The sequence below is a fragment of the Mizuhopecten yessoensis genome, unplaced genomic scaffold, assembly GCF_002113885.1.
Source record: "Mizuhopecten yessoensis strain PY_sf001 unplaced genomic scaffold, ASM211388v2 scaffold11133, whole genome shotgun sequence".
Lineage (NCBI taxonomy): Eukaryota > Metazoa > Mollusca > Bivalvia > Pectinida > Pectinidae > Mizuhopecten > Mizuhopecten yessoensis.
The window spans coordinates 1,845,480-1,909,181 of record NW_018408896.1 but is presented as its reverse complement, the minus strand read 5'-3'; the positions used below and the strand labels follow the sequence as shown (position 1 = coordinate 1,909,181).

Here is a 63,702-nt window from a genome sequence, read left to right as displayed (position 1 = left end):
TGTGTAAACAAAGAAATGTTCATTACCCTATACAAATCCCTTGTAAGACCATATCTAGAGACCGCTGTTGTAGTTTGGGCACCCATGCTTATAAAGGATAAGATATCTATAGAAAATGTGCAAAGAAGAGCCACCAAACTGGTCCCTGGTATCAAAGACCTATCCTATCCTGAAAGACTTAAGGCTCTTGGGCTACCAACAATGGAGTACAGGAGACTAAGGTCAGCTATTGTTCAAACCTTTAAGATAATAAATGGGATAGACAACATCAAAGATGACTTTCTAAAAATCAATGCAACAAGAACAACCAGAGGTCACAACCAGAAACTTGAAAAACTGAGGTGTAGAAGTAATCTGCGTGCCCATTCGTTCAAATTTAGAATTGTAAATGATTGGAACGGTCTCTCTGATCAAGTGGTTAATGCCCCATCTCTGTTGTCCTTTAAGACCAGGTTAAACAAATACTGGATAAATCACCCCATCAAGTTCGAACCAAGCTTCTACTAATTAGTTGGGTTATATAATTAACACATACAACCTCCCAAATGTTCAATCCAAATTCAGTACTTTTTTTAACTCATTAAACCCTTTACATATCTATACTTCTAAGTACAGGTATCATGACAGGTCTATACAGGCCTGTCTGTCCTTTTTTTATAACTGAATACCCTTATCTTATATGAAATTATTATACTACCCTTGTTATCTCCCACTGCACCTGTAAATAATTTTCACTAGTTATTGAGAAACAAGTCTTCTTCAATACCTCCTAATGCAACCGGAAGTGAAGTGGACAGAATTAAGAAGCACCTCAAGAAGCGACTGACGCTTACAACGGTGTCATAATCAATGAACCAATGAACCAATGTCGTGTAAGCTATTAAAAGAACCCAATGCAAAAATTATAAAAAAAAAAAAAAGTTGTTAGGGATCCCTGTTCCACTGCCAAGTTTTGGGGATTGTTTTTCAAGAAAAAATCGATTTTATATAATCTTTACATCTGTACATACACTGCTTGACTTTTAACAACTAATGGAAATTTGTATTTAAGGTTCATTGTGTTTTACCTATATAGAGTAACCTCCCCTTAACTTCCGTTTGGATATAGCTGTAGCACAGTTGTGCCAGGACACTTTCGTAGACCAGGTATTTCAATTGTTCAGAGTACGGACTAATTCCGTAGTTAGAGTGACAGTATAAAGCTATAGTCATACCAGAAATAACAGTTTCCAACACTTTGTTTCAGTTTTTGGCAGTGGTACGAATATTTAAGAAATGTCAAAAACAAACTACAATAGGGGTTTTTCAAGAATGGTGCATTATTAAGGGAGAAGAACAATATAGATACAAAAGTTGTAAAAGAAATTCAATGATCTTTGTTTGCTGTTGAATTTTAATGATAATTTCAGCAAAACTCGGGAACATTGTTTGGACAAAGTGAAGAAAAGCGCATTTCACATAGAAAAACCAGTAACTTTAATACAGAAATTTATGCTCCCTTTTTCATAAAAATATTGCAGTAATTATGAAAGGATTTATAATATGTAAGCTACAATTAAACAAATCAAAAGGAAATTTATATTCAGGAATGTTGCCCAATAAGAAAAACTCTCCGAAAAGTGTTTTATATCAATATTTGTCATCACATCAGCTTGATATAGAGAGTGGAAGCTATATCCTAACTATTGATAGTATGTAAGTTATATATAATAAATGGGATATTGAGCGTGGAAGCTATCCTAACTATTAATAGTATGTAAGTTATATATAATAAATGGGATATTGAGCGTGAATTTCATTCCGCTCGGAAGTGTCCCTTTTACTCGAATCGAAGTGTTCGGTATTTGCAGCCATATTATTTCGTGATCCTTCGGGATTTTACAAGTCAGGGTCAACAATGTCAATAGTTGAATAATCTAGAGAAATCCACATGCTTTGTATTTAAGTAGCGCTCTATTACATCACAGATAACTATTTTTAATGTTTATGACAATATATTTACATTTGCTCTTCAACCTTCCATTGCAATGCATTGAGAAAGCAAATGTTGTTATGAGACTATAACGTCATCAATATCATTGTTGTCAACACTTCATTTTCTTTAAAAAAAAAACTGTTCGAAATATCTAAATAAATACAAATAATGAATATGTTAGCCAACCTTCATTGCTTAAGTACATATCCATGTTCCTGTACTTTCTGCCCTTCTACACAGCATTCGCTATGTACTGTATGCAGCCTGTTGTTGTGTTCTTTGAATGGTGCGCGCACGTGCGAGTATTTATAGTTATCACTACCTTAACATTGTACACTCATTAAATGCCATTACGTCAGAACCTATCAGACTTTCAGAATAGAGAAAGTTTAATTCATTTACAGAACTACCAATACTGTAAGGTCATGGCGCCTGTCATCGCCTTGGAGATACATAATAACATTATACACACAAAAAAACAGAAAGTTGATTCATCTGTTTCTTTATTTAAATGAATGTTATATCCATATTTTTTCCCTTCAGTATAACACTTCAATTGAATAGAAACATTTATTTTTTTACCACGGAATGCCGTTATCAGGTTACAAGGTATCTTTGTAACAAATCATACAATTTTGTTCAGTCAGACAATGAAAATTTTCAAAGACATTTGAAATAGTATAAAACGTTATAATATATCATGGTTGATTCACCTTTCCAAGAAAGGATTTTCTGGATATGTGTGACAAGTTTACCAAAACCATGTACCCGGGGTTTCCTACACGATTGGCTTCAATCTACTCTGAGGTTTACAGTTATTTACAATTACATGACAACAATGATAATAGGCAAAATATATTGGTGGTTTTTATGAAATGATGCACAGCCAAACAAAAGGAGCTCTAAATTTACTTGAACCCTATACCACAGGCATTCAAATTTTGAATTATAATACGCCTTTCGATGCCAAAAGCTGACTTTCAAGAATACACTATCTAGATTTATTGTCTGTATTTAGTGTTGCATTTGCATTGCCGATGTCCTGTTTTACCAAAGTTTGGTTTAGAGGTGGCAGAAAAAGAGTCGAAGAAAAGTGAAAGGCATTCTCACATATATGTCCACAGATGCACACTGGCCTTCCGACAAGGTTCACTCTATAAAGGTCATACGGGGACTACACTTCAGTGTAGTATGTATACTATTCAACTTCCATCAAGACTTATTAAGAACTAAATGTTTATTATGTCTTAAACACATTATTCCCTGTATTTGACAGGACATATTATGTCGGCTGCCGCATGTGGTGCTTGTGGTACCACCTCATGTTTTCTTGTGGAGATCTTTACTTTCGTTTTGTTACAACCTTAGTTCCTGACCTTGAGTCGAGAAACCGTATGTACGTTGACGATGTGGTACGTGTCGTAATACTTTTAAACGATAGTTTCTTATGTATTTACGATGCGGTACTCTTCATTTTCATTTGACATAAAATAGCCCTGAAATCACAAAGTGTGGCAAAATAAAGTTTTATTACTTCCTTGTCTAGCATCAATGCACATCCTTTTTGCTACACTTGTCATGCGAAAACAGCATTATCGTACACGCTCTACGACTTTCTCCTACTTCACAGAACATGATGTAAATGTAGTGATATCTCATCTTAGTGATTTATACTCCAAAGATAAAAAAAAAAAAAAATGAACACTAGGAAAACGGGAAAAAGAACAAGAAAAGAAAAAGGAAACCTCGCATTCGGGTGTGAATATGAAAACTCACCCATGTAGAAAATATATTTTGAGGTCATTTCCCACGATGCAACATTCAATAACACAGTCAAGATGGCGGCCTAAAGTTAAAAAATTCTAAAACCTTGTTTTCCAACAAGGCCACAAAACGAAGACGTCAAGCTTAAATTTTTCTGAGAAGAGTAGGAAAAAAACACTTTCAACAAATCCGTTATTCAAAGAAACTCAAAATCGATTAACTAAGGCAAAAATAACAAACAAAACAATAACATATAGGCCTTGAAAAGAACAGGGAGAATTAGACCCGTATACATGAAACCGTTCTCATGCTCAAGCGTGGATTTTGTGTTCAGCCTTATTTCTTGTTCCGTTTATATTCTAGCAGTAAAATATTATTTTATAAATGACTCGGAACAAAACTTGAAAAGGCTTAAAGCCAAATGCTGTTTGCAATGTTTAGATTTGACTTTGAAAGTTTGACATGCTTTAAGTGAGTAACAAGAAAGTTTGTTCAGCGCAAAATCAATGCTTCAGCATGAGAATGGATTCATGAATACGGACCGAGGGGTTCCGAAAGGGAAAGTGACCCCTGCTTCATTGTCGACGACGTCCGCCGCGTAAATCAATGTATTTTAAAAGTAATAAAACGTCCTAAAAGCGTAAACAAGGGTAGAGACAACGGAGAAACAAGAGTAGAGACAACAGAGAAACAAGGATAGAGACAATTGAGAAACAAGGGTAGAAACAACGGAGAAACAAGGGTAGAGACAACGGAGAAACAAGGGTGGAACCAATGGAGATACAAGGGTAGAGACAACAGAGAAACAAGGGTAGAGACAACGGAGAAACAAGAGTTGAGACAACGGAGAAATAAGAGTAGAAACAACGGAGAAACAAGAGTAAAGACAACGGAGAAACAAGGGTACAATCATGGTGAAACAGGGTAGAGACAACGAAGAAACATGGCTAGAGACAACGGAGAAACAAGGATAGAGACAATGGAGAAACAAGGGAAGAGACAATGGAGAAACAAGGGAAGAAACAATTGAGAAACAAGGGTAGGAACAACGGGGAAACAAGGGTAGAGACAACGGAGAAACAAGGGTAGAGACAACGGAGAAACAAGAGTAGACAACAGAAGAAACAAGAGTAGAGACAATGAAGAAACAATGGTAGAAACAATTGAGAAACAAGGGTAGGAACAACAGAGAAACAAGTGTAGAGACAACGGAGAAACAAGAGTTAGAACAATGGAGATACAAGGGTAGAAACAACGGAGAAACAAGGGTAGAGACAACAGAAGAAACAAGAGTAGAGACAATGAAGAAACAAGGGAAGAAACAATTGAGAAACAAGGGTAGGAAGAACGGGGAAACAAGGGTAGAGACAACGGAGAAACAAGGGTAGAGACAACGGAGAAACAAGGGTAGAAACAATTGAGAAACAAGAGTATAGACAACGGTGAAACAAGGGTAGAAACAACGGAGAAACAAGGGTAGAAACAACGGAGAAACAAGGGTTGAAACAACGGAGGAACAAGAGTAGAGACAACGGTGACACAAAGGTAGGGACAACGAAGACACAAGGGTAGAAATAATTTGTCGTTTTGTGTTGACGCTGTGGTATATTTTGTCATTTTATTTTGATGCTGTGGTATATTTCGTTGTTGTATATTGACGCTGTGACAAATGTTTCTATTATATTGACGCTGTGGCATATAACGTCGGTTTGTGTTGACGCTGTGGTACATTTTGTCGGTTTTCTTTACGCTGTGGCATATTTCGTCGTTGTGTGTTGGCGCTGTGGCACACCTGTTTCTAGTTTTAGTGACACGAAAACTCCTGAAAGGGAGAGTTTGCTTTCGCTATATAAATGCTAACTCCATAAGGGTGGTATCACTGACATGAAAAACACCATCAACCTGGAAGTATTGCATGTCACTTCTGAGGCTTAACAGTGACAGAGACGTCACGATTCGGCACTGGTATATTTTAATCTACAATAACATATATATCAGGAAGTACGAACGTTTTATTATATAAAGTATTTAATATAATAACTAATAGTCTTTAATATGACATTTACAGATTTCCGGAATTACTTGCAGTACAGGTATTAATAAAATGTATCTATAATTGATGAAGTACGTGGAATATTAAGACATGAAGTCTTAATATGTATAGTGGTAGTATAACATCACCACTACCCCACTTAGGTAAGTTAAGTATCCTTGTATTGAAAACTTAATAGGACATTTATCGTTCCGAAGAAACTGCTTTTACGTTGACGTAGTTTTTAATAGATCTATGTTAAGAGCACGTGTTAATATCATAGGTAATATGCTGGCTTGGAAGGTAATACGCACGCGTATCTAGACATTTAACCGCACATACATGTTGAGGCGAGTAATATACATTTACAAATTTATGATGCGTATAATCACATCAAGATAAAAGACATGTATATACCTAATACTGAAAACTAAACACATCGAGGGGCTGCTAGGTTTAACAATGGTTGTTTATCAAAATACAGCAACTCTAGAGAGGTCCAGATTGTTATCACAAATCCGCTGGTGTTTTTTTTTTTTTAATATTGATATACTACGTGTTACTGACATAGCAACAGCCAAAACCTTAAGTAGGTGTTAAATTTCAATGCATGAAATATTACAAACACATTTCACATTTTGATTTTCTTTTTTTTTTGTTAAAGAAAAAAAAGGAATTGCTTATATGATGCTGTGGTATATTTTGCCGTTTTGTATTGACGCTGTGGTATATATTGTCGTTTTGTATTGACGCTGTGGTATATTTTGTCGTTGTGTATTTGTATTGACGCTGTGGTATATTTTGTTGTTGTGTATTTGTATTGACGCCGTGGTATATTTTGTCGTATTGAATTGACGCTGTGGTATATTTTGTCATTTTGAATTGACGTTGCGGTATATTTTGTCGTTGTGTGTTGAAATTGTGGCATATTTCGTCGTTTTGCATTGACGCTGTGGTATATTTTGTCGTTTTTTATTGATGCTTTGGTATGTTTTGTCGTTTTGTCTTGACGCTGTGGTATATATTGTCGTTGTGTGTTGACGCTGTGGTATATTTTGTCATTTTGAATTGACACTGTGGTATATTTTGTCGTTGTGTGTTAAAATTGTGGCATATTTCGTCGTTTTGTATTGACGCTGTGGCATATTTCGTCGTTGTGTATTGACGCTGTGGTATATATTGTCGTTGTGTGTTGACGCTGTGGTATATTTTGTCGTTTTTGTATTGACGCTTTGGTGTATTTTGTCGTTTTGTATTGACGCTGTGGTATATTTTGTCGTTTTGTATTGACGTTGTGGTATATTTTGTCGTTGTGTATTTGTATTGACGCTGTGGTATATTTTGTCGTTTTGTATTGACGCTGTGGCATATTTTGTCGTTTTGTATTGATGCTGTGGCATATTTTGTCATTTTGTATTGACGCTGTGGCATATTTTGTTGTTTTGTATTGACGCTGTGGTATATTTTGTCGTTTTGTATTGATGCTGTAGCATATTTTGTCGTTTTGTATTGACGCTGTGGTATATATTGTTATTTTATATTGATGCTGGGGCATATTTTGTCGTTTTGTATTGACGCTGTGGTATATTTTGTCGTTTTAAATTCATGCTTTGGTATATTTTTTTAAAACAAGGGAAGAGACAATGGTGAAACAAGGGAAGAAACAATTGAGAAACAAGGGTATGAACAACAGAGAAACAAGGGTAGAGACAACGGAGAAACAAGGGTAGAGAAAACAGAGAAACAAGAGTAGAGACAACGAAGAAACACGGGTAGAGACAACGGAGGAACAAGGGTAGAGACAACGGTGAAACAAGGGTAAAGACAATGGAGAAACAATGGTAGAGAAAACGGAGAAACAAGGGTAGAAACAACAGAGAAACAAGGGTAGAGACAACAGAGAAACAAGGGTAGAGACAACAGGGAAACAAGGGTAGAGACAACAGAGAAACAAGGGTAGAGACAACAGAGAAACAAGGGTAGAGACAACAGAGAAACAAGGGTTGAGACAACAGAGAAACAAGGGTAGAGACAACAGAGAAACAAGGGTAAAGACAATGGAGAAACAAGGGTAGAGAAAACGGAGAAACAAGGGTAGAAACAACAGAGAAACAAGGGTAGAGACAACAGAGAAACAAGGGTGGAACCAATGGAGAAACAAGGGTAGTGAAAACGGACAAACAAGGATAAAGAAAACGGTAAAAACAAGGTTAGAGACAAAACAGTAACAAGGGTAGAGAAAACACAGAAACAAGGGAGGAGACAACGGAGAAACAAGGATGGAAACAATGGAGGAACAAGAGTCGAGACAACGGTGACACAAGGGTTGGGACAACGGAGAAGCAAGGGTTGAGACAACGGAGAAACAAGGGTAGAGACAATGAAGAAACAATGGTAGAAACAATTGAAAAACAAGGGTAAGAACAACAGAGAAACAAGGGTAGAGACAACGGAGTAACAAGGGTAGAGAAAACAGAGAAACATGAGAAGAGACAAAGAAGAAACAAGGTTTAAGACAACGGAGGACCAAGGGTAGAGGCAACGTAGAAACAAGGGTGAATACAATGGAAAAACAAGGGTAGAGAAAACAGAGAAACAAGGGTAGAAACAACAGAGAAACAAGGGAAGACACAAAAACTCAAGGGTAGAAACAATGGAAAAACAAGGGTAGAGAAAACGGAGGGGCAAGGGTAGAGACAACGGAGAAACAAGGGTAGAAACAATTGAGAAACAAGAGTATAGACAAGGGTGAAACAAGGGTAAGACAACGGATAAACAAGGGTAGAAACAACGGAGAAACAAGGGTTCAAACAATGGAGGAACAAGAGTAGAGACAACGGTGACACAAAGGTAGGGACAACGGAGACACAACGGTAAAAACAACGGAGAAACAAGGGTAGAGAAAACGGAGAAACAAGGATAGAAACAACAGAGAAACAAGGGTAGAGACAACAGAGAAACAAGGGTGGAACCAATGGAGAAACAATGGTTGAAACAAAGGAGAAACAATGGTAGAAACAACGAAGTTTCAAGGGTAGAAACAATAGAGAAACAAGGGTAGAGAAAACGGAGAAAAAGGGATAGAGAAAACGGTAAAAAACAAGGGTAGAGACAACGGAGAAACAAGGGTAGAGACCACGGAAAAACAAGGGTAGAAACAACGGGGAAACAAGGGAGGAGACAACGAAGAAACAAGGATTGAAACAACGGAGGAAAAAGAGTCGAGACAACTGTGACACAAGGGTTGGGACAACGGAGAAGCAAGGGTAGAGACAACGGAGTAACAAGGGTAGTGACAATGGAGAAACAATGGTAGAAACAATTGAGAAACAAGGGTAGGAACAACAGAGAAACAAGGGTAGGGACAACAGAGAAACAAGGGTAGAGACAACAGAGAAACAAGGGTAGAGACAACGGAGAAACAAGGGTAAAATCAACGGAGAAACAAGGGTAGAGAAAACGGAAAAACAAGGGTAGAGACAACGGAGAAACAAGAGTAGAGACAACAGAGAACCTAGGGGTTGAGACAACAGAGAAACATGAGAAGAGACAACGGAGAAACACGGTTAGAGACATCTGAGGAACAAGGGTAGAGACAAAATAGAAACAAGGGTAAATACAATGGAAAAACAAGGGTAGAGAAAACGGAGAAACAAGGGTAGAAACAACGTAGAACCAAGGGTAGAAATAATGAAGAACCAAGGGTAGAATCAATGGAGAAACAAGGGTAGGAACAACGGGGAAACCATGGTAGATACAACGAGGACACAAGGGTAGAGACAATGGAGAAACAAGGGTAGAAACAACGGAAAAACAAGGTTAAAATCAACGGAGAAACAAGGGTAGAGACAACGGAGAAACAAGGGAAGAGAAAACGGAGAAACAACAGTTGAGACAACGGAGAAACAAGGGTAGAAACAACGAAGAAACAAGGGTAAAATCAACGGAGAAACAAGAGTAGAGACAACGGAGAAACAAGAGTAGAGACAACAGAGAAACAAGAGTCGAGACAACGGAGAAACAAGGGTAGAAACAACGGAGAAACAAGGTTTAAATAAACGGAGAAACAAGGGTAGAGACAACGGAGAAACAAGAGTAGAGACAACAGAGAAACAAGAGTTGAGACAACAGAGAAACAAGCGTTGAGACAACGGAGAAACAAGGGTAGAGACATGGAGAAACAAGAGTAGAGACAACAGAGAAACAAGAGGTGAGACAACGGAGAAACAAGGGTAGAGACAACGGAGAAAAAAGGGTAAAGACAACGGAGAAACAAGGGTAGAGACAATTGAGAAACAAGGGAAGAGACAATGGAGAAACAAGGGATGATACAATTGAGAAACAAGGGTAGGAAGAACGGGGGAACAAGGGTAGAGACAACAGAGAAACAAGGGTAGAGACAACGGAGAAACAAGGGTAGAGAAAACGGAGGAGCAAGGGTAGAAACAATTGAAAAACAAGGGTACAATCATGGGGAAACAGGGTAGAGACAACGGAGAAACATGGCTAGAGACAACGGAGACACAAGGATAGAGACAATGGAGAAACAAGGGAAGAGACAATGGAGAAACAAGGGAAGAAACAATGGAGAAACAAGGGTAAAGACAACGGAGAAACAAGGGTAGAGAAAACAGAGGAGCAAGGGTAGAGACATCGGAGAAAACACGGGTAGAAACAATTGAGAAACAAGAGTATAGACAACGGTGAAACAAGGGTAGAAACAACGGAGAAACAAGGGTAGAGGTAGAAACAATGGAAAAACAAGGGTTGAAACAACGAAGGAACAAGAGTAGAGACAACGGTGACACAAAGGTAGTGACAAAGGAGACACAAGGGTAGAAACAATTTGTCGTTTTGTGTTGACGCAGTGGTATATTTTGTCATTTTATTTTGATGCTGTGGTATATTTCGTTGTTGTATATTGACGCTGTGACAAATGTTTCGTTTTTTATTGACGCTGTAGCATATATCGTCGGTTTGTGTTGACGCTGTGGCAAACCTGTTTCTAGTTTTATTGACACGAAAAACTCGTGAAGGGGAGAGTTTGGTTTCGCTATATAAATGCTAACTCCATAAGGGTGGTATCAAGGACATCAAAAGCACCATCAACCGGGAAGTATCACATGTCACTTCTGAGGCTTAACCGTAACAGAGACGTCACGATTCGGCACTGGTATATTTTTATCTACAATAACATATATCAGGATGTACGAACATTTTATTATATAAAGTATTTAATATAATTACTAATAGTCTTTAAGATGACATTTACAGATTTCCGGAATTACTTGCATGTGGTATATATTGTCGTTGTGTATTGACGCTGTGGTATATTTTGTCATTTTGTATTGACGCTGCGGTATATTATGTCGTTGTGTGATGAAATTGTGGCATATTTCGTCGTTTTGTATTGACGCTGTGGTATATTTTGTCGTTTTGTATTGATGCTTTGGTATATTTTGTCGTTTCGTATTGACGCTGTGGTATAATTTGTCGTTTTGTGTTGACGCTGTGGTATATTTTGTCATTTTATTTTGATGCTGTGGTATATTTCGTTGTTGTATATTGACGCTGTGACAAATTTTTCGTTTTTTATTGACGCTGTGGCATATTTCGTCGGTTTGTGTTGACGCTGTGGTACATTTTGTCGTTGTTTTTTTACGCTGTGGCATATTTCGTCGTTGTGTGTTGGCGCTGTGGCACACCTGTTTCTAGTTTTCGCGACACAAAAACTCGTGAAGGGGAGAGTTTGTTTTCGCTATATAAATGCTTACTCCATAAGGGTGGTATCACTGACATCAAAAACACCATCAACCGGGAAGTATTGCATGTCACTTCTGAGGCTAAACAGTAACAGAGACGTGACGATTCGGCACGAAGCCAACATCCCACGCCATGTCTCGGCAGTGTAAAATGATTCGAAAACTTGACAAAAGTGATATATAATTAGCTGAATAAATATAGACACATACGCTAAGTATAGCCAAAATCCAGACCAAACAAATTATGTTACGATAAAAGCATGTTAAAGTGGGAAGTTTGTGCTCCACCGAGACGAATATCCGTACAAAATACATCACATGTTGTGAAATGAAAATAGAGATTTGTTTTCAAATGCAATTTAACTTTTTTTGTTGTTTTTTAAAACACAAAAACAAGTTTATTCGCGTTATTAAACATATTAGGAAGTTTGCAGCTATTAGAATACTCATTTTTCAGCGATATTTCATGTTATCTGACAAATATTGTACTTTTAATTATGAATATTCATGGATGTATTACGCAAAACTTATATTTACAAGACCGTCAAACCTTACGGGAAATTTTCAAGATATACCTAAGTTTTAACTGGCCTTTATTATTTATGCCAAGCATTGAAGCAATTTAAAGTACATGTACATAGATTCTGCCTTCGTAAAATTGATCAAGCGATGGCTGAAATTCGATAATTTCATAACTATGAAAACCAATTAAACATTCTCTCACCTCTTGGTGTGCTTGTTGCTGTACAATATAAACAACACATGTCCTTTGTCAACTAGCACTTTGCTATGGAGATTGCGCCTACTATCATCGGTAGATTTATGGTAAACTTCTCAAGCAGATCCTGTCTGAATGTTCCATAATGAACACTACAACTACTTCAGCCGATTCAAACTAGCGTCTTCAGTAGATTTATGCTACTACCTTCAAAAGAACCAGGTTAACCTTTTAGCTGTCTTTTTCAAAAGTTTCTTTGGAGATCATTTCCCCGATATATTTAGATTGGTCTCGTCAATCGATCCAGACTACATTTCTCAACAGATTCACACTCTCCTTTCAGTAGGTTCAGAAAACCCCCCCACATAATTCGAACTCGAAATTGATAAAACAATGGCAAACAAGAGGCCTAGAGGGCCTGTATCGCTCACCTGAATATGTTTAAAATAATTGGTATGAAGTTAAGGTATAGCACTCCATGGTAGGTGCTGTAAGTTCAGAAAGATTCATCCATTACTTGAGATATAGCAAGAACAAACTTCAAGCAGAGCCCCTATGCCCCTAGGGGGGGTCATACCCACAAATTACACAAAAGTAAGCCCCCTTGGTCAAAGATTGATCCAGACAAAATTAGGATAAAATCTCTTAATCCCTATGGTAGAAGAAGGATTTTGAAGATTTACATATATTTCCCCTATTGGGCCCCACCCCTCAGGTCCCGGGGGGAGGGGCACACCCACCGTTTATACAAAATTGGTTCCCCACTACCCAATGATGCTCCACACCAAATATGGACCAAATCATTTCATTCCTACAGAAGAAGAAGGATTTTAAAGAATAATTTGCTATGTTTCACCTATTGGGCCCACGGCTCAGGCACCTGGGGGGCCAGATCCACGGTTAATACAAAATTGGTTCCCCTTCACCCAAGAATGCTTCAGACCAAATATGAAAAAAATCCTTTCATTCCTACAGAAGAAGAAGGATTTTAAAGAATTTGCTATATTTCCCCTATTGGGCCCCGCCCCTAAATCCCCAGGGGGCCAGACCCAACATTTATACAAACTTTGTTCCCCTTCCCCAAAGGATGTTTCTGACAAAATAAGAACCAAATCCTTTCTTAAGAATGATTTGCTATGTTTCCCCTATTGGGCCCCGCCCCTGAGGCCCCTGGTGAGCCAGACCCATGGTTTATAAAAAAAATGGTTCACGACTACCCAAGGATGCTCCACACCAAATATGGACCAAATCCTTTCATTCCTACAGAAGAAGAAGGATTTTAAAGAATAATTTGCTATATTTCCCCTGTTGGGCCCCGCCCCTCAGGCACCTGGGGGCCAGATTAGCAGTTCATACAAAATTGGTTCCCTTTCGCCAAAGGATGCTTCAGACCAAATATGGAACAAATCCTTCCATTCCTACAGAAGAGGAAGGATTTTAAAGAATTTGCTATATTCCCCCTATTGGGCCCCGCCCGTCAGCCCCCAGGGGGACCAGACCCACCATTTATACAACTTTGTTCCCCTTCCCCCAAGAATGCTACTGACCAAATATGGACCAAATCCTTTCATTCCTACAGAAGAAGGATTTTAAAGAATAATTTGCTATATTTCCCCTATTGGGCCCCGCCCCTAAGCCCCCAGGGAGGCCAGGCCCACCATTTAAACAAACTTTGTTCCCCTTCCCCCAAGGATGCTTCAGACCAAATATGGAACAAATCCTTTCATTCCTGCAGAAGAAGAAAGATTTTAAAGAATAATTTGCTATATTTCCCCAATTTGGCCCCGCCCCTCAGGCCCCTGGGGGGCCAGACCCACCATTTATACAAAATTGGTTCTTCTTCACCCAAGGATGCTCCACACCAAATTTTGTTAAAATCCGCTCAGTGGTTCATGACTAGTAGTGTAAAGTTGACGGACGACGGACGACGGACGCTGCGGTATGGCATAAGCTCAAAGGACCAGGTGAGCTAAAAAACAGGAACTAAATCTTTATCACAATTTCCTCCTCGGTATATTTTCATTTTGGCGTTTGTTTTGCTTTCACAAAATCTGCTTCAAAATAGTTTACAACGATATACTCATATCGCCGTTTACCTCTCCCGATATAGAGAGCTCTCACAATAAGAGAACGAATGTGTTCCATCAGCTTGGTATGAGGTATGGTATAGTGTAAAGAGTTTTAATGTAAAAAATCCACAAATGAAGCATTTCAAGAAGAGGATGTTCAAGATTGATCAAAAAGATGTTTTGAATTCTTCATAATCCGCATTCCATTTCTCGAGTATACAGTGTCAAAATACGACTGTGGCCCTGATTTAATGGTACTAGGAATGGGAGTGGGCCAGCGATAAAACGTTTGTTAGGATTAAACGAGATAGGCGCTTATCTTTATCACTGATGTGTATTCGGAAAGATTGTAACGTGGTTAGCAAAAACGTAGATATGTATCCATGGTTATCAGGCAAGTCTAGTTCTTTTTGCAAGGCTACCTTCTGCTGCGGGTTCAGCCTGCCTTCTTCAGCATTTTCAGACTACGTTCTACAATGTACCTCAGATTTACTTATAATGCGGGTTCAGCCTGCCTTCTTCAGCATTTTCAGACTACGTTCTACAATGTATCTCAGATTTAGCATTTTCAGACTACGTTCTACAATGAACCTCAGATTTACTTCTGCTGCGGGTTCAGCCCGTCTTCTTCAGCATTTTCAGACTACGTTCTACAAGGTTCCTCAGATTTACTTCTGCTGCGGGTTCAGCCCGCCTTCTTCAGCATTTTCAGACTACGTTCTACAAGGTTCCTCAGATTTACTTCTGCTGCGGGTTCAGCCCGCCTTCTTCAGCATTTTCAGACTACGTTCTACAAGGTTCCTCAGATTTACTTCTGCTGCGGGTTCAGCCCGGCTTCTTCAGCATTTTCAGACTACGTTCTACAAGGTTCCTCAGATTTACTTCTGCTGCGGGTTCAGCCCGGCTTCTTCAGCATTTTCAGACTACGTTCTACAATGTACCTCGGATTTACTTCTGCTGCGGGTTCAGCCTGCCTTCTCCAGCATTTTCAGACTACGTTCTACAATGTACCTCAGATTTACTTCTGCTGCGGGTTCAGCCTGCCTTCCTTTAGCATTTTCAGACTACTATGTACCTCAGATTTACTTCCGCTGCATGTTCAGCCTGCCTTCTTCAGCATTTTCAAACTACGTTCTACAATGTACCTCAGATTTACTTCTGCTGCGGGTTCAGCCCGTCTTCTTCAGCATTTTCAGACAACGTACTACCTCAGATTAACTTTTTGCTGCAGATTCGGGCTACGTTCTTCTTATCGTATATCGAAGTGTTATCACTGGTGAAAATCATGTTCCCTTCCGTATGTGTCACTGTTTGTGAAGTTGGCTTGGGATGTGTACAATCAATAGCTCAACTCAAAGACTACATGTATGTATAAATAAGATTTAAAACAAAATTATAATTTTGATTTTTTTAATATACAGAAGCACTTACTCCAAAATATATGTATCAATGTTAAAAATGAGTTCCTGTTGATTTTCAGTACTTCAATCATTATCAGTTATGCGTTCCTATTGTTAGCTTTTACAAGAGCTGTAACCCCTATCACTTATGAACGTTTTCTTTTGTTATATAGGATCTTAGAATTTCTCTCTACTCCACATGAAATGGGCAATGACACGACATTTTAACTTTGTAAGGTTAAAATTGATCTGGTAAATAGTAGTGAAATCAAGTCTTAGCTAATCGGAAAACATCATAAGGTAGCATTTTACAGTAGAAATACACAACAAGTGTAGCGCAACTCTCAAGTAAAGAACATGCTAAAACACTTAAACACGTAGAATTGTTGACCTAAAACTTAGCCAAAACAAATAGAAATGATCCTAAAAAAAAATTGAAAGTAGACATTAGCACCTTGGTAACGAAAGTATTCACATTTCAGACATATGACACCAGTCATCCTGGTTGTTTGTTGTTCCCAACTAGTAACGACAGTAATCATCAGAAACTGTCTTTACCACCAGTTTCATCAAAAACTGTTTTTCTATTTCCATAATTAGGCAAATGAAAATGACTGACATAAATGACGATGTCAATCGAACCTACACTGAAACTACGAACAGAAGAGGCCCAACAGCTATTCAACACTCATCTGAGTATTTCTGAAGTGAGGCTGAAATCCGCCCGGTAGTTTGGGAGTCTAGTCCAAATATGCCCAAGGACTCCAGAGTCGCCTCCCTTTACACAGCTCTGACCCAAGCATTATAGATAAACATTTTACGCAATAATGGATGCCAACACAGTGTACATGTATATATCCACACATATACATACAAAATTATGAAATACATCACACTTGCAATTCGATTTAATTATGCAAATTACATAAACAAATGTTTTCACCTTATTTCAGACTTTCAGACTTACTATCTAACCCTTTCACCTCTGTAGACCATAATGGACTCATCCAGATCAATGCATTGTAGAGTCTACTAAAGTTACATAGAGGTTAAATTATCTTGGCTTAAGAAAATTAAGTCAAATTTCTTCTATTCTTATGGCATAGTGTTTTAAGATTAACACTTTTTGTCCTGCCAAAGCTTCACTTGGGCCTTCCGATCAGGTATTTAGCTAAAAATGACTAAATAACATGCAAAGAGTACAATATAAGAAACATTCTTATTGTGCTTTGACATCCTTCAAAATCCCATTCTGGTAGGTGCCTACCAGGGTTATACAGTGTCTTTCTGTTCTGAAGGGTAGGTCTACTATGAAATACAAGGGTTGCTGAGTTTACCTTCGCCTTAACATGTAGTCAACTAGCACAAACACGGCCATAACTTACCTTTTAGTTAGTGTAATGAACTGCACCAGTATTGTTTCATGCCATAGTTATTTCAGCAAATGTTAGCTTTGTAATAGATACTTAGCATGGGCCCTGTCTATACCTGAAACTGATTTATATAATTCTGACTGCCTTGCCTTTCACTAAAACCATTGGGTTCAATTCTCAGTGGGCCAACAAGAGTGGTTTATACATTATATTTATAAGTTGGAAAAAACTTTTTCATAATTGATGTAAAATCAGTAAAGTTTATATCATTCTGGCTTTGGTCTACTGAATTTTCTTTCAAATATAAAATTAGATATATGACAAACTGACATTAAATATATACCAAAACCTTTTAAACAAGTCCAATCAAGCAGTTTTTGGCCCCTAAAATATGAAAATATGGTTCAGCATACACTGAAGAACATACTGTCACTGTACCCAAAAGCTGACACTTATGGAGAAACGGCCCCATAAACTGTCATCCAATGCATAGAAATATTTCTATGTTTCCATTTTTCATTTGATGATACTTTTATGTCAATTTACCTGTATATAAGCTTTAGTAGCTGCTGATTAGGGTCAAACAGACAGTTTAAATGTTAGAATGCTTATGAATTCATTTTTTTTTCTCGTAGTTTGAAAATCTATTTTATAAAAATAATATTTCAAAAACGATCCTGGTTTATCGGTCAGTTATTAATAAACGTTTTTACATATGGAACGGAAATTAAGAAATGAAAGAGGAAAGTAAAGGGATAACTTTCTTTCTACCTGAATATTTTTATGATAAAATTGTCATTTGTAATAACGAAGCATTGCCAAAACCATGGGGAAGCCATCTTTAATGTTCAGGACCGTACTCTGTGTAAGTTACACATTATCTGTGACTATCACACTGTCGTCAGAATCACTCTCGTCATCGTCACGGTGATGTTCATGGCGATGATTCACTGACCAGTTTTTAGGCATGAATTTGGGTTTCATACAGTTCAGGAAATGTCGTCGCCATCTTTTCTCAAAGTTGAACAATCCTCCATGTCTCTTCATGTACGTCACCACTCTCTTTCCGTGCGGTTTGTACCATTTATTTAGGATCCTGAAAAATACCTTACTGTTTATAATTTGTCAATACATAATATATACACTTGCTCTGCATCCTTCCATTGCAATACATTCAGAAGGCAGATGTTGTTATGAGACTATAACAAAATTTGTTATTGTAACATCATCAATCTCTATTGTGACATCATCAATTTCATTGTTGTCAACACTGAATTTTCCGTTCACAAAACTGTTCGAAATATCAAAAAAAACAGAACTACTCTATTAAAATGTAAATATAGATACCGAATGTTTAAGCAAATATTGTAATGGTCCTATAACACACATTTCTAATGTTGACTAACTTACATAAAGCCTGGTAGACTTTATTAAGTTTGTCATCAATAGCAATGTGTGTTATAGGACCATAACAGCATTTGCAAAAATATTTATTGCTTAAATATATTTTATTCTGCCTCAGTTATTGCTTGAGCTCTGTACTAAATTTTACAAATGCCATATGCATAATCCAAATAATTTTCAGTATAAATACAACTTATGCACCTAACCCCTAGTCAGTTTTAGTATTTCAACACTTGTAGTGCAATCAACATTAACTAAATATTCATCACACTATTGCTGTCACTTAAAATTTGGACTTATGGTCTCTGTTTCAGGTAACTTACTTATGGTCTCTGTTTCAGGTAACTTAGTTATGGTCTCTGTTTCAGGTAACTTACTTATGGTCTCTGTTTCAGATAACTTACTTATGGTCTCTGTTTCAGGTAACTTACTTATGGTCTCTGTTTCAGGTAACTTACTTACGGTCTATGTTTCAGGTAACTTACTTATGTTCTATGTTTCAGGTAACCTACTTATGGTCTATGTTTCAGGTAACTTACTTATGGTCTCTGTTTCAGGTAACTTACTTATGGTCTATGTTTCAGATAACTTACTTATAATCTATGATTCAGGTAACTTACTTACGGTCTATGTTTCAGGTAACTTACTTATGTTCTTTGTTTCAGGTAACCTACTTATGGTCTATGTTTCAGGTAACTTACTTATGGTCTCTGTTTCAGGTAACTTACTTATGGTCTATGTTTCAGGTAACTTACTTATGGTCTCTGTTCAGGTTACTAACTTATGTTCTTTGTTTCAGGTAACTTACTTATGGTCTATGTTTCAGGTAACTTACTTATGGTCTCTGTTTCAGGTAACTTACCTATGGCCTCTGTTTCAGGTAACTTACTTATGGTCTCTGTTTCAGGTGACTTACTTATGGTCTCTGTTTCAGATAACTTACTTATGGTCTCTGTTTCAGGTGACTTACTTATGGTCTCTGTTTCAGATAACTAACTTATGGTCTCTGTTTCAGGTAGCTTACTTATGGTCTATGTTTCAGATAACTTACTTATAATCTATGATTCAGGTAACTTACTTACGGTCTATGTTTCAGATAACTTACTTATGGTCTATGTTCCAGGTAACTAACTTATGGTCTATGTTTCAGGTAACTTACTTATGTCTATGTTTCAGATAACTTACTTATGGTCTATGTTTCAGGTAGCTTACTTATGGTCTATGTTTCAGGTAACTTACTTATTGTCTCTGTTTCGGGTAACTTACTTATGGTCTATGTTTCAGGTAGCTTACTTATGGTCTATGTTTCAGGTAACTTGCTTATGGTCTCTGTTTCAGGTAACTTACTTATTGTCAATGTTTCAGGTAACTTACTTATGGTCTCTCTTTCAGGTAACTTACCTATTGTCTCTGTTTCAGGTAACTTACTTATGGTCAAGGTTTCAGGTAACTTACTTATGGTCTCTGTTCAGGTTACTAACTTATGTTCTTTGTTTCAGGTAACTTACTTATGGTCACTTATGGTCTCTGTTTCAGGTAACTTACTCATGGTCAATGTTTCAGATACCTTACTTATGGTCTCTGTTTCAGGTAACTAACTTATTGTCTATGTTTCAGGTAACTTACTTATTGTCTCTGTTTCGGGTAACTTACTTATGGTCTCTGTTACAGGTAACTAACTTATGGTCTATGTTTCAGGAAACTTACTTATGGTCTCTGTTTCAGGTAACTAACTCATGGTCTATGTTTCAGGTAACTTACTTATAGTCTATGTTCCAGGTAACTTACTTATTGTCTCTGTTTCAGGTAACTTACTTATGGTCTTTGCTTTAGGTAACTTGTTTATGGTCTATGTTTCAGATAACTTACTTATGGTCTCTGTTTCAGGTAATTTACTTATAGTCTATGTTTTAGGTAACTTACTTATGGTCTCTGTTTCAGGCAAATTACTTATGGTCTCTGTTTCAGGTAACTTACCTTTGGTCTCTGTTTCAGGTAACTTACTTATGGTCAAGGTTTCAGGTAACTTACTTATGGTCTCTGTTCAGGTTACTAACTTATGTTCTTTGTTTCAGGTAACTTACTTATGGTCACTTATGGTCTCTGTTTCAGGTAACTTACTTACGGTCTATGTTTCAGATAACTTACTTATGGTCTATGTTCCAGGTAACTTACTTATTGTCTCTGTTTCAGGTAACTTACTTATGGTCAAGGTTTCAGGTAACTTACTTATGGTCTCTGTTACAGGTAACTAACTTATGGTCTATGTTTCAGGAAACTTACTTATGGTCTATGTTTCAGGTAACTTACTTACGGTCTCTGTTTCAGGTAACTTACTTATGGACTCTGTTTCAGGTAACTTACTTATGGTCTTTGCTTTAGGTAACTTGTTTATGGTCTATGTTTCAGGTACCTTACTTATGGCCTATGTTCCAGGTAACTTACTTAATTGTCTCTGTTTCAGGTAACTTACTTATGGTCAATGTTTCAGGTAACTTACTTACGGTCTTTGTTTTAGGTAACTTGTTTATGGTCTATGTTCCAGGTAACTTACTTAATTGTCTCTGTTTCAGGTAACTTACTTATGGTCTTTGCTTTAGGTAACTTGTTTATGGTCTATGTTTCAGATAACTTACTTATAATCTATGATTCAGGTAACTTACTTACGGTCTATGTTTCAGATAACTTACTTATGGTCTATGTTCCAGGTAACTAACTTATGGTCTATGTTTCAGGTAACTTACTTACGGTCTCTGTTTCAGGTAACTTACTTATGGACTCTGTTTCAGGTAACTTACTTATGGTCTATGTTCCAGGTAACTAACTTATGGTCTATGTTTCAGGTAACTTACCTATGGTCTCTGTTTCACGTAACTTACTTATGGTCTCTGTTTCAGGTAAGTTACTTATGGTCTATGTTTCAGGTAACTTACTTATGGTATATGTTTCAGGTAACTTACCTATGGCCTCAGTTTCAGGTAACTTACTTATGGTCTCTGTTTAAGGTAACTTACCTATGGTCTCTGTTTCAGGTAACTTATTTATGGTCTATGTTTCAGGTACCTTACTTATGGTCTATGTTCCAGGTAACTAACTTATGGTCTATGTTTCAGGTAACTTACCTATGGTCTCTGTTTCTGGTAACTTACTTATGGTCTCTGTTTCAGGTGACTTACTTATGGTCTCTGTTTCAGATAACTAACTTATGGTCTCTGTTTCAGGTAGCTTACTTATGGTCTATGTTTCAGGTAACTTACTTATGTCTATGTTTCAGATAACTTACTTATGGTCTATGTTCCAGGTAACTTACTTAATTGTCTCTGTTTCAGGTAACTTACTTATGGTCTCTGTTACAGGTAACTTACTTATGGTCTCTGTTTCACTTATGGTCTCTGTTTCAGGTAACTTACTCATGGTCAATGTTTCAGATACCTTACTTATGGTCTCTGTTTAAGGTAACTTACCTATGGTCTCTGTTTCAGGTAACTTATTTATGGTCTATGTTTCAGGTACCTTACTTATGGCCTATGTTCCAGGTAACTTACTTAATTGTCTCTGTTTCAGGTAACTTACTTATGGTCAATGTTTCAGATACCTTACTTATGGTCTCTGTTTAAGGTAACTTACCTATGGTCTCTGTTTCAGGTAACTTACTTATGGTCTATGTTTCAGGTAACTTACTTATGGTCTCTGTTTAAGGTAACCTACTTATGGTCTATGTTTCAGGTAACTTACTTATGGTGTCTGTTTCAGGTAGCTTACTTATGGTCTATGTTTCAGGTAACTTACTTATGGTCTATGTTTCAGGTAACTTACTTATGGTCTCTGTTTCAGGTAACTTACTTATGGTCTATGTTTCATGTAACTTACTTATGGTCTCTGTTTCAGGTAACTTACTTATGGTCTCTGTTTCAGGTAACTTACTTATGGTCTATGTTAACGGCTTCATTTAATAATTCCTCTGTGATCTCCTCAGTTTCGTAGAAAGTTTTTACGATGTTTTCTAATGCAGCTCGCCTTTCGGCTGGTATCGTTTCACGACATTTTAACAATGCTCTGAAATAAACAAACAAACATTAACACTTAATCACAACATTTCATCAATGCTTTCTAATACCTGGTATTATCTGAACCTTAACTACCTAAAGTCTTAATTACTACAGGTTACGTTGTGTCTGCATAAACAGCTTGCATTAATATTGTGGGACTGGCTGTTGAAACACTGTTTTATCTGAACCAATCCTATGTCTCCCGTACAATCTGAATTATTGGTTCTACAGCACAAATATCAACAGTTCAGTAATATACTGACAAATATTTATATATTAGAATAAACACATTGTCTAAAAAACATTTGATGATTCAATGAGAATTTAAAAAAAAGGGTAACTTACAGCTTTCGTAAACCACTACCAATATTATAAGGACATACAAACTATAACATGATAAATGGGTCGGAACACCTGGCAAAGCAAATACGTCTGTTATATTCTGAAGTTATAAATACTAGTGAAAAATTATTTTCATAACGTAAAAATAATACCTAGATTCATATTTGAATCTTATTTGATCAGGGAATCTTCTTTTTCCAGGTGTGATAATTTTTATTTTATAAATATTTCTGTATAGTACACTTACTTGGCTGCAGACTTGATCTTGCGTAGATCCTCGTCATGGTGAAGTTTGATACCTGAACCATTGTCTATTGGTGCGTTACATTCCTCAGCTAGCTGCTGGCGTATCACATAATCGTGTTGTGTACTCTGCATATGGCATGGAACACACATCAACAGTACATCGTGTGAGGAATGTTCCTTAAGCTGGTGAGGTAGATACCTGGGTCAAAGTAACAAACAATGTCAGTAAACGTCAGGTAACAGTGGCAACATATTACTCACAACAATGTCAGTAAACGTCAGGTAACAGTGGCACCATTATTTACAACAATGTCAGTCAACGTCAGATAACAGTGGCAACATAACTCACAACAATGTCAGTAAACGTCAGGTAACAGTGGGAACATAACTCACATTAATGTCAGGAAACGTCAGGTAACAGTGGCAACATAACTCACAACAATGTCAGTAAATGTCAGGTAACAGTGGCAACATAACTCACATTAATGTCAGTAAACGTCAGGTAACAGTGGCACCATAACTCACAACAATGTCAGTAAACGTCAGATAACAGTGGCACCATAACTCACATTAATGTCAGTAAACTTCAGGTAACAGTGGCACCATAACTCACAACAATGTCAGTAAATGTCAGGTAACAGTGGCAACATAACTCACAACAATGTCAGTAACCGTCAGATAACAGTGGCACCATCACTCACATTAATGTCAGTAAACGTCAGGTAACAGTGGCAACATAACTCACAACATTGTTAGTCAACGTCAGGTAACAGTGGAACCATAAATCACAACAATGTCAGAAAACGTCAGGTAACAGTGGCACCATAACTCACAACAATGTCAGTAAACGTCAGGTAACAGTGGCAACATAACTCACAACATTGTCAGTCAACGTCAGGTAACAGTGGAACCATAAATCACAACAATGTCAGTAAACGTCAGGTAACAGTGGCACCATAACTCACAACAATGTCAGTAAACGTCAGATAACAGTGGCACCATAACTAACAACAATGTCAGTAAATGTCAGGTAACAGTGGCAATATAAATCACAACAATGTCAGTAAACGTCAGGTTACAGTGGCACCATAACTCACAACAATGTCAGTAAACGTCAGGTTACAGTGGAACCATAAATCACAACAATGTCAGTAAACATCAGGTAACAGTGGCACCATAACTCACAACAGTGTCAGTAAACGTCAGGTAACAGTGGCACCATAACTCACAACAATGTCAGTAAACGTCAGGTAACAGTGGCACCATTACTCACAACAATGTCAGTAAACGTCAGGTAACAGTGGCACCATTATTCACAACAATGTCAGTAAACGTCAGGTAACAGTGGAACCATAAATCACAACAATGTCAGTAAACATCAGGTAACAGTGGCACCATAACTCACAACAGTGTCAGTAATCGTCAGGTAACCATAGCAATATAAATCACAACATTGTGAACAAACGTCAGGTAACCATGGCAATATAAATCACAACAGTGTGAACAAACGTCAGGTAACCATGGCAATAAAAATCACAACAATGTCAACAAACAATATCACAATAATAATTAACATCAAAACAATGTAACTTCCTGTATTCCTTTGGGATGACACACTTACTTCCTGTAGTCATACACTCTGGCATACTCATTTCCTGTATTCTCTTGGGATGACACCCTAATTACTTCCTGTAGTCACACACTCTGACATACTTACTTCCTGTATTCTCTTGGGATGACAAACTTACTTCCTGTAGTCACACACTCTGGCATATACTTACTTCCTGTATTCTCTTGGGATGACAAACTTACTTCCTGTAGTCACACACTCTGGCATCTTTACTTCCTGTATTCTCTTGGGATGACACACTTACTTCCTGTAGTCACACACTCTGGCATATACTTACTTCCTGTAGTCTCTTGGGATGACACACTTACTTCCTGTAGTCACACACTCTGGCATACTCATTTCCTGTATTCTCTTGGGATGACACACTAATTACTTCCTGTAGTCACACACTCTGACATACTTACTTCCTGTATTCTCTTGGGATGACACACTTACTTCCTGTAGTCATACACTCTGGCATACTCATTTCCTGTATTCTCTTGGGATGACACACTAATTACTTCCTGTAGTCACACACTCTGGCATACTTACTTCCTGTATTCCTTTGGGATGACACACTTACTTCCTGTAGTCACACACTCTGGCATACTTACTTCCTGTAGTCACACACCCTGGCATACTTACTTCCTGTATTCTCGTGGGATGACACACTTGCGGATGAAGGACTCGTCCACACCACACACGACACAGATGTTGTCCTTGTCTAGGAGGTAGTAGTCATCGGTCGGCCGACCTGCTGGCTCAAACCTCAGCTTCACTGTCAGTGGTTCATCAGATACCTTGTCTGTTAAACCATATCACATTGTCTTGTTTACAATAGTTGCCCTAATTTATTTAATCACAGTATTTCAATGACAAAAAATATCTCTTCTTTAGTATCCCTACATCAAGGTTTCTGTGCATGTCTACATAGCACACCTCTAAAGTTCCTGTCTGGGTACCTGTCTACAGTGGATACCTGTATAGACAGGTGTGTCTATGGTAGTGTTTGGCTGATGATCGATTATAATCGAAAATTGATCGGTTTACCCTTCTGATTCCAATCATCGATTGCCGGTTCCACAATCAATATAATCGGTTCATCATTGAAATCAAAGTGTTTAAATGTCTTCCATTTAAAGTATGCTTTGAACGTCATATATCCTATGGTTTTTAGTATATGATCGATAACTACCGGTATGCATAAAAGTTGCTTGATATCCTTTAGTTATAAAAGAACGAAAACTAGCTAATGTATAGTGAACAATGTAATAGTAGTGTTCTCACTTTATTTGGTTATTCAGTCCAATAAAATTATAAACCGATTATGCAATCGATCATTGATCGGTTTACCACTTTTGATTAAATACCGATTGTCGATTTTAAACTGATTGCCCATCACTAGTCTATGGGTACCTGTCTCTAGAGAATCCCTATAGAATCCCTATACAGACTAACCTGCCAGTCCCCTCTCTAGGTACCACGCAGCCTTCCTCACATCACAAGAACAGAGAAGTTCCCCGTCAGGGGCAATAAGGCAACAATTATCATATAGGGGGCGCTGTCGTGTCACATAGGCCCTCTCAGCTTTCTTGGTCTGTACCGGTACTGTAGACTGTTGGTCTGGTTCCTCAGAATATTCTGTTTCACTGCTGACATCTTCGTCGAACTCTCCACCACTCCTTTCATTCTGTCATACAGGAGTGTACCATTAAGACAAGCATGAAGCAAGCTTGATCTGCATCAGTGTAATTAAATAGCAAATAACCCCTCCCCCCTTCCTTGCCCACCCCAAGGCCCATTCCTGTTTAAAAATAAGTTATTTGTTTCATTTTTGGGAAAGTATTGTTTCGAAACCAAACAAAAAACACTGTCTCTTAAGCAACATTCAATAACAACAGAGATATTCATCGACTTTTCATTGGATATTTGAAAGACAGGATGGTTCTATTGTATGTTATCTAATTTTCACATGTACAATACTTAGAAAGATGAATAGGAACTTTTTCTCACACACTGCACAGGTGCATTCCCTCGTCTGTTAGGGAAAATATAAACCTGTTACATGTGAATGTGTTTTAGAAGTTTAGTACTTTGAAAGCCTCATGCGACACACCAGTTAAACTAGATTTGCCTGTCGCCATCACACAGGAGTAATAGATTCTATAATTATCCCCCATTAGACAGAGATATCTACACTTCCGGTTAGGGAAAGATATTTCTGTTTTACCCTGGATAAAGACGGGGGAATCCCCTGTCATAACAATTGCATGACATCATATCAAAGAAAGAAGATTATGGAAGATAACTTTGATTTGCTAGATATTATGATATGAATATTTGTATTTCATAAAATTACCACTTGTATTTGATGTTGGAGAAATATAATTGTTTTTCCTCTTTAGGATTAAGACAGAAAATATCTCAATCCATGTGGGAATTCTTGCCCACAGCAAAGCCTCTGGCTAGACATTTAAGAATCTTACCCCTTGACCAAGGTGGGGAAAATTTACCTGTATATTAATTTTTAATGATGATCTTTAGATCCTACCTGTTTTTCCCTGTCTGTCAGCACCTTCACCAGCTGTTTGTACATCCGCGAGGGTTTATGCTGGGTTCCTTTGTTGGGCTTGTGTTTATACTGTGAGTCAGCCACCCCCTGACATAAGGATCGAGATGTTCTCCAGAACCGACTTTCGTTGGTGAACACCTCGGACTGCATGCTATCTGCCTCGGGTCGGCGGTTCAGCAGCTTGGCTAGGACCAGGTGTGTAAAAATATCTACAGCTACGATAGCATCATCAGCCGCATACTCTTTCTGTAAACATATAAGGAACCCCAATGTAACAAGGCATCACATGTGATACAAATCCCCACGCATTCACACATTGTGTACCATATGTACGAGGAAATGAATAGAAAATTCAATGATGTAACAGTAACTGCTCTAGGGACTGCATCTGTTGAAGATATTGTCATGGCAAACAATTGTATCAAGTTTCTCGAAATTCCATTGAGGAATGAAGTCAACAGAGCGATGACAAAGTTTTCCTGAAAAAAGTAACAGTGAACTCGACCTTCAAGTAGAAACCTGAAACGCAAACTTGTTCAAGGTATTGCCATACCAAACACTTGTATCAAGTTTCATGCAATTCTGTTGAGGAATGAAGTTGATTGAGCGATTAACATTTTTTTCTCTAAAAATAGTAACAGTGACCTTGACCTTCAACGCAGTTACCTGAAACGCAATCTTGTTCAAGGTATTGTCATACTCAACACTTGTATGAAGTCTCATGAAATTCCGTTGAGTGTAGCATACAAACATACATATGTACAGACAGAATCCTATATCCCCTCGAACTTTCGTTGCAAGGGGATAAGTGTTAGTCAACCTCTTGTAAACTCACAGATGTTTCAAAGAATACTGTGTAAATGATGTGTACTGTTCATAGTATTAAAATCCCTGTACTAGTTTAAGTTAAAGGAAATTTCTCTTTAACTCAGCAGTGGAGCATCATGCTTGAGAGTCAAGGGTCAGTAGTTTTGACCCCCCCCCCCCCAGTGAAGGCATATTTTCTTGTCACTACTTCCTTCCTATTACTACAGTTAAATTTCTTCATTCTTCATTATTTTCACAAACACTTTTGCAATTGTATCTCAACTGACAAACTGAAAAATATATTCAGGGGATTCAAAGCAATTACCAATGTAACTAAAAAGGAGACTGAAATGTCAATTACTTCTAACACCTAGAGGATTCAAAAATTCACAATCTCTGTATTACATGGGGTTCCAATGTCATGACCTCTGTAACATGATGGAGATTCAGAGGTCACAATCTCTGTATTACATAGGGTTCCAATGTCATGACCTCTGTAACATGATGGAGATTCAAAGGTCATGACCTCTGTACTACATGAGGTTCAAATGTCATGACCTCTAAACATGATGGAGATTCAAAGGTTACGACCTCTGTATAACATTGGTTTTGAATGTCATGACCTCTATCCCATGAGGGAGCTTCAAAGGTCCCAACCGCTGTACTACATGGGGTTCAAATGTCATGACCTCTATAACATGAGGAAGATGCAAAGGTCACAACCTCTGTATTTCATGTGGTTAAATGTCATGACCTCTGTTTTACATAGAGATTCAAAGGTCATGACATCTATCAAATTAGTGAAACACAAAAGAGCAATCATTCCTGACTGATAGTAGGTCTGATGATGGTGATAATCAAGTAGGCATATATTCAGAAAAAAATCATTCAAACATAAGCAGTGTGAATATTTATAGAGAGTGAAACCCAAGGATATGTATGCTTTTTATAATAAATATTAATAATTATATAAATATCACCATTTAACATTTGTTTACGCATGATGAAGCATCATGTGAGCAATTTTGCCATTTATGTATAATTAAGCTGATGCTGAGTATAACAATGCTAGGTCAGCATACCTCAGTCCTGGTAAACTAGTATGCCAATTTCTTTCCTTACTTTCAAAAATAAATTAAATCTTGTTTTCAGTGTTGTTTATCAGCTTTTTGTGGTGACCCAAACAAGAGAATTTCATTATGATTGTAATAAGAAACAAACTTGAAACAGATTTCTTCGGCCAGGCACCACATTTGTTCCCTCTCTTGAAATGAACTAGCGCTGCATGCAGTTTAATCAAACAGAGCCCAATAGCTTAATTTTTAAAATGTACCATTTTAACCATCTGTTTCAAGTATTTTCATGTATTTTGTCTTGAGATGAACATTTGACAAATCAGAACATTTTGAAATCTGGACACATCCAGTTTTCTCTATGAATTTCAATAATTAGGACCATATTTAAAATAGAACTTTTAGTGAACATTCTGTAAAGTTAACGACACTTAGACGCCTGGAAGTATATTACACAACAGACCTGTCTAGAAGAGAAGATGTCCGCCTCCCAATTACCACAGCGCACAGACTTGTCTTTACTGATGGTTACGCCGAGCACTCCCTCAGCCACGCCCTGTAGTCCAATGCTGGAGCTGTAGTACCAATATAGAGTTCACACAGTTAATAATTGACATTTCATTAACATGTTAATGTGAATTAAGGATATATAATAGGTTTTAAATATATACACAAAACTTAACACTAATGAGCGTATGTATATCAAGATGAAGTTCTTATCTTAAGTGGATTTATCAAACCTTCATCTAGACAAATACAGACTCATGTATGGATACTGCCAGGCCAATATATAGACAAATATAGACTCATGTATGGAGACTGCCAGGCCAATATATTGACAAATACAGACTCATGTATGGATACTGCCAGGCCAATATATAGACAAATACAGACTCATGTATGGATACTGCCAGGCCAATATATAGACAAATCAGACTCTAAGCTTGTCACAGTATTGTAACCAGACTGATTACTTATTGAGATACATAGTACCAACTATGTTACTTGAGAAAATACAGGAAAATTATTTTACTAATTTGACAATTAGGATGATGGGGTAACAACCCTCCAGTCAGACATGAAAAACTATGGACAATGAATTAGCCATGGTATGTGGCAACTTGGTGAAGAGGGAGCAACTTTTTTTTAACAAAACATGAAAATTTGAAGCTTTTTTCCTTCAGCTTCATCAAGATTCTACACCTATCATTGTTAGCCCTTCACCACAGTTTTATACCTACCCTCAATGTAACCTTTAAACAAGATTATCCATTTCAGTACAGCATTGTATAAACATTTTACTAAAGTTCTACACCAATCACAGTACAGATTAACCTTTCTGAGCCACTCACCATTGATAGATGCCTCGGACCCGGAGGAGCATGTGCCGCAGGTCGACACATCCACGCACAAACAAACCGTAGTCCTGGAACAACTTCTTGGCGTCATCTTTAGGTGCCACGCCCACTTTCAATATGCTACAACATATAACAAACAAATATAAATGCAATTTATAAAGTAAGTCGGATAGAGATTTTATGTTGTTTGTACCTACTTATTTATGTTAATTGACTAGAAAGACATACTGATCCACACAGCCCATAGATACTAATGCTTGTCATCCAGGTACAAATTAAGCTGGTTACTTACCGGTACTCTTCTCTAGTACTGGGTATGGAAAGAGGGAGTCATGTGGAAAATGGCCTAGTCCAATCCATAAACCCTTCCAATAAATGAATGGGGGACAAAGAGGACAAGTAAATGACCTTACACATGACTGTTTGGGACAGCCCCAGATAGCTACATGTCCCATACAAGGGATAAGTTATTGCTTACAGGCTACAGTATAGATTTAAACTCCCCTGACCATTACAAAAGAAGTGTAATTACCTAAATAAATCATCTATTATTTAAAAATGTAATTATCAGTCTTCTGGAGAGTGTACATGGATTGCTTACCTCCTGTCATTTAATAACTGTTTAAGAGACTCGGGAAAAGTGGGAAACTTGAAAATCCGAACAAGTGCACATACTCCTTCCTGTGTGGCTAGCTGCAACAGCGCCACTGGATGTCGACGTCCACGGAACACCCACTCACAGTCAAAGCCCAGCACCTGTCAATAGTGTAACATGTACAAATAAAAAGGTAACATGTACTTCAATCAAATAATGACATTATATAGTAGTAGACAGATTGAGACAACCCATTCACCTGTTCCCTGTGTCGTCTGTGCTTCATCTTTAAACAATCACATGATATATATACATGTAGTAGACCCCTTTGCCATTTTAGCAAACTATTATTACATTTTTATGTCCAACATGAAACAAAATTATCAGATCCTGGGGACTACATCAATTTAAAGGCTAATGTGCTCTGTATACCTTGATGTGCTGATTTTGTCTGTAGATCACTGGAGCCTACCTTGATGTGCTGATTTCGTCTGTAGATCACTGGAGCCTACCTTGTGTGCTGATTTTGTCTGTAGATCACTGGAGCCTACATTGTGTGCTGATTTTGTCTGTAGATCACCGGAGTCTACCTTGATGTGCTGATTTTGTCTGTAGATCACTGGAGTCTACCTTGATATGCTGATTTTGTCTGTAGATCACTGGAGTCTACCTTGATGTGCTGATTTTGTCTGTAGATCACTGGAGCCTTCCTTGTGTGCTGATTTTGTCTGTAGATCACTGGAGCCTACCTTGATGTGCTGATTGTGTCTGTAGATCACTGGAGCCTACCTTGTGTGCTGATTTTGTCTGTAGATCACTTGAGTCTACCTTGATGTGCTGATTTTGTCTGTGGATCACTGGAGCCTACCTTGATGTGCTGATTGTGTCTGTAGATCACTAATGCCTACCTTGATGTGCTGATTTTGTCTGTAGATCACTGGAGCCTACCTTGGGTGCTGAGTTTGTCTGTAGATCACTGGAGTCTACCTTGTGTGCTGATTTTGTCTGTAGATCACTTGAGTCTACCTTGATGTGCTGATTTTGTCTGTAGATCACTGGAGCCTACCTTGATGTGCTGATTTTGTCTGTAGATCACTGGAGTCTACCTTGATGTGCTGATTTTGTCTGTAGATCACTGAAGCCTACCTTGTGTGCTGATTTTGTCTGTAGATCACTGGAGCCTACCTTGATGTGCTGATTTTGTCTATTGATTACACTGAGCTTACCTTGATGTGCTGGTTTTGTCTGTAGATCACTGGAGCCTACCTTGTGTGCTGATTTTGTCTGTAGATCACTTGAGTCTACCTTGATGTGCTGATTTTGTCTGTAGATCACTGGAGCCTACCTTGATGTGCTGATTGTGTCTGTAGATCATTTGAGTCTACCTTGATGTGCTGATTTTGTCTGTAGATCACTAGAGCCTACCTTGATGTGCTGATTTTGTCTATTGATTACACTGAGCCTACCTTGATGTGCTGATTTTGTCTATTGATTTCACTGAGCCTACCTTGATGTGCTGATTTTGTCTTTTGATTACACTGAGCCTACCTTGATGTGCTGATTTTGTCTATTGATTACACTGAGCCTACCTTGAAGTGCTGATTTTGTCTATTGATTTCACTGAGCCTACCTTGATGTGCTGATTTTGTCTGTAGATCACTGGAGCCTACCTTGTGTGTTGATTTTGTTTGTAGATCACTTAAGCCTACCTTGATGTGTTGATTTTTGATGTAGGTGACATAAAACTGTTCCCACTCCTCTTCCGTTTGAATAACAAAAATCTCCTTCTTCCTTTGGTAGACTTTTACGTTGTTTGTTAATGCCTTTATAGTCTTTATAATTGCCCACACTCCAACGCCTAAAGATGGACAAAAGACATAATGCAACTAGACTGTAAAGAGTAGACAATCTAGAATGCTAAGATAGGTTTCCTCCAGGACATTGAGATAACACAACATTGCGTGATAATTACCTCGATCTCTATATTGGAAACAGATCATCTCTTGTTCAGTTAAGGTAGCTGTCTTATATTCCTGATCAACTGAAACGTTACTTGATTATGTATCTGATATTCCAAATAATCTCTTCACATGGCTAGTTTTTACACTCCACCCATTATAATTAGTTTGAATCATATAATGAATACATTGATTATCTACAGTTTGATCAGGTCACAGTATACTATATATGGCTCAACCTGAACTGAAAGATGAATAGTCCATAGGTGTCAACCAGAATCTCTGAAACCTCCAATAAGGGAGATCTTCCTCAATCCACATTTCCAATGAGGGAGAAAGTGTGTGAAATGCGACTGAAACCGCTTTTCTCAATTTATCTTTCCCATTTGATGTATCAAAATAACTCCAAACAACATTCATTTCATTCAGACACACCTGTTAAGATCATTACACACACCCTGCAGTTACACTCGGAGAACATTTGACCACAGGATGTAGATTTTGAGTTTGTGTAAGTTTGGACTTAAACAAGGGAGCTTCGAGGGAGATTGGTAAATTGTGGTCAAAATGTCGGAGTCTCCCTCCTAATGAGGGAGATTTGACATCTATGGAATTACCGACATAATAATGTTCTTAAAACATCAATACAACCAGAATTTTATATTTGTGGCAAGTTAAATGTACAGAGAATTGTGGTTGCCTCCTAGTTTTGTGTAAGAGCTAATCAGCAGAGAGGCAGACTGGGAAATTTGGGGCTCAGGAAGGTACTTTAAAAATGTTAGAGTTTGAACTTTAGTTGGAACGAGGATATCCAATAAAATAAAATCAGGTTTAAGTCAACATCACTCTCCTTTATAAACCTTATGAAGCTAGTTGCTATAATTAAATAACATTAAAACACACGTGTCAGTGGTTGAGTTATAATTTATTTCTTGGTTCTTGACACACAATTACCAATTATCTATTTTGAGGAAAATTAGTCCCTACACCGACATGTGTCCAGATGAAATCAAGAAATATTACTTCAATTAAATTCCTTGAATTATATATTCTATATTTTACGTCGTATAAACACAAAATGAGATGATTAGCCAAGTACTACAGAAAAGGTCGCACGAATAGTACCCTTTCCAGTACCCTCGTACGTATATATATATACGTACCCCCTATAACAGCAGTAGCTATCAACTTCGAAATATGTCGTCTGTCCATCTTCTATGCGGCCTTGTCCTCTACAATTTTACGACTGTGTACCATAAACTACCACTAGTTGAAATAAATCAGTATTTACTGGTGACATCGACTAAACAAAGGTTACGAAAGGAGTTGAAACGTCACCTATAGATTTCACAATCATTCTGATGGCCGCGGCCATGACAGTTACCCGGATGTTTTGTCACATAGTCAAATTCTAAATATAGAATTTTGTACTTTCGATTTCTCAACAAACAGCTGAATTGCATCATAGATGCAATCATAATCTGCATAAATATATATATATTTAATAAATATTATATTGTGTATCTATATATTCTACAGTAGTGAAATTGTTTCCAATTAATACTGAGATTTCTCAAAGGCAATATTATTCTTAAATTATAATTAAAAAATAGCAACATGCAATACTCACCAAAATCTTTGAACTCTTTATCTTAAGAATAGATAGCTGTCCACAAAAGGTCCTTGCATAAACACACATTCATAAATCTCTAACAATAGTCCTGATAGGCCTCTATCACTCAACTAGCTGTTAACCAATTGAAATTTTAGTATGCAGAATGCAGTTTTCTATTTCTGTTTGTAAAACAGAAACTCATATTGGAGTTCCTCAATTTTTAGGACAAAAATGAAATTTTGGCTCAGTACAGCAAACAGGACATTATCTAAATATGTATACTGGTACGCCTGTTGTTATCATTCTGGGAGTCAGATTAAAGGAACATCACATGAAGAGCCATATTTGTTTTATTAATGAATGTATGTGTTCCCACCTGCAATAATGATTCCGTAACATACTCCTTGCACTATCTTTAAACCAATAATAAAATTGGCAACTTTTCGCTTCGTAGCCGATGCGGTACAACAATTTTCTTTCGCTAACTTCACACGACCAGTCATTTTGTTTACATTAAAGAAAATGGTGTGTTATGCACATGCGCTAGAGGGAAATCCCTGAACAAAATGTTGGTCCGACAGGTAGAAATCCTAATTATTATCAAAAAAATATTCATTTTTATGAATATATATCAGCCAAATCCTATCATTATTTTCCATAAGGAGACTCACTTGATATGTTTATGTAGTATTTGAAAAATAAAATTGATATGTTTATGTAGTATTTGAAAAAAAAAAAAATACACTCTACCGTGATATCCCTTTTATATGGAAGGCTATGATGTCAAGCAATATAGAGTGCATGCTTTTGAAATTTTGTTGAAAATTTCCCAATTTCATTTCTTTAGCCGTGACCTTGACCTTCATAGCATCTCAAAACATTGCTGTCAGGAATATTTGTGTGAAGTTTCAAGAAATTTGCTAAACTTAGTCAAGAATATATATATGCAGACAAACCAGAACTTATTTACAATTTTCCCCTTCTTGATCACTTAAACATTCTGTACTTGTGACTCGAATTAAACCTCGACTTCCAACTTGGCTCAAATGATTGATGTCTGAAAAAAGGTTAAGTTTCATGACAATTTTTAGTTGAAAACCTTAGTCCAAATTAATCTTGGACCAGCTCATTTTCCCACTATCATGTAGCAATAACCTTCACCTTGACCTGGTCTCCAGAGTTTATTGTCAGGTTCCACAAGTTCCATGAAAGGAACCTATATGGAAAGCCAGATATCAAATTTAACTCGCTCATAATGTAAAGATTTTGTAGCTGTGACCTTGACCTTCAACATATGAACTTGGAAATCAACTGGTTTCAAAAGATTATGTCCTGAACATTTGTATGAAGTTTCATGAAAGTTGGTAGAAAACTTTGGTCAGGAACCTGCAGACAAGGCAAATGCTCAGGTCAGGAACCTGCAGACAAGTCAAATGTTCAGGTCAGGAACCTGCAGACAAGTCAAATGTTCAGGTTTGGAACCAGAGACAAGGCAAATGCTCAGGTCAGGAACCTGCAGACAAGTCAAATGTTCAGGTCAGGAACCTACAGACAAGGCAAATGGTCAGGTTTGGAACCAGAGACAAGGCAAATGTTAACTTTCCCAACGTGAACTGGTTATGTACCATGGCCGCCTTGCAGTTCAAGTGGGCTACAGAGATTGATAACAGGAAAATTTGGGCAAAATATTGAGAAAGGTTGAATATTTCAGTAAGGAAGCTGTAAACAAGCCAAATATCGACATGCAGACGGATGGACAGACAGGCAGGATGATGCCAATGATTAAACACTCCGCTAAAAGGCAACACATAAACAACAGACAATACATGAATTCTGACAACAATTTTATTTGGAATGTATAGATTAAATTACACAACTATATAATTCTCAAGACAAAACATCCAGATTGTTCTTTGTAACAAAAACTGAAATTCTTCTAACTGTTGTATCTAGGATTATTATATTTCACATTACAATTCAGAGTAACATAAAAAACTTATCATAAAGATATTATCTTTCTCTAATCTCAATATTTTTCCACTTATTTTTTGAAAACAAAAACAATATGAATGTTTTACATATGGACATAACACCTATCACTAGTATGTATACTTGTAAAATTAAGTCTTAAAGTCAACAAGTTTGGCAAAACATGTTTTTTATACAAAATAAAACCATTAAAAAACATTTTTTAGTCCTTTTGCACAAAAGTCCATGATTTTCAATACTTCTTAAATGTATAATTTTCATATTTAATGTAAAAGATTTTTAAAACAATATAATACTACAGACTAGAAACAAAACAGATTTAAAATGGTAATCTGGGTTTTCGAAATGGGACATGTATCCTCTACAACAAACAACATTATACATTATCCACATGGCACATTGGACAGTGATTTTGATCTACAAATTAATTGTTAGGGAAGATGTTTAATATAACAATAGAACCTGTAGAAGAGAAACAAGAGTTACAAAGAAATAAATCTGGTTAAGTTATTAACAGGAGAACAACAATATCCCTTCACCTGTGTAAATATTTTTGCTACGTGTAATAATCAAACTCAATATTATGATTGCTTGGAAAAGGAACTTGAGAGCGTATGATGGTCCTGACAACACTTTGAAGCGGGTATAAAATTTTAAGAACTTGCCCAAACATACAAGAAATATATCTGAATAACAAAAGTGACGTCACCACAGTTTCTACCTCCTGATAATTACTGTAAAGGGAAAACAATTGCCACTTAATTTAATTTTCAGTTCAAAAATAAACTTTGTGGTCCAGGGTTTTATAGATCTTATTGCATATGCTGGAAGGGGAGGGACTGTGCATAAGTTGGATTACCATAAATTGGATATATTACATGCATTACCATTAAGATATATGTAGACTATCCTAAAACATTGATTTCAGCTGCCATTCACATTGAGGTTAGTAGGGTACATGTAACAGTTTTTATAACACAGGGAAAAGTCTAAACCCTTAAAGCTCAGTTGTCCAGCTTTCCACACTTCAAATAGGCAAAGTATCCAGAGACATTTCTCCACAGGTTAATGTGAACAATCTACCAGAGAGAAATGCTATTGTTTGTGTCTGTTCCCATATCAGCCGATGACAAAATGTACCAGCATACAAATTTGGTATCTCCAGCTGATGTAGTATAGGAGATATTCAGGAACAAACTTGTTTTAATGACAGGTGTCAAAGTATAGGTCACAGTGACCTAATTTTGGTACGACACTCTCGGTCTCTGCCATCTTGAGATATACCGGTTTCTGAATACCAAATTCTGCTTCTCCGTAAGTAGATAAATGCTCTGGACAAGTTTTCAGGATAGGACGGAAGACAGAATACAGAAGAAAGTAGGGAGTGCGATCTTTTAGCTCCCTCCAACAGTACCGATTGGAGACTAAGGCCAATTTAGGTGTAATTCAACATGTATCCTGTATGATAGAAGAACCAAACAAAGGCTAAAAAGTAATGAACAAAATATTAAGTAAACTATGTAATATTTTTAAAAAAAAGAAAAGATAATCACTGGGTTTTTTCAAACACCGACGTATACAGCAGATTGAAATGACAAGATACTCAACTCTTAGTATTAAAAGTAAGTTAACACAGTTTTTGTTTAAAAAAGAAGAAGAAAAGAACACTTCATAATACTTTGTGATTGACAATTTGCAGGCAGTGAGCTATTTTGAATGTCTAGCAGTAGCTATGAGTTATGTAGGTAAAATTATCATTGGAAGGGTGGAATGAGGATGTTACAAGGAAATGAGGAATCTTAGGTACAGCTTCTATCAATAATACTATTGTACATACAAAGTTACACCTCAACACATATACACTTAAGTCACATCAGCTTCAGGGCTTTCTACCACAAAACTCAACACCACACTCAAATGCAAATCTAACACACCTTTTTTTCAAACCAGAATCATTTTGTGTCATGAAAAAAGGTATGAATAGTACATCACTATAATTTTAAAGTGGAAGTGCTTTTTGACTCTTTTAAACTATTCACAGTTCAACATCAGTGGAAAATGTATACAGCACAAAGATCACTACTTGGTCTATCATCTAAAGAACAATTGGTATAAGGCTAGCTATACCTTCATTCACCACAACATGTATACACAGAAATAATCTACATTGACACTTTTAGTACTTTGGGTTCTACAATTTCCAAAATACATGATATAGGACAACTCAGCATTCACAGACTAAATAATTTAACAGTTAATACCGGAAAAATCAGCACTTGATATTGGACAATTCATCAACATGATCTTATAGGTAGTTCTCAACCATTATTTGACACAACCATGTTGAGCAGTTATATTCATTGTACAGCAACAATTACAATCGATAAAATTAAGTGGTTCTGAAATATCGTCATACTCTACAAAAAGATTACAAAATTTGTCTTATATTCTCAAGAAATTATTTCACCTTTTTGTATATATAAAGTTTAACTTCCAATTTTCAGCAGTAGCATTATTTACATGCAGCACTATATGAATGCTATTCTGTATAAGATATGATACACACACCAGGGCACTTGATTACACACAACCTGTTTGGTCTAGATGACTATACATGAATGTTGTTACTACTTGATCACACTTGGATACAGGGGTACCCCTAACATGCTGCAGTCACATCTGTGATGCTGTCTTTAGTGACAAGCTTCATCAAACTCCCATTGGCTGGTCTATCAGTTCCATCCATCCATTTGTTAAAAAGCCTGACAAAAATAAATCAACAAAAAACATAAATGACCTGTCTGATTATCTTTACTCAGGTGAAAGTAAACAAGAGGCCCATGGGCCTTAACGGTCACCCGAGTCCTAAAGTATTATTTTTTGTTGTTGAAATGTGAAGTGGAGATAATGCTGTCAATAATCCCTACCAAAATAAGAGTAAACAAGAGGCCCATGGGCCTAAACGGTCACCTGAGTCTACAGTATTTATTTTTGTAGTTGAAATATGTACCAATTTGAGTAAAAAATAGTATAATGTTATCTTAACTTTGTCAGGACCATGAGCTGATCATTCCTACCAACTTTCAGTTCAATCAGTCCAGCAGAACTTGACTTTAAGTTTGTGATAAGTTTTTTTTTCAAAATGGCAGCCGTGGTTGCCATATTGGATATCTGATCGACGCGAAAAATAACAACACTTTGTCAGGACCATGAGCTGATTTCTGATTGGCCCGAAAAATAACAACACTTTGTCAGGACCACGAGTCGATCATTCCTACGAAGTTTCAATTAAATAGGCCCAGTAGAACTTGACTTTAAGTTTGTGATAAGTTTTTTTTTCAAAATGGCAGCCGTGGTTGCCATATTGGATATCTGATCGACGCGAAAAATAACAACACTTTGTCAGGACCACGAGTCGATCATTCCTACGAAGTTTCAATTAAATAGGCCCAGTAGAACTTGACTTTAAGTTTCATATATTTTTCAAAATGGCGGGCTGTGGCGGCCCTATTGGATTTCTGATTGACACCAAAAATAACAACACTTTGTCAGGACCACGAGTCGATCATTCCTACGAAGTTTCAATTAAATAGGCCCAGTAGAACTTGACTTTAAGTTTGTGATAAGTTTTTTTTTCAAAATGGCAGCCGCCACATTTGATTTCTGGTTGACCCGAAAAATAACAACACTTTGTCAGGACCATGAGTCAATCATTCCTACAAAGTTTCAGTTCAATCGGCCTAGCAGAACTTGACTTTAAGTTTCATATATTTTTCAAAATGGCGGGCTGTGGCGGCCCTATTGGATTTCTGATTGACACCAAAAATAACAACACTTTGTCAGGACCACGAGTCGATCATTCCTACGAAGTTTCAATTAAATAGGCCCAGTAGAACTTGACTTTAAGTTTCATATATTTTTCAAAATGGCGGGCTGTGGCGGCCCTATTGGATTTCTGATTGACACCAAAAATAACAACACTTTGTCAGGACCATGATTCGATCATTCCTACAAAGTTTCAGTTCAATCGGCCAAGCAGAACTTGACTTTAAGTTTGAAATAGTTATTTACCATATTGGATTTCTAATCGACCTGAAAAATAACAACACTTTGTCAGGACCATGATTCGATCATTCCTACAAAGTTTCAGTTCAATCGGCCAAGTAGAACTTTACTTTAAGTTTGAAATAGTTATTTACCATATTGGATTTCTAATCGACCTGAAAAATAACAACACTTTGTCAGGACCATGAGTTGATCATTCCTAGACCCAGTTTCAGTTAAATCGGCCTATATTAAGTTTTAAATCGTTTTATTCCAAAATGGCAGCCGTGGTGGCCATATTGGATTTTTGATCGACCTGAAAAAATACACTTTGCCAGGACCATGAGTCGATCGTTCCTACCAAGTTTCAGTTAAATCGACAGAGTAGAACTTGACTTTAAGTTTGAAATAGTTATTTACCATATTGGATTTCTAATCGACCTGAAAAATAACAACACTTTGTCAGGACCACGAGTCGATCATTCCTACGAAGTTTCAATTAAATAGGCCCAGTAGAACTTGACTTTAAGTTTCATATATTTTTCAAAATGGCGGGCTGTGGCGGCCATATTGGATTTCTGATTGACCCCAAAAATAACAACACTTTGTCAGGACCATGAGTCGTTCATTCCTACAAAGATTCAGTTAAATCGCCCCAGTAGAACTTGACTTTAAGTTTGTGATAAGTTTTTTTTTCAAAATGGCAGCCGCCACATTTGATTTCTGATTGACCCGAAAAATAACAACACTTTGTCAGGACCATCAGTCGAAAATTCCCACCAAGTTTCAGTTAAATCGGCGTAGCAGAATTTGACTTTTAAGTTTAAAATAGTTTTTCAAAGTTGCGGCCATATTTGAATTCTGATCGACCCGACAAATAACAACACTTGGTCAGGGAGTTGTCATAATAATTTTGTAGATACATGTTCATAAAAAGATAAATTATTTTGTCAATTATCAGTTCAGGAAATCTTGACAATGACTATATACCTTGTAATTATTTACGACAAGAATATTCATTAAACCGTTTAAAACAAGGACTTACTCTGCAACAAACTCCAGTGGGGTCCAAGTGGTAAAGTCTGCCTCCGACATGAACTTACGGTTCATGGGAGTGTCCAGAGTCATTCTGAAACAACAAATATATCGACTGAAGCAAGTACTATACCTGGAGCATCCAATAGAAACAAGTACTGTACTTTGAAAGCCCTCCGTCTTCATCATATGCTCAGGAACGTACAAGATTCTAACAGAAATATTCACCATGTATGAAACGGGTAATATATATATCGCTCATTATGAGGTGAGGAGAAAAACATGATGAAGTGTTCTAATTAAAAGCTGGTTGCTGGCAAAAGTAGCCTGCTGTTCATCACCTTGGATTCCGTTATCTTTTCAGAATATGTATAGGTCAACATTATAGTGAATATTCTATCGGCTACTCTTCCAAGTTCAACCACTTGTTTCAGAACTTAGTGAGAACACAGTATCATGATGTCATCAATCGACAGGAAAGACAAAACTGATGGTATTTACCTTGATTTTTCCACTCAAATTTGTAAAATATATGCAAATTGTACTAATACATGATTGCCATAGCATGTGATACAAAAAAGTTTCAAAATTGTTCCCATCCCATCCAATTTTTATAAAAACCAATTAACTTATTTTCATAAAAATCATGCATGATTGGAACTCCAGGTTTACTCCAAGAGAACAAAAGGGAAGCAAAATACCTAAATATAAAGGGATGGATGGGTTAGAGTTTTTTTGTGAAATCTGGAATAGCTCGTAAAGTTCAACACAATCAACAATCCTTATTTGCAAATGTTAATTCAGGCTTGTTGCTATAACAGTACATGCATAGAATGTAAGGACTTGTATCAAGGAAGTTTAACTTTATAACATTGTTTTTAAATTCATATTACGTAGTGTATGTATCTTATACAGACTGCCTTTGTCCTATATGATGGCAGGGTAAGAAAAAGTCTATACTTACGGCAGGATGGCTACAGTCAAGGCATTGGCCGGCATTCCACTCTTATCACAGGCCAGACTTTTGACTAGCTGGTGAATGGCAGCTTTGGCCATACCATAGCCAATCATTCCTGTAAATATAGTAACAGTCACAAATTTTACCATGCACAATAAATTGTCACTTTTGATATCATAATTTTGATTTATTTCAATCATTACTGATATTTTTAAGAGATAACTGCCATTGTGTAAATTTTATCCCTTTGCAAAAACTTCCGTTTTATTTCGTGATAAAAAATAATATTTGTAGGGTTAATTAGCAATGCTTCTTTCCATTTTTTTATTGTTATTATTGTTCCGAACAATGCCACACACCAAAAAATTGGAAAATATGTTGAAAACTCGAGTAGTCCATTGGAATGCAATTAGATTTCCACAAAATCACCTCTACATAGTTGCATAACCATGATGTGAAAGTTTCAATGAATTCTGCTGATTAATTGCGAAAGGGAGGAGCCTCCTTAACTCATTTAGCCCTGAAGACATATTTGAACTCTTCCAATTCAAAGGTTGGAATAGTTCAAATCTTACTATCAAGATCTATGTCATAAGGGAGGTAATTCACACAGCCTTTTGATGGTACTATAAAACCTACCTGGAGTACCCTCCAGTGCAGGCATGGCCCCTGGCAGGGTCAGGACACCACCCTCCTTCAAATGCTTGGCAGATATGGCTGCTGATATAGAGGAGGTCCATACACTTTGTTTCCACATCATGTCAGCATTCTTGATAAAGGCTGAAACGTCAATATTGTAAGTCATCATAGACAATGGTATTGCTAACCTGGAGGCTGTACATGTATTTAGGAACATAATTACTTATAAAAGACCAGTCATGCTTGTAAATCTCTTGATATCAAATTTCTAATAAGATATTAACACATTTACTAGCTGAACACCTGATATGACATCTCTATCTTGTAAAAAAAGTTATTCTTACATCATCATACAGTGCGAGGTCATTCTATGATGCAGGGCATATGTCACAGATCACATATAGCTTAATGGGCTGGGAATCTGGTTTGGTTTGTTTGTGCTTTACATCCTATTAACATCTATAGTAATTTTAAGATGCACTACCAGGTCTTGGTGGTGGAGGAAAGCCCGAGTAAACCCGGAGAAAAAACACAAACATGTGGCCAGTACCTGGTGAATTCCCTACATAGGTTTAATTTTCAACCTGCAGACAAGTGGTGAAGGGCTAGTGATCGTAGACGACAAGACGGTGAGACACCTTAACTGTATGGCCTCCGGGCTGTGAGTATTTATCATATATTCCGTCTTTGCGTATTGCAGAGTTATCTTCTCTTGGGAGCAAGTATTGATTGTTACGTCATTGGGCTGTGTGAGAAAATTACGTTGTTTTCTCAAAAGTCGATGACGTTACTCTCACAAACAAGTGACCTAACAATCAATACCTGCTCCCAAGAGAAGATAACTCTGCACTACGCAAAGACGGAATATGCAGAGGTACCCCCATGGGTAGAACCTTACTTACAAATGTACAGCCACATAATCACATGTCTGGTCCAATTATGTCCTCACCTTTTGCAGCAGCACTGCCACCTGCCCAGCCCCCAGCAACACAGAATACTGCATCAAGCTTGTTACCACTCATCAATGTCTCTATCTCTCCCAATACATGTGTCTCCTGGTCTGTCCACGAGGCATCAGGCTTCACGAGGATATTGGCATCAGCCATTTCATTTGGTGCAAGATCTATGGATCCCACCCACTACAAAATAACAAAAAATTAAAAATTAAAATTAAAATCTACCAGAAAATTATAAATGTATATGACCTTGGACAATTCCAAGATAAGAATAATGTACACAGTGAGAAAATGTAGATGTACTTGCTGACAATTGTCTGCTATGTCACAAAATGAACTTCCCTCCATCATAAACCTAGCTCCAAGTTGAAGAATTTATAGCTTTCAAAACTGGGAATCTTCTGGGACTTGTTTTCCTTCAGTGCTCATAAGTAACTGTTGTGCACATCTCCAACATTAGGCTATTGTCAGATGTTCAATAAAGTGTACAGCTTTTCCAACTATCTTGATGAAGTGGAGAGATCTTAATGTAGATCTTGATCCTTTAATGTAAGAACATAACTAACATAGCAGTCATGACCAATTACCTCAACAAAACTTACATAAATTTATATTATGCACAACATTAAAGCCCAAAGAAAAAGGGTACCAAAGCAAAAGAACGTTAGTGGTTAGCATCCAAACTGTAAAAAAAAGTCCTCATGCCTGGCCAACTGATCAAGTCCACAGTATTTATCCTATTCCCTAGTTGAACAGCTACACTCATACCTGTATAACATGTACACCTACTATCATGAGCATGTCATTAAAATGCTTGTTGGCTCTGCACTCATTGTGTTTACAAAAGTGTTGGCCAGTCATCAGATAATTATAAGTTTAAAGGGACATCACGTGAAGAGCCATATTTTTTTTAATGAATGTATGTATTGTATGCACTTCCACTTATGTTACGTCGCTATTCCCATATTCAGTCCGTTCCAAATGTCCAGTTTGACCACTTGAATTGTTCGGGAAAGCCCTGCTAAAAATAGCGTCGATAACGTCACCTGACTAGGCAGTAAACACAAGTGGTCTGAGCGAGATGAAAAGGTTTCCAGAGGGGCCCCCAGAGAGGGGCCGTTAGGCAACTGCAACTTCTTACCGCGCTATGAAACCAAGTAATATGATTTCTTTCTAAGTCCATATTCAAACTTATTAAACAGTAATCATTCATCATCAGAAGTTAATTGCACACTTGCCAATATTCAGAATTTAAATTTATTTAGCTTTAAACATATTTGTTGCCAATAAAATTGAACAAGGGATGGGACACAGGTTTTTACAATTTATCACAGCCTTCTCCCGTCATACATTTACAATTAAATGTCAACAATGATAATAGGCATAAACATTAAGTAGATATTTAAAAATATATATTGAATTTAGTACCGAAATGTGACGGGTACAGATGGTACGGGGCTAAACACCTTCCCTACACCAAGGGACAAACCTTTCTGATTTTTTTTTTATATATTGCCGGGGCAGAGGAGGCCGGGTATTCATATTAGTACTAATTTAAATCTTTCATGTAAAAACAAAAATAATCGTTTAATTCAGCAATAGAATTAAATCATACCATTTTACTGAATCCGGTAATATAAATTATGTAAATCCACGGACTTTGATAACACGTATCTCGGTGACCCAGAAAATATGCTGTGGGCCATCACAACAGTTATCCCTTGGAGGGCCTCATGGCAAAATCAAACTAACCAGTCACTTATCCCTTCCTTTCGCATAAACCACTGTATAATTATAGAAACACAAAGTAAACTCTCTCCAATACATGTCCATTAACATATTAAACTAAGTTCATCTGTGTTCAAACTCAGACAAAGATACTAGCGAGCTTAATAGTTTTAGATATTTATTCATAACATAAACAGCGCTAGCATTTCTGTCGATTCCATTTCAGCTTAACCGGCTATCCGGAAGAATACATGCACCGTACTAACTGCTACGGCAGTTATTTTCTCCTTTGAATACTGCCCACCTGCAATAATGATTCCGTAACGTACTCCTTGCGCTATCTTTTGACCATTTGGCAACTTTTCGTTTCGTAGCTGACACGGTACAACACTTTTCTTTCGCTTACTTCACACGGCCAGTCATTTTGTTTACAAAGAAATGGTGTGCTATGCGCATGCGCTAGTAGAGGGAAATCCCTGAACAAAACGTTGGTCAGATGGGTAGAAATACCGATGATTTTCTTAGATTTAATCATTTTTATGAATCTATTTCAGCCAAATTCGATCGTTATTTTCCATAAGGAGTCTCACTTGATATGTTGATGTTGTATTTGAAAAAAAAGACAAAAAATAAAGTTACTTCACCGTGATGCCCCTTTAACTATATTCTCATAAAGTACTTTATCATGTACTACTATAGTCTGCTAACCTTTTGTAATTTCATTATGATTTGTTGTCCATATTGTTTATTGTTTATAGATTTAACAGGTGTTCAATTACTTCCATGTTTTCAACCTGATTTTGCGAAGGTGATAATTCAAAGTGGATTTTCAACCATCTTCATCAATTTTTTTACTCAAAACACATTTGGATTTTTAATTTTGATTTGATGGATTCAACTTTTTCTTCATTTAAGAAATATTTTGTTATTCTACAAAATTCATGTAACCAATTACAGAATATGACGACATGGCTTAAGCCAGGGATCAATCTAGATCTTAGGGGAATCTATCTTTTTTCAGATTTGATACAAGGGCAGACTCTAGCGTCAAGAAGGTAAAAGATAAATGTTTTGTCCGACATGCATGTATGTGTGCAGCATATTTCAATTTATTGCCAATTTCAAGCTTATATAATTGTAGAATGTTTGTTTAAATTATGTTAAGAAAATATACATATACAGTATTATGCATTATAACTGTTGAACTTTAACTCATTCACCCCTGAAGTTTCATAATGAAGTATTCCACCCTTTGAATTGGATGAGTTCAAATGTGTCTTCAGGGTTGAATGAGTTAAAGAAAACATATACAGGGCTCGCGCTGTCGGTAGCCAGAGTAGCCATTGGCTACTTTTATTTTTTATTGGCTACAAAAAATATTGTGTGGCTACTAAAATTGACTACTATTATAAAATAAACTTTTGAAAATTAGTGAAAATCTGTATCTATGTCCCGGAAAATGATCTGTCTACTCTCGTGTGTATTGTGGCCGACATTGATTGCGTAAACATAATCAGGGCCGTCACAGATCAGCGCACGCTGTTGTCTAAGTTGTAAAGTCAATTAGCAAGCTTCAGATGGCAATAGGTGTTATAATTTGTGAACAGTTATGACAGTGGGGTCAAGTTAATTGGATGAACCACTGACGTTGAGAAAACAGACTAATAAGCAAGTCACACATTGGTGGAGTCTCGCACATGTACATTAGGCGGCGCTGTAAGCCGTTCTGATCACCTTGTTCAAACACTGCATCCAACAAATTTATGGGTTAATAATATTTAAATTAGTGTACAATGTACATGGTCTTCATTTAACTTTTCCGTACCAAACATAAATACGTCTCGATATGCTTGATTAGAAAGTATAAGTATTGCCTTGAAACACCATGTCGAAGTGCTGATTTTCAGCATTTCAGATCACTTTAAGCAAGACAATGGGACAGAAAGGTGAAATTATCCTACCAAGCTGTAATTCTGAAATAGACTTAACAAGCAAGTTCAGTGATTACTTTCTGAATAAAATCAGCTCAATCAGGAAAAATATTACCGAAGTGAACACCTCTGCTGACATTGACATCTCTGTCATGACTGCTGACATTGCATTTGATGGGGAACCATTGACAAAGCTCTCACCAACAACCCAGGACGAGTTGCGCAACATTATCATGACCTCGCAATCAAAGTCCTGGGAGCTTGATCCACTGCCTACAGACCTATTAAAGCAATGTCTTGAAGCACTGCTTCCTTTGATTACCGCAATCATGAATAAATCATTGGTTGAGTCAAAGGTTCCATTATGTTTCAAGAAGGCACATGTCAGACCATTGTTAAAAAAGCCTGGAATGGACAAGGACGAGTTGAAAAACTACCGCCCAGTTTCAAATCTGCCTTTTCTGTCTAAGATCTTGGAGAAGGTTGTGTCCCGGCGTTTAGAGGTTCATTTCCATGCAAACAGTCTCCATGACAACATGCAATCGGCCTACCGCATGGGACACTCTACTGAGACGGCCCTCCTGCGTGTACATAGTGATATAGCTTCTGCATTAGATAACAAGTGCAGAGCGGTGCTTGTCATGCTGGACTTGTCAGCTGCATTTGACGTCATCGACCATGGCATACTTTATAAATGTCTGGAATACTCTTATGGAGTGACTGATACCGCACTATGCTGGATACAGTCATACCTGAGTGAACGACGACAGTGTGTTGCCATCGGATCTGCCACCTCACATGACAAAGTACTAGATTTCGGGGTTCCTCAAGGTTCGGTGTTAGGACCCCAAAAATATTGTATGTACTCCAAACCGATTGGAGAGATTTGACGTCGCCACAGCCTTCGCTATCATTGCTATGCTGATGACACACAAATTTACATGGTCATTAAACCAAAGGACAGTTGGAATACAGTCACAGAAAGTCTGGAAGCTTGTCTGACAGATATCATAGCTGGATGAACGCCAACATGCTTAAACTTAATCAGGAAAAGACGGAACTAATCGTCTTTTCCCCAAAGTGTCAGCAACCAATGGCTCTCCAGCTCAAGGTTGGTGCCAGAACTATTGAGACTGTTCCAGCTGTTAAAAACCTAGGGGTATACTTTGACAGTTCTCTGAACATGGAGAAACAAGTGAACGCTATTGCCAAATCCTGTTACTACCAGATCAGGAACATCGGCTGTATTCGGCAGTTTCTAACTGCAGATGCATGCAAGATTTTGGTGCATGCACTTGTTACCTCTCGGTTGGATTATGGTAGCGCCCTGCTCTGTGGTATATCTGACAAACTAACTAGTCGTCTGCAGAGGGTTCAGAACACTGCGGCACGGCTAGTTACTCGTACCAGAAAGAGAGAGCACATCACACCTTCGCTTTATTCGTTGCACTGGTTACCTGTACGATACAGGTCGCAGTACAAAATTCTGGTATACACACACAAGGCACTGAATGGAACAGCTCCTCGGTACCTACAGGAACTTGTTACCCTGTATCAGCCGTCAAGATCACTGCGGTCGGAGTCAGAATCTTTGTTGTGTGTCCCAAAATCTCGTACTGTGACCTACGGAAACAGATGCTTTGGGAGGGTTTCGGCTACGTTGTGGAATAGCTTACCATCTGCTAAAAGGAAGTCGAATACCCTGGCCAAGTTCAAGAGGCAAAGACATCATGTAAATACCACCCTTTTATTCGTCAATTATGTGCACATTGCTTATTAAATGTATGAAAGTGATTGCAAGCCTTTGTTGTTTGTTTTCACAATTATAACCATTTCTATTATCCATATGTTGTAAAGCGCCTTAGAGTAATTTTACAAATTATATAGGGCGCTATATAAATGCTGTATATTATTATTATTATTATTGTATCCGTGTACTTTCGTGGTTAGAAGTTTTAGAAGTTCAAGTCATCGAAGTTATGCAGTTTTTAGAACAGCAAACCGTTCAAAATGTCTTATATTAGTGGCAATCGACGACATGGGAATGGCAAAGTTGCTCGACGTAATGCAAACGCTACACCAGTAGATATGTTTGAACAGAACACTGTTGTCCAACTAACAGTTATTTCAAATACGCTATAATATTTAACTACACTATTAATCAAAATGGTAAAACCACATCCTCAGTACTCCAGGGTTTATGCTCAGTTACACACTCTATACCGCTGGCCTGGAATATGTAATGACAAAATGGAAGGTGCAGCGTGCGCCACCTTGTGTATGAGACAAGTTGACTGATCTTTTGATGTGAACATCAAAAGAATCTTGAGATTGCAGTTCATCAAAATTGACAACTTTCTGAGATTGTCTTGAAAGACTTAGATACTCCCTGTTTACAAAAATATAAGATCTTTGTAATTTGTAAAAGGGATAAAATGCCATTATGGAATGGAAGAACATTATCTGCTCTTTAATAAAAAAAAAATTTAAAAAAATGCATCTTCCAGAAAACAAACATTTGTTATTAGATTATTATTATTTTGTATGCTATCATTTTATATAAAGGCATTGCCGAAATAAAAAGCAGAACATTGAATTCTCGCAGATATCCTTTGTATGGACATATTTGGAACTTATCTAACTTTTTCAAGGAACTGTAAAAGATGTGGATTAATTAGGTTGCGTTACAAGCGTCAGCTGTGGGGAATTTCCCTTTAGCTCAGCGGTAGAGCATCGGGCTAGAGAGCCAAGGGTCTCAGGTTCGAGCCCTAACGACGACACTATCTTAATCACTATTCCTCGTCCTACTACAAATTGGTGCCGTTGACCCTCCCCATTCAAGGTAGGAGAACCCTTGGCGGGGAGTCAAAGAACCTGGGTTGGTGTTTGAAAAAGGGGGGAATAGTGTAAAAAATGAGCATTAATTAGGTTGCCTTACAAGCGTCAGCTGTGGGGAATTTCCCTTTAACTCAGCGGTAGAGCATCGGGCTGGAGAGTCCAGGGTTTGAGGCCCAGCGACGGCACTATTTCTCGTCCTACTACAGAACAATTGGCCACAGAACTGCACTGATTTTTGAGGACGTTTGTATGGCTATCTTGTGAACAAATACAGTAAACATATTTTGTGTGCTGATTTGATATTTAACAATTTCCAAAGAAGTATGCATATTTGATTAATTTCAGTAATTTATTTCAGCACGTGAATAATTTGCTATCTGCTCGACCATGACCTCCGATCCCGACTGCACTCCAAAATGTCAAGTACCACCATGGTGCATATGCACACACAATGTCGATTTAAGCTAACGCTGTATCACTTACGTATTGTTTTCCTTTGAAATATGTAACGCATGCCGAGCCAAGAGCTCCTTTTCCTCCGTAGATCAGAACTCGTTTCACTGTAGTTGCCATGCTTGACGTTTGAGAAAAATTGACGGGCCCGCAGTCGATTGGAAGCTTGAACAAGAACCAGAGAAATTTATAGCTGTAAACGTTTTGCGGACACTTTTAAAATATCCATAAATAATTTTTATTATTTAATGTATTTTATACAAGTTTCTGTTTCTTTCTTCATTTATTATAAAAATATGAAAATCAGAGAGCGGTCTATTTAATTGACTCACTAATATGAAACTCACGTTAGCTGAAATTGTGAGTCGAGAAATTGCGTGACGTCATCATGGACCCTACTTGCCAAGAATGTAACCTTGGAACGTAGTAGCGAAGTAGCGACAAATATCATTTTTCGGACATTTAGTTGGTCAAAACAATAATTATTCAACAACATCCAGCTTCATAATCAGGTTTCAATATCTTATTGGAACGCAGTCGCTGATATGTCGCGTCATGAAGGTAAGTTTGAGGTGTTATCAATCCAAAATGGCCTCCAATCGAACTATCAGTTTCTTCCGTAAAACGTCTCGTGTGGCGTGTGGTTGTTCATATCACAATGCTATACTACGCATAACGTTGGTTTACATGACTATGCAATATATATGATGATACAGCGTGAATCAATCGAGGGATCGAAGAAATGAAATAAAAAATATGGGTAAACCTACAGTAGACAGCAATAACAATATTGTAATTGTGATGAAAGATCAGGTCAGAAATGCTGGGTATATTAGCTTCCTAGTTGTATGGCGTTTGAACATCTGATCATATTTTAATCTTTTACAGCCTGTTTAGGCAATTGCCTTGTATGTTGTTTCGACATGATAATAACTTAGGTTAAAAAAGACTTCAGTTAATATTAAAAAAAATATGATGAGAAGTGAACAAAAAAAATAACCATTTATTTAATGAACATACAGTAGGCCTAGAAGTACTCTGTCCAGTTCTTTATAAATTATGCCTTTAATTCGCCCAGAAACCTATCATATTATCAAGAGCACAGCTGGAATCATGAAAAATTAATTTCCCCCTTTATTTTATTTTTGTCTTCTGTCATTTTATATATTTTGCCAAAATAACATCTGTATTCCACTTTCCCTCTGTCATTTTATATATTTTGCCAAAATGACATCTAGAATCCATTTTTGAAGTGGCATATGATCATCATATAACAAGTGATGCACTTATGGGTGGTTGGGTAGTGCATTGGATAGCGTACTTGCCTTAAGCTTTCACCAAGGCAGCCAGGGTTTGATATACCTTTTCACATCCGATTGGGGAATCGGATGTGAAAAGGTATATGGGTCACCTGCTCGACCACGTGGGTTTTCTCCGAATACTCTGGTATCTTCCTACAGTAAGACCCCCTGCACGTTAAAATCAGGGCCAACAAGAGTGATAAGTATAAGTTGTAAAAAATTGTTTCATAATTCTTATAAAATAAATAAAGGTTATATAATATCATATAACACATGGAATTAATTTCAAAGTTTGTCATTCTACTCAGTAAAACCTTAGCTTATCATTATTTGATCGGGATGATAGCTAGTGCTTAATTTTTCTGTAATCATGGAAAGATTAAGATTTTTTTAATATATATTAGCCTAATGCCTTGATTTACTGCTGTACAATATTAGCGCAGTTCATGATAAAAAAAGTACAGCATGACAAGGTGTATTGATTTTTAGCCTTTTTAATTCTTTGCTAATAGGATTTATCATTTGACATTTATGATCAACAAGCAAGGAATCTGTATCAAATTGTTTGCTAGAGGTGTTCCGATAATCAAAAGAAGTCGAAAGTTGATCGATATTGGTGAAAATCGAAAACTGCTTACCAGGTAAATATGCTAAATTTCCATAAAACTGCAGTGTATCCAAATTTATTTTCTTTGTCCAGCTTGTTGTTTGAAGCGTCGGGTGTAGGCACATTTCTCACTAATTTTCAATCGTCTCATGAAAAGAAACAAAGTTTGGTAAATCTTAATGAATGAACAATAGCTACATGGATTCACACTGACCTAGGTCACTGAGAGCTCTAATATCACAGGCTAGCCACTTAAATTACAGGCCAGGCCAATTAGCAGTATATATATAGACTAAATGTAGGTGTGAAAGTTGTGAATGGCCGGCCAATTTCGATTTGAATGGCCTGCTGTCATGCTCACCAATGAGTGAACTGTTACGCAGTCCAATCAGAAATCCCCTGTCCATTGATCGCTAGTTGCTTATTAATATGTGATGACAGTGGGTGTTAACATTAAATAGCTACATATATAAGAGCTGTTAGTTAATTAGCCTACAATCGAAAACATGGTTTATAAAAATAACATTTAACACAAGACAGCAGATTTCTTCACAATTGGATATAAAAATAATGGAAGCAGTAGATATTTTTTGTCAACAAATGAAGATTAAATATTCCAAATGTTCCAGATATTTTTTTCTTCCAACCTAGGTTAACAAGGACATCCCTCTTGAATTTTGACTTCCTCTAAAATATCAGTAAATCTCCAATTTTGGTTCCAAATGAAAAGAGGCTTCAGAATAACACAAATGAGATAATACTATCTTATATGCCAGATTTTTTTTGTTATAGATGTCTCGAAACTTTCTCACTAATTCAGAGAAAAAATCTCACTATTTTTGACCAAATCTCACTAAAAAAAATGCACTAATCTCACTATTTTGCACTGGAAAGTTCTGGCATGTATGTTAAGGCCGGAAGTATGTACTATTGTTATTAGGTAAAGATAGACGCATACTGTAGTTTCGTATTTTTCTATACACTACACAATATCTTGACCAAAGTTTTTATATTCCGATTATAATAGATTAATCTTTCATGACAAGTCTTCCAATAATCGATTATGATATCTGATCCAATTCCCAACATTTCTCCTTTCACTAAAGGTTTAGAATAATAGTTTGCCTATTTAAAACCTGACATATCAGTAGACCAGTTGATTTTGTTCTGTGTAATGTATGTGTGTATTGTATCTCTAATGAAATCTCTCCAATTCTGTGACATTACTGAAATTGATTTGGTAGGATACATATGTCAATATAATCACTTCAGATTCAGTTTATGCTGAAAAGACTTGCTTACTTTTAATTTTCTTTTTACAGGGGTCAGCTGTGATTCGTGTCTGAAGGGAAACTTTCGAGGGAAACGTTACAAGTGCCTGGTTTGTTACGACTATGACCTCTGTGCGACCTGTTATGAAGCAGGGGCCACTACGACACGACACACTGCTGACCACTCCATGCAGTGCATTCTTACAAGGAATGACTTTGGTTAGTGCATTTAATCACACTTTATTCTTGTGTATGATTCTATAAAAAAGATTCAATTATATTACAAATCCTGTACTAAGGAGGCATTGTCAATATCAAGGTGTGAAAGCTTATATTTTATGTCACTGTATATTTTATGGGAAAAAAAAGTAAACTTCAGTTTCTGCATATAAAACATTGCAGATATCAGCTGGCACATCAGGGCTTTAGTACATAATTTCTTAATATAGTATCATGACTAATGTCAGCATGGAGTGTATGATAACTGGAGGCTGTAATCAGACAACTATTTGCAGCAGTAAATATATCTCACAATACTCTGCCTTCTGGTGGTATCATGGTTAGGAGTAGGTTAGAATTTAATACTTATAATGTAAATTTGCTGTGACTGGTACTAGTAAGGTTAATCTGAATTATTTTATTTGTGTAATGTACACAAAACTCAAACAATATAGACATTGTGATACTTGTTTTGTAAATGAAAAACAAATATAAAAATAATTGTCGATATGACTATCATAAATAATATTTTCTTGTTTATTGTTAATTTGAGTACATGACTGTCAGCTGTCACAAGTATTGTTTATTGAAACCAAACTGTTAAACGAAAATAGACTTCAGTGCATGTTTTGAACATTGTCATAAATTCTGATACATGTTAAATTTATACCATTACATGTAAAGTAGTGAAGAGTTCATTCACACACAGGAGTGAACAATTTTATATTGTAGAATACTAGCCTGTAGGTGGATTATGAAAAAAAAAAGAAAGAAAAACTAGTCTGAAGTATATTTCCCTGATAAAAGTAGAATATTTTTACTAGTGACGAGTGACATAAAATTAACCCAAGTACTTTGTGTATAAGTTTACTATTTTTATAATAAGACATTTTCTGTTTGTTATCACAGATTTATTCTATGGAGGAGAGGCTCTGACAGCAGAGCAAACACAGGCTTTTACTTGCCCCTACTGTGGTAAAATGGGATATACAGAAGCTACCCTACAGGAGCATGTTACCTCGGATCATTCGGATGCTTCCACTGAAGTTGTTAGTATGATGGAAATGGCATAACTGTCTAGATTTACTTCCGTAAAATTAATTTTCCAGGTCTTAAATGTGTCAACGATAATGCCAGATTTAGAAAATATCAAAAATAACTGATAGACATAGACTTGAATCTGATTTTCTTCACACATTTGATCAATGAGTTGATTTTTCCATCGATCCCAGGACAAATGAAAAATATTCTGCATTAGTTTACAATCTGGTGTCAAATCGAATAATCATCATATCTTCATTTGTCATATCAGAATATTTCATCGTAAAATAAAAATGATGACTGATTTCTTTGAAATATCAAGCAATAGTTATAGTGCTGTTATCGTTTTTTTCCAAGCAGGTTTGTCCTATATGTGCTGCTCTGCCAGGAGGAGACCCAAACTACGTCACTGATGACTTTGCAGAACATTTGACCTTACAGCACAGAATCCCAAGAGAATTTATATCCTTTGGCTTAATTTTATCATCTTAACTTCGAAGGTAAAACTGCAGGCCCATAAGACATATATGGCACCAATAAGTTGCAGTATTTGTTACCATTTCCAGTAATGAAGAAATATTAATTTATCTGTTATGGCTGATTTTTTTTATCTGGGTCACAATCAGCTTATAATTGGTTTGATAAAGTTCACAGTGTGCTGATTTGAGATAAAAATCAAAGCCTCTTTGGGTTTAAAAGCGGGTTTGAAAATGATAGTTGTCTCCTTAATTTACACCTGGAATTATGTCCATTATGCAAAACTACTGAACAGGTCATTTATAGGTATCATAGTGTTTGTGTACTCAGATTCCTGCGGTATAAAGAACTAGCTAGTCAAATGTGGGGTATGAATTGGATGATAATTTGATACAACCTCTGTTATATATTAACATCTGTAATAGGAAGATCAAACAACAGTTGCTTTTCTTTAAATTACAGATATTTTGAATGAAGAAATTGATATGAACACTTTTTGAGCTTAGATGTGCTTTTGTTTTTGATTCAACATTTTTCACTTCTCTGAAATTCTTTTAATGGAATGAAAAGTACCGATAGTGGAACAGGCCTCAGTGTTTTTTTCTGAGACTTTTTTGGGCCCATACTGGGACCCATTCCCAATTGAAACTGTTTGAAATTTATGCCCATTTCCCAAAATTTGCAGTTTACAGATACTCCTGAACATTGTCTTCCCAATTGGTATATTTTCTTTTCAAAATGCGACAACAAAGCTGCGTCCAATATAAACAAGAAAAAAATCCTTGGCCATTAAAGCTTGGCATCAAGATGAAAAATTGGCCAAACTGTGAATTTGAAAGAAAAATTCCAACTACATATATCACATTCTTTTTATCTTAGACTATTACATTGGTTCAATGACATTGAAGGGATGTGAATTTGTTTTTGTTCAAATTTGGTAGCCTATACCTAAATCAAAGTTCAACATAAACAATTACTTCAAAAAATAATTTCATCTGTGCTTTCCAATAGTTAACTGTCTGGTTACAGATATTATTTAAAATGTCCCTTATGATATCGTCCTTAACTTGTTTCCACGATGAACCTGTTGGTATCCGACATGTGAGGAGAATCCCTCATCCTGGGCGTGGTGTAGGGGGAAACCGATCTAGGAGAGCAAATATGCACTTTTCTTCGGGAGGAACTTCATTGACTGGGCTCTCTCCAGGAGGGCGGGAAACGATGGACCCAATTGCGGAACTTTTGTCTCAGCTTTCGAGTGTGAGGAGTCGTGCAGCTGCAGCCCAGAGTGTGTCCTCACAACTACAACAGCTGGAGATGCAGTTACAGTCAACTAGGTATGGATAGCAGCTGGTCCTCAAATATTGTGTTGTTACCAACTTCCCATGCTGATAAGGTGATGCGATAGGCTCACCTGTCACAATTATCAATAAGATTGTCATTGATCAGCAAAAACTCAAAATATCCCTCCCAAACATTGCTGTTTTGGCAAATTAAAGAATGAGAAATGAACAGATTTAATTTGTTGTGAATATGAATTCTATCAAAGATATTGCAACTAAAATACTGCTTTTCTTTTAATATCCAAAAATAGACCAATCCGAAAAGGTATTGGCTGTTCTAAGATTAGAATACTGGTGAAGGATCGCTGCAATCCTGTCTGTGACCTTAGTTATCTGTACACTAATAAAATAACACTGATACCACCTGAAATAACACTGATACCACCTGGTCAAATGAAACAGACCCTCTGTTGTCTACACCCAAGAAATATTGATAGACACTATTAAAAGTAGTGGTATTTAATGATTGATTTATTAATCAAACATTCCATCAATAATTTATCATGCTGTCACACATTTCGTATTAAGATGTCATCATGAAGCTTGCTCATGTGTTTGAATTTGTATATTTTTATTTGAATGCTCACTAGAGGGTGCTGGTGGAGGGGTCGAGTATGGATTATAAAATGACAATATTTTTCATTATGCTGGATTATTGACCTTTTTCAGGTATTCATCTAATTTCAGACAACAACTGGAGCGTTTGCCAAACAGACGTACAATGGAATCGGGAAAATCCAACATTACCAATTCTTCAACTACTGGCATCAGCACAGAACTGCAGAGTCAAGGAGGCAGTACCAACCAAACCACCGTTAACACAGACTCGCCATACTTATTAGCCAGGTAATACACAGTCACAGATATCACAAGATTATCTTGGGTTTCTTTTTGTTTTGGGCCTGTCAGCATTTGATTCATATTTGACCAGGGTTAGGATGGACCAACAATACCTTATTACGAGTCCACAGAGTTAGAAACTTACAGATGGAAAAAGAATTTCAACATCAAATATCTCATCAGGAAGAAGTATATAGAAATATTGGAAGATAAAAATGGGACATGAATTAAATAGAATTAAAGTTATTGAAAATGTCAGATATGTATACAGAATGCTGGTATTTCTTTGTGTGGTATATTTAGGGCCTGTTAACCCCATAAAGGCTTTTTTCTTCTGAATAATTTCTTGACCCTTTAAAAATGGATAACACTGGAATAGTCCTAAATTTAAAAACAATTAATCAGTGTTCTTTCCAGGATATTGCCATAGCAGGGAGGTCAGCAATTTTTTTAAATTTTTTTCTCTCTCACAAACACAGCTGCGTTAGGTCTCTTGCAATGAATACAATTACCAGCAGGCTTGATCTGGCAGACTTTTCAATCTTCAAACATATCTTCTACAAATAAAGAACTCAATGCAAGGCATACCATTTACCTGGTAATAAAAACAAATAATTCAAATAACTAATCACTAGGAAATAAGACCAGGTTGCTGGCATTACTCCTTTGATATAATGGCCTGGAGAACACTGTTAACCAGGTAGATGTATATATACTCAATACTGCTTTAACTGTTCACCATACTTTCTTCCTTAATAGGTGCCTCGACTCTTCTGTGACAGAGTCGGAACAGAGTATATTTGAAGAGCGGGAGGATCGTGGTGCATTTGTGCAGGAACTGTTATTATCCACATTGACAGAACAGTTACACTTAGAACAGGACTTGGAAGTATTAATAGCGGGTGGTAGTTCAAATGATTCAGTCAAATGGAGTAACAAATTACCCACGGCTACGTCAAACGAAGGTGATCAACATACTAGCACAGGAGGCGCTAGTCCTTTACATCAACAACAAAACACAAATAGCCTGGGCAAGGACTCAGGTTCTGCTGCGATAGCGAAGTCTGTGTTACCTGAGAGAGGCAACCAACTGCAACCAACACAGAAACAGCATGCAGGAGGAGGAGGCGGCGGAGGAAGCACAATGGTCAATCTTTCTCGACAAAGTCAGGGGCACGCATTTCAGAGTGTTTCTCTTCGACAAAATCATGGATCGATGTCAAGTGGGAGTCAAGTTTATAATTCACTTCCAGGCTCAAATGCAGTTCAGGCTCTAGCAGGGGCTGGGATCGGCGCTGGAAACCTTCATCCCCTTCCTGGAAGGCCAGGGTCAGGGGGTAGAGACAGAGACGGCCGTGTGAATCCGGCCGCAGCAAAAAAGAATATGTACAAACAGTTACCAACATCTCAAGCTACTGATCGTGAGCCCCCACCCCACTGAGGCTCTGTGTCTGGCAATTGGGACAGGATTAATGAAAATGATACAGACACTTCGCTTCTTTATTCAGAATATCTTCATTTGAACTGAGTGTCTGATGAAGTTGGATAATTATTATTACATAGTTATTGTTGAGGCTATATTTATTGCTTACAATAGCAACAAAAGTTGCTGCATTATGTACTAGTAATTGTACTGGTTTTATTTTAATTTTTTTTTTCAAATAACAAAAACCAGAGAAACATTGATGTCTTCATTGATGCTTCGGCATTGTGTAGTTCCATATAGTGTGTGAGAGAGGGATTCAAATCACATGCCAAATATGCGCTGGTGTGTGCTAACAATTACCACTTCCGTGTCCGTGTTTAACCGTATTGTGATGTGTTATCCTTGGGTCACAACATAATGTCATATAGATGTGCACATTGGTATATGAGGACATGAAATCTGCATCCCGAGTCATTCTGCCAAGATATTGTTCTTATTTTTTTTAATATCATATTTAAAGGATTGCCACTGAGGTGAAAAGATATCAATTGATCATAAAATAGAGGCATCTTATTCCTGATATCAAGGATATATTGGAAATCAATTGATAAGAATAGTGTCAGGAATACAATTGCTAACGTTTGAAGATATAAAGGTTTGAAGAGTTCGTAATAACAGGATAGCTTTACTTAGGATATATGCTTACTTTTGAATTGTTGCTGGATTAAGGATTTGATGTAAAAGACTTTACACATGTTCTGTAAAACTTTGAGCACTTATACATTAGACAGATCAATACAAACACTAATAATGAAAGGAAACTATCCTGTTTTATGCTAAAACTATGCTGAGCATCACTTGATAGTTCTGAAATTAAGAGATGTTACTTTGCATAAGACCTGTTTTAAGTCACTCGGCGTGTTACCGGAGACATGATCTCTGCTTAGCCATCAGTCCAGCTGTTTGTGTATATTATCAATGATACATTTTCTGTGATATTAGCCTATGCTGTCTGTGTGTAAGTGAAATATATTGTATGTCGATACCAAATCAGATTTTATCAGAGACCTTTCACGAGCTAAGTGTATGCTGTTCATGTTGGAGAGACAGTGTTAAAGATTAATGTGGATTTCATAGAGCTTGGGCCTCCATTTCTACATGTATGAATCAGTGTTAATATCTTCAGTGATACATCAATTCAGTATTAACACATGTATATGAATAGGCTTGAGATCAAAACCTGATTTAAATTTAATTTCATTTGGATGAGTTATTTTCCATATGAAATTATTTTGTTTAGTTCACACACATTTATATAAATACATGTGTATATAAAACTTAACTGATTGATATATTTTAATACTGGTAGTAAAGCCGTTTCATATTTAATTCCACTTATAATAACACTTTATGAGGAAAATGAAGGCATGATGAGGTGAGCTCTTGGTAAAATCAGTGTATTTCACAGTTAGTGAAAGCAGGATGCTTATTTTGTGTAGAACACATGAGGTTTGGTGGTTAGAGAGAAATGCACCGTACTGATATAGTGAGAGTGATAGATACATTCACTGATAAGAATGTAGCTATGCTTAATTGTCCTGATATGTACAGGTGTGAATAGCAGGAAGTGCTTGACAGTTATAAACTGGAGTATATTCATCGCTGACAAATTGGTACTGGTAGGCCCAGAGTTCTACTCCACCCTTCAAGATAAATATTATTTAGTGTGTCAGTAGAAAAAATAAGAGCACTTATAATGTTTATCTGAAAAACAATTCTTCTGATTTATGTTTAAATTAATGTATAAATCAATAAATGTTTAAGAAAAAGAACTATTGGTTTATTTTCTTTATTGCTCCGTGTCAGTTTCTTTACGATCACATATATAAGTTTGACAAGGGAAATGAGGCTTGGGAATCTGTAGGAAAAAAACAATTTATTTCCTAGTTACTTGCACTGCAAAATAAGTAAATAACTTATAAATTCAGATTTAGGAAATATTAACAATACTTAAATGGACCAATTATATAAATAATTAGAAATTGTTGGCTAACAATTTGACGGGCTTTTCACTGTAAGGACTGATTTGGCCTTCTGTTAATAACCTGTGCAAGTCTACAGTAGCTGACTGAGTAGTTGGGGATTCTCAGAGTTGAAATGACGTCAGAGAAAGAATGGATAAATAAAGGCGGCCAATGGGCTTAGTTGTATAGAAATGTAGTCCGTAAATGTCGTCATATAGTCCGTCCACTATGTACGTCGGGACGATTATTGGAAACTATCTTTGTGTCTATATCGGTTGGGTTTGCAACGATAAAGAAAGGCAGATGTTTACCCACTGCAATAGAGATGTAAACTGTCCATATTTTTATTAGGAGTGCGTAGTAATCGATGTAGTATTACCAGCGTGTATTAGATGTCTTGATATAAATCAAAGTACTGAGAGTAATGAAAGCACTTCACAATCGCACAAAAATGAAAACGGTTTTTGACTTTCACCTTTGAAATTATATTTAGAGTAGGTCAAGGTCGTTCATTTGCACACACTCTTAATCCCTTCATTCAAGCATGCTTCTTTGCCAAACATCGTTACCCTGGAATAATTGGTTATAAGGTCACCTGTGACAAAGTCTCAAGTGACCTATTGCGATCGCCTTTTGTCCGTCGTCCCTCGTGTGTCCGTAAACAATTTACATTTTCGACTTCTTCTCCAAAACCCCTGAACCAATTTCAATGAAATTTTGCAGAAACCTTCCATGGCCAAAGGTCAACAAAAATAGTTGCCGGTTTGTTCCCCGGCCCCCAGGGGCGGGGCCAAAAAGGGTCAAATTGACTGAAATTTCAAAAATCTTCTTCTCAAGACTTAGATATGGTAGAATCAAATACTCTTTATAGATGGAAGGGTCTTAGGTGCTTTACCAAAATTGTGAATTTCTTGACCCTGGGGTCTCACGTTTCCCCCTGGGGAGGGGGTAAACTTTACTCTAGTTTATATAGGGAAATCTCATTTTGGACCAACATTTGTTTAATTTCCATTGGAAATAATTCAATTTGGGTTATCATTATCAGTATTGGGTAGCAGTTTGATGGTATGCACATATGAGCCCTGACTGACCCCCCCCCCGGGGCTGATGGGAGGAGCCAAAAAGGGTTGAATTGACTGAAATTTCAAAAATCTTCTTCTCAAGACCCAGATATGGTAGAATCAAACACTCTTCATAGATGGAAGGACCTTAAGGTGCTTTACCAAAATTGTGAATTTCATGATCCTGGGGTCTCACGTTTACCCCTGGGGAGGGGTAAAATTTATTATAGTTTATATAGGGAAATCACATTTTGGACCAACATTTGTTTAATTTTATTGGAAGTAATTCAATTTGGGTTAGCACTATAAGCATTGGATAGCAGTTTGATGGTATGCACATATGAGCCCTGACTGACCCCCCCGGGGCTGATGGTTGGGGCCAAAAAGGGTTGAAGTGCCAAGTGAGCTTATGCAGTGGCGCGGCATCCCTCGTCCGTCCGTCCGTCCGGCGTCTGGCGTCAATATTTTACTTTAAGCAACTTCTTCTTAATAACCAAAAGGCCTAGGGTGTCGATATTTTGCCAGAAGCAAACTTGGATAAAGGGCTACAAGTTTGTTAAAATTAATGACCTTCACCTATTTTCAAGGTCACAGGGGTCAAATATGTCAAAAACTTTAAACATCTTCTTCTCAATAACCAAAATGCCCAGGGAGATGATATTTGGCCAGTAGCATGCTTGGGTGAAGGGCTACCAAGTTTGTTCAAATGAATGACCTTCAATTATATTCAAGGTCACAGGGGTCAATTGTATTAAAAAACCTTTAAACAACTTCTTCTGAATAACCAAAATGCTCAGGGT

The 63,702-nt window shown here is 37.0% G+C and overlaps 2 protein-coding genes across 5 annotated transcripts; one reads left to right on the top strand and one right to left on the bottom strand.

Annotated features, from left to right (window-relative positions):
• Window positions 1–15,493: 15,493 nt before the first annotated feature.
• On the bottom strand, window positions 15,494–51,457 carry LOC110466452 (exonuclease 3'-5' domain-containing protein 2-like). Its single transcript, XM_021522951.1, has 16 exons — window positions 51,323–51,457; window positions 44,336–44,525; window positions 43,387–43,527; window positions 42,754–42,862; window positions 41,800–41,883; window positions 39,375–39,472; window positions 32,858–33,006; window positions 31,155–31,309; window positions 30,548–30,673; window positions 29,659–29,770; window positions 27,295–27,561; window positions 26,202–26,433; window positions 25,389–25,548; window positions 23,136–23,333; window positions 22,422–22,553; window positions 15,494–18,189 (listed from the first exon to the last, which is right to left on the bottom strand). The coding sequence occupies exons 1-16, from the start codon at window positions 51,410–51,412 to the stop codon at window positions 17,964–17,966; spliced, it is 2,469 nt and encodes an 822-aa protein (XP_021378626.1). The 5' UTR covers window positions 51,413–51,457; the 3' UTR covers window positions 15,494–17,963.
• Window positions 51,458–51,642: 185 nt separating this feature from the next.
• LOC110466442 (E3 ubiquitin-protein ligase KCMF1-like) lies at window positions 51,643–61,649 on the top strand. 4 transcript variants are annotated; one of them, XM_021522932.1, is made up of 7 exons: window positions 51,643–51,853; window positions 54,523–54,690; window positions 55,600–55,739; window positions 56,092–56,193; window positions 57,286–57,545; window positions 58,239–58,397; window positions 59,151–61,649. In XM_021522932.1, the coding sequence occupies exons 1-7, from the start codon at window positions 51,838–51,840 to the stop codon at window positions 59,830–59,832; spliced, it is 1,527 nt and encodes a 508-aa protein (XP_021378607.1). In that variant the 5' UTR covers window positions 51,643–51,837; the 3' UTR covers window positions 59,833–61,649. The 4 variants fall into 4 exon arrangements, with proteins under 4 accessions (XP_021378607.1, XP_021378605.1, XP_021378606.1 ...); XM_021522930.1 differs by having other exon boundaries at window positions 58,221–58,397; XM_021522931.1 differs by having other exon boundaries at window positions 56,089–56,193.
• Window positions 61,650–63,702: the final 2,053 nt, after the last annotated feature.

Coding starts and splice junctions, on each gene's coding strand:
- LOC110466452 (XM_021522951.1), bottom strand. CDS start 51,412: ATGGCAACTACAGTGAAACGAGTTCTGATCTACGGAGGAAAAGGAGCT. Junction 23,334..25,388: donor ATCCCACGAGAATACAGGAA/GTAAGTATGCCA, acceptor ACTTTGACCCAG/GTATCTACCTCACCAGCTTA. Junction 22,554..23,135: donor AAGATCAAGTCTGCAGCCAA/GTAAGTGTACTA, acceptor TGTTTATTTCAG/AGCATTGTTAAAATGTCGTG.
- LOC110466442 (XM_021522929.1), top strand. Junction 55,740..56,088: donor CGGATGCTTCCACTGAAGTT/GTTAGTATGATG, acceptor TTTTTTTCCAAG/CAGGTTTGTCCTATATGTGC. Junction 56,194..57,285: donor ACAGAATCCCAAGAGAATTT/ATATCCTTTGGC, acceptor ACTTGTTTCCAC/GATGAACCTGTTGGTATCCG.